This window comes from Ixodes scapularis, unplaced genomic scaffold (assembly GCF_016920785.2).
Source record: "Ixodes scapularis isolate PalLabHiFi unplaced genomic scaffold, ASM1692078v2 PGA_scaffold4__175_contigs__length_147842914, whole genome shotgun sequence".
NCBI lineage: Eukaryota > Metazoa > Arthropoda > Arachnida > Ixodida > Ixodidae > Ixodes > Ixodes scapularis.
This window is the reverse complement of record NW_024609879.1, coordinates 133,290,222-133,362,310: the sequence shown is the minus strand read 5'-3', so window position 1 is coordinate 133,362,310 and position 72,089 is coordinate 133,290,222. Positions and strand designations below refer to the sequence as shown.

Here is a 72,089-nt window from a genome sequence, read left to right as displayed (position 1 = left end):
GGCGCGTAATCGTGCTTGTGTCGTTTGGTGCCTGGCTAATTTAACAAGTGGTCTACTCATCTCGTCGAATTCACCGCTGCCCTCTTGAGAGAGTTACGTCATACTTGTTGTTGATTTTGGAGTCCGAAATTACTGGAGATTCGAGAAGGCATTGCAGGAGGCTTTGCTTTGATGTGTTCACTTCAGGACTTAAATACCAGATGCTTGAAAAGTTTACTACACAGGGTTTAAATATGTGCCACAGTTCCTTTACCAGCTTGTGGCACAGGTTGGTGCAAGACATTACCTCTGTGCAGATGTGATGTGCGCTATAGTCGGTGACTCGCTCGCTGCCCTCTGCTAGGTTTTGACTGCACGTGTTAATGCGGAAAGCTGTGGAGTGTCTACTGAATTCTTAAACCTTTCACTGACGTTAAGTATTTGCCCATGAGTGCTGCAGCGAAGGAGTGAGAGAGCATGTGTCTAGATCAGGCCATCTTCAAACGATGCAGATTTCAAACGGCTGCGGTTCAAAATCGTTTGTCAGCCATGCACCTTTCTTGTAGCTATTTGTTATGCAAGTGGCTCTTGCGTCTGATTAGCAAATCAAGTACCACATTTTCCGGTCTATATGTCGTGCCGATCGCACCAATCTGTATTTCGCGCTTAGTATACACCATAGGATACGGTAGTCTGTCCTCAAGTGAAAGCAGCGGCACAGTGCAGGGGGATTGTTTTTGGTGTTGGAACTTTGGGATGTAATGCCCCACAAACCCGTTTTGTGTTTCAGAGCGCTGTTTTCTGAAACAGGTTCTCTATGACCACGGAGAGCAAGTTACACAAAAGTGTGTGCAGTGCAACTGCAGCGTAAGTAAACTCTTCTTTCTTTTCTTTTTTTTTTCTTCGCAGTTTGACGGGGAAAAGATGGCATTCATACTACCAGACTCGTTTGAAAGATTTCTACTATGCTGCCGCATTTGAATCTTTAGGTGTTGTTCCTACACATAAGCACGCTGGCAAGCTGTTTTATTTTTTTATATACTTTTGCATTCTTTATGCCAGGGGTTTCTAAACTTCTTGGCTAAAGGGACGGACTAGCGATCTGTCGTAGTCTCCAGGGCCAGAAAAATAGAGTAACTATAAAAGAGAAAGACTAAGCAAAAAACTGAAAGGAATATTAAAGTATTAAAAGAAAAAAAAACCTGAGGTGGATAACTACATATACTTCATATTAAAATTTAATATTCAATTAATATGACATTACACAGCACTTGCGACCAATAAAACTCGCCAGGCATAAATCAAAGCGCGAAACTGGCACGTTCGCGCAGTGCTGAAGACTGAGTGATAAAACTAATGCTGACAGCATGCAATAGTCGTGACAGAAAACACAGATGTATTGTACTTCAGAACGCAATGGAATTTTACCATAGTTGCATAGACGCGAAGCAGGGGACTAAGAATGGTAATGCTAGTGACGGCAATGTTCAACTGATAATACGACAAGAGGGACCTGCATTACGATGCAGTTTCGCTCATTCCGTCTGGTATCTTAGTTTGCGTAGCCGGCCCGCAGACCAGGGTTTCGAGTCCCCTGCTTTGTGCAAACAACCTTTGAGATCAATGTGCAGGTCACTCAGTATTTTATATATACTGGCTCCGGCTTTTGCTTTCTTTGTTCTTTGGGAGTGCAGTATGGATAGGAATGCCTAAATGGGATAAAGGCAGGTTTTTGGGAGGTTTTTTGTACGGTTTGTAGGATGGATTTGATAGCTAAGTTGATCTTGCTGAAGAATTTTGTCAGGTGGCTTTGAGGGGAAGTGAACTGCAGTAAATGGTGTGCTTGTTCACGAATGAACCAAAAAATGCTACAATACAATCGGAGGTTAGAGGAATTGTCTGGTAAAATTTTGTCTTTCAGAAAACGACCAAATTACATAACCATTGCTTTTAGGACTAGCAGCCTCACAATTTCAGAATATTTAATCTTCCGCCGCACAAGTCATTCAATTTTAAACAGCTGCAATACATGCGGCGTTTTCGTTGGCAACGGCTGAGGCTTCGACGTAACATTGTGCAAAGAGGGCCACGACAGATCTTGACTACTGTCTCAGTAAAATAATTTCGTTCTAAGAAAGACAAGATTTACGGTATTGAGGGGAGCTCAATTCTTCGACGATTATTTTTGTATGCACCACCAACCATGTTGATCAAAACCGGAAACAAGTCTACGCCCGCAACTCGGACGTTACCACGCCCAATGTGACGTCACGACAGGACCAGCCCTGCGTACTTGCGAAATTCGGCGTCAAGTTTCGTGTTGATGTTCGTAATTGATTTAACGAATAGTATTGGGGTGCCCTTTAATGAAATAAATATCACACCTGACTGTATTTAGACCCGCCCTACGTGACCAGCGCAAATACTTCGTGACTTCCGGATATCACCGGTTTCTCGATTGAGTCATAGTACAGATACTTTTTTTGAACTGAAACCAGATTGTGTTTGGATGTTTTTCGGCTTCACGTATCTGCTCTTGCATAACTATGGCTGGCTGAATGCTGGATAGTCTACATGTTTTCTGCCATTCTTACTGGCTTCTAATTTTTGAACTTTTCAAACTTTAGTGTAAAGTTCACATGATTCTCCAAATCTTGCAGGACGGACAAATGACATGCCGTAGGATTGACCAGAAGACATGCCCAGCTTTGACATGCCCCGAATCTCAAAGGTTCAGCGTGCCAGGGGAATGCTGCATGTTTTGTCCAGGTGTGTCTGTCTATACGTCCTTCTCTACGCGTCGTCATCAACATTCTTTGTTTTTGGTTGCCGTAAACCATCGGCTGTCTATAATCTAACAATCTATAGCCGTACTCGTAAGTATATATGCCTCCCAACAAAATGGCCTTGTTAGAAAGTCTAAAATTTGTCTAGATTATTCTCTTTCAACCTTGCAGTTCTGAAATTTACTCAATGATCTCTTTGTATAAAAAGCCATGCTTTTTTATTTTGAAGTCAGCCAAGTAAATCTGAGAACTTCTCTCATTAAGAGTTTCCCTAATCTCACTTTTGTACACACAATACATCATTTTGTATTCCAGAGTTTGTACAAATGGTCACTTCTCCTCTCCCATTGACTAAATATGAGGATGTAAGGGGAAATATTTTTAACCCTACTAAAATATTAAACTGCAGGTCTAAAAAGAAAGAAAGAAAAGCGATTGTCAATGCTTTTTTTAGTTTGAAAGACATTCACGTCTGTTGCGTGTTGGTCCCTTGTCTGAACATTGCGTCTTCCAAACACTTAATATCTTCTCTGGGTTTGATTTTAAATCGTGGGTGTTGTCGTTGTCCCGTGCAGGCGTTGACTACTGTGGTCGGGGCCACGATTGTGACGTGAATGCAACCTGCATCAACCTCCAGACCAAGTATGCCTGCCAGTGCAACACTGGCTACAAGGGGAATGGCAGGTCCTGTGAGGGTACGTCAACTGGCCTACGCACCCCCTAACAGTGGAAAAGATCAAGTTTGGAGATTGAGTTCTCTCGTAAATTAGAGGTTAGACAGTGCAAGGTCGGTCTGCCATAGTATGGGGACATTGGTTCATGGTGTAGATCAAAAATTGAATCTGCGTAGTGCTACTACTTTCCCGGAGTCTTCAGCCTGGATCACACTGGGGTGATACTAGTGTTCACTCCGTGTGCTCCGAGCTGAGGTTCTCTTTGTCCTACAACTAGCTTTTTCTATATTGCTGGATAATGCCCTAGCTCACTTGACTGTGGCATGTCAAAGTATGACTCTTTTTAAGGAGACCTAAACTGAGGCATTGGGAGTAGTAGCCATGATGGTTTGGAATGTAGGGGCTTGATTATTTTGCTAACAGTAATCCGTTTCTCCACATTACATCGTAGCGCTCTTCCAAGTGTGCACATATGCTTGGAAAAAATTTTTTTTCAGGTAGACTTTATCTTTTTTTGTTGTTTCGAGCTTTGTTTATTTGTCTCTTGCCTCTGGACGCTTCCACATTCTGTTTTGTTATATCAACATTATTTTGGTCGCTATGCACAAGTCCTTACACCCAGGGACCTGGGGTTCCCTAAACCCTCACATTTTCTTGACCGTACCCAGCCTTAAGTAAAGTATTCTTTTGGTCAAGCACTATTTTACAGAGCCTAAGTCATAGATTGAAGCGTAACGCTGTGCCAAACACTCTCTAGTATCTGCGTCATTGTTTACAAAGTCTGTGTGCTCCTGCACTGCTTTGCAAGCCAACACCGATACCAGGGAGCGTTCCTCGACTAGTGAGAGGTCTTGTTCCATTTCCCGTGGGAGTGCGTTTACGCTTACACTTCCGCGGTTCCTCGCAGACGTGGACGAATGCCTGAAAGAGGGAGGATTTGACGGCCACCACTGCCAAGAGAGTACTCGCTGCGTGAATACGCCTGGTGCCTACACCTGCGAATGCCTGCCAGGATTTCGCAGGGTCGATGCCTACAACTGCGAAGGTATGTGCCGCGGGTCTCCCGCCGACCGCGGAAACCCGGGAGTTTCTTAGAGAGGCTTAAATAGGCTGGGGGAAGCGTCTGGAAATCGAGACCGGAGGGGTATGCACTACCGGGATACTCAACAGGAATTTGCGCTCGCACAACAATTTTCTACCAGCTATATAAATATCTGTAGCGTTTGGAGGGCTAGCTCTTGGCACTTTTGCGTTTCTGCCCGGGTTCACAGTGTTTACGACATTTGGTTTCCAAAGCCCGCGCTGGGACGGTGACGAGTCCTAAAGGTTAGTTTTGACGTTACACTTGGGAGTCCCACGATACCATCGCGTGGTAGAGGAGCTATGAATGCTATGCATCTAGAGTGCCTTTCGGATATATAGAAGACACTGGCAGTCTGTTGTTTTATGAATGTGGGCAGAATTGGAAGACGCATTGCATAGTTTTTAATGTTCCAGCGCAGCTGCCAGTCAGTTAAGAGAGTATACCAATACGCAGGTCGCCCCTCAGCCCCAGAGCTTCAAAACAACATTTTTCATTTTGAGATGAACCCAGATGAGGGGTCACTTGAATATGCTGTACTGCAAGCTACGAAGCACGGAAAGATTCGAATATAGAATTGCAATTGTCGACGGTGCACTCGACGAGTTTTCGCAGCTGGCTGCTTGTGTTGTGGAGTTCTTTTTGCCTGAATTGTGCGATGCAAGAGAGCGAGGCATATTTGTTTTGTTGGAGATTCATAAGGAGCATGCAAAATGGTGATCAATGGTGCTCAGACAATATGATCAGAGGGTGTGAGCAAAGGTCACAAGGACTTGTGATATGTCAGAATTCGCTTAATTACCTAAGCATAGGCATGCATTTTTTTCATCACATCACCTTGATCCAAAAGTAAGCTTGTGGCTAGATATAAAAGAAAATACCTTTCTTTTGATAGGTGACGCATAAAAGTTTCGAACCCAATTGTGAACAGGAGCAGGGTTGTGATACTTCTATACCAAAGTTCACACTAGTTTGTGAAAGTATTGATTTGGAAACTATAGTCTGCTGCAAGTTTAGGCTAGCAGGACAAGTCCCTCGTACAAAGCTTTTTGCTTGCCATGATTGGTGGTGTCCTCTCCACTCGCCACCTCTCGAGCATTTGCTCTGCTAAACTGGAAGATGGGAGGGCTTTGTGGAAAGAGCTTGACCCTAGCTGCAACAGACTATAGTAGCGATAGATAATTCATTTGGCTAGCTTCACACCATCGTAACTTAATATTGCTACATGCTGTAGAAGAAACAAGAGGAATATGTTGTGCATACCTAACCTTAATATTGTCAGAGGCTGTAGAAAATACAATTGGATGTTATGCAATTATGATGCAGGGATCCAAAAACAAGAGTAGTACCACCACAAGGATTGGCAGTCATATCGTCCCTCTATTTTCTGCAGCCTTTCTAAGATAACATAGTAGGAGGCACTATACTTAAATCTGCGTCCCCTGTCCGCTGACCCTGTGAATGACGCATCACTCTGCCACGCCTTCGCAGAACATGACGAGTGCGCTAGCAATGAACACAACTGCCATAAGGATGCAAGGTGCATCAACACAATGGGAAGCTACAAGTGTGAATGTCTCCCAGGCTACCGTGGCGACGGTATTACCTGTGAACGTGAGTATCAACGACTTTCGCAATAAAAAGCGTCTTTGTGGTCGGCTTTTCACAGTTAGCGATGTGCTCACTAAGACGTCTTTAGTGGAATAAATTCTGCTTGCATTGACGGAAATAACAGCAATGTCAGACTCCCATCTTTGACGGCGTTGGTTTAAGAATGCGACAACTCCAAACTTTCCCCAAACTTTTTACACCCGTTATCAATCCTGCCGTTCACAACCGATGACACGTAGCCAGGATCACAACTCATGATGCCGTGATGAGACAATTTCTGGTTGCAACGTCACGGATAGGAACTATAGAAGGCTCCACCAAAACGTTTTAGCACCAATACTAACATGGATGTCCTGGATATAATTCTAGCATGAATGAAAGGAGTTGATTTTGAGTGTTGTTGTGAAAGTAAATGCAAGATCTTGGGGATGGTGTGTTAAAACAACTACAGGCATCTGGCATGTCCTAATGAAAAGCTGAGGATTAGTTCGGACTGCCTGGGGGTCTTTGGCGTGCCGCCGAAATTTCTGACATGCTCTCAGTCATATTATAAGCTTGGGGATTGGTAGCCTAAACTTGAATCCACTGACGTAGCCTACTGCCTGAGGTCCTTTTATAAATTTTGTCAATTACTGGTCGTGGCGCTGCTGTGAATTTCAACAGTTGAGTTGTGTAGGAACCAATTGCATTGGGCAATTTGGGCTGTTTTTTTTTAAAACTTGCAGAGTTTGGCAACTACAACTGGGAGTTTGGCAACAGTGCCATTGAACAGCTACTGTACAACTGGGAGAGAACATAACAACTACAACTGGGAGGCTGGCAACAGTGCCAGGTTGAATTATTCATGTGCTAGAAAGCGTAGGGCATCTCTCTACGAAATGGTACCCAACTTGAATTTTGTGCCGTTATCAAGCTGGCTAGACTTGTTAATGCTTTCCCATCCGCCAAAGCTCTGGCTCCGCATCCTCTTATGTCACCGTGTTGAGTGCTTTCTTCTACTCTCCTTCTTGCACTGAGGAGAAGCAGTACATAGAGGAGGAAGCATTCAGCTGTTTGCAAAAATTGTCAACATTTTTCGGTCTCTTTAGTTTTGGTGCTCACAAAGTGTCTACCCAATTCTACTGTTTGTATTTAAATTTTAGGCCAAGATTACGCTGTTATTTTGTAACCATAACCTGACCCTTCGACATCTTCCAATGTCCCTTATGTCTTTTCAGCCATTCGCCCCGTGCTCTAGCTGCAGTCCCTGTACGCTTCATGTCCTAGCTAGTCATTCTAATGATCAGCTGGAGTGACTAGAAAAGTTGACAGTTGTGCAGGTGTGAAGAGACATTTGTACAGCCTTTGTTTTATTGTTAGTTCCTTGCCTTGCAGCCATATGCAATCAGACCTGCCTAAATGGTGGAAAATGCGCTGCCCCCAACGTTTGCAATTGCCGTCGCGGTTACAAGGGAAGCAGCTGTGAAATTGGTGAGTTGTTGAGGGCTCCGACTTCCACGTTTTGTTTCCCTGAAATGGTAATAGCTTGAGCTTGTTCAAGACGTGCACTGCTAGTGCCTCTCATGGTGTGACTAGACATGCAATAGTGAGTGCATGTGGTTTGTGCTTGGAATAGGGGCTAACGTTGTGCTTTCTAATTTTGAAGAGATAAATTTGTTACTAAAGTTTTCGTGATGAGCTGGCATCTGGGTGCTATGACATCTCCCATATGGATTCCTAATCTGTGTAATGAGGTAAAATATGCAAGCTTTTTGCAAAATGAAAATAGGCTTCATATGGTTCCCTGATAAATTACGCAGTGAATATGTAAATAATAAGTTGACTAGTGGTCGTGGAAGGGACTTGAGACATATTTCAGCGAGCATTAAGTTGGTGTCGGTTCGATAATCAACCAAAGGCAGCATATCCCACATCGTTGTTTTTTTGTTGCTGTTTTTTGTTCTGATAGTATTTATAGTTTGTTATACTCTTGATAGGGTGACCAGACGTCCCGTTTTGGCCGGGACAGTCCCGTTTCTGAGGTCCGCTTCTGCCGTCCCGTCTTTTTGTCCCAATAAGGAATCGTTTCCCGTTTTCGCAGGAGTGCATAGTTTCGAAATTGGCACCAAACCGAAACTATGCCTACTCGTTACAAGTATATCTCACAATGGCTATACGCGCGACGCTAAACTTGGTGGGTCTGGTATAAAACGAATGGTTACCAAAAGCTTCAATTTGCAATAAAAAACAGGGAAAAGGTAGCGTAGATTAGTGGTAAGGTGCCTGCTTCATTCGCAGCGGACACAGGTTCAATCCAGAGACCGTGCTAACTTTATATTTTTTTCGAACATTTTTGTTGTGCATTTGGCAATATTTACATTTATTTTTTACAATGAACACTGAAGAAGAAAAAAAACTACTAATCTTGTCGACGAAACATTGCTGAACTAAATAGAATGCGACTCCCTTTCCGGCGGCTTGGGTTAGCTTGGCTTGCTGGTTGTACGGTGGGGCCAAGTGGGTTGATAGTTTTTTAATGTGCAGCCGCATACTATCGTCGAGAAGCGGCGTAGACGCAGGCGGGATATATTTACCCAGAGAGTAAAGTTTAGTGCGGTATGATGACGTTTTGAAATAAAGACAGTTATTTCATTAAATTGTTTCTTCTAATCTCAATCTCTAAGACAATGAAACCCCCCCCCCCCCCCCCCCCCGTTTTCTACCTTGAGGAATATGGTCACCCTAACTCTTGACTAACTATGCAATGAGTTATGCATGAACCAATTTTTTATGCTCAGGTGATCGCTATCACCAAACATTATAGAAACGCAGTAATCCCTCGTTATGAAGAAATCACCGAAATGCATGCATTTTTAACTGCATTATTCCAAGCGTGTCGGCAGCCGACCACGCTCATTACGAAAGCCGCTGTGCCGAAAGCATGCAAGCCTACGTGGAGGTGCACAAAGACCCTTGCGTTCCCTCCCCCTTCTCCGCCAAGGCAAAAGCATACTGGGAAAATAGTGTGAACGGGTGACAGAGGGCAGAGCGCAGAGCTGGCAAGGCACAGCTGCCGAAAAGTGGACGCGGGCGGGGAGCGACGTCAACGTTCCGACGCTACTCTCGGCGGCTGACGCTGCACGACTATTGTCTGAATCTTGTAAAGGGAGCGATGGAGCCCAGAGGGGATCATCCCTTTGGGAGCCCCCGACGCTTGCACCTATGCATGTGCGCCTGCGGCGTAATACGCGCACATCTGCATCGTATGGGAGATTGGGAGTGTTTGCCTAAAACCGCTTAGATCTGCATGGTTGAGTAAAGGGCCGGCCCAAGTCCATAATCGCCAAAAAATTAGACATTCCGGTATCGGCTGTTTGACACTGTCCACCATTTTGCAGAACAAGCAAAGCATATTGGAGGGGTTCGAGAGGTTTCTCATGTAGGAGAAAGCGCGCCTGCAACCCGAAGATGAGATTACCAACTGCTTTGTGCACATCGAATTATCTATTGTGAGCTTGCTTGCCGAGCCAGCACACGGTTTCCATAGCTGCTACAATCTCTGCAGGAGTTTGTGAAAACGTGTTGGCAAAGCCACGAGGATAACTTTGATTCGTGTGCGCTTGTCAATGTGGACATTCTTGTTGTTGCCCCTGCCACGGATGCTGCGAACGTAGACCTTGCTTGCAACCAGGGTAAACGCGAAGTGACGTCGGAGAGGCACCTCGGGAAACGTTGACGACTGCAGAGACGCGAAACATCCTATGGCTGCTTTGAAACAAAGTGGAGTGCAGCGGCAGTGAAAGCGTTCTTGTGATGCCTGGAGCAGTTCGAGGAGAACTGATGCCTGAATAAAATCATCGGCAAACTCCATTTAATTATATTTTTACTCGTTAAAGCTGCCTTGAGAAGTTCATAACCAAGGTTTGTTTGATTAAATATACGGTCAGAGTTGCGCAGTGTTCCCAACCATCTTCAGAGCTGCTGGCAGTGTTTTCTTTTTAGCTCTATCGCTTTTATCAAATTATTGCTTATATCATATTTTTTTGCCGTCCCGTTGACTACCTTGTAATGAGGGATTACTGTATATCGGTAGGGCTGCCAAAGGCAAAACACTGCTTCGTATCGCATGTTTATTAAACTGCATCCTTGACTTTTTGTGCAGACGTAAATGAATGCTCGGAGAACGTTCACCAGTGTCACAAAAACTCCAACTGCATCAACATGCCCGGCTGGTATTACTGCGAGTGCCACAGGGGCTTCCAGAGCAATAAAGACGACGACTTTGGTGCTTCGTGCGAAGGTATGTTAAGCTTGAAAACGTTGTGTGTGGATGGATGGAATTGGCAGTACCTTCTGTACCGGGCAGTAGCTTGTGCCACCTTGCCTCGCAGCTCCTGCAGTAGAAACATGCGAGATGCGAACGGGATAAGAGAAGCTGGTCTCACAAGGAAACCTTGATGTCTATTGAAAACTGCACTAAGCCTTCGACGGTTGGTTGTCTGTAGACAGGAGCCCATTTTATTTGTTTGGTTCTTTTTTTATTGGCAACTTGTACAGTCTAAGCTCGTTATAACAGACCTGGTTACAACAGACATTTGGGTTTAACATACCGATCTGTGAAGTTCGGTTGGTCTTCCTCTATGCACCTTTGACTCAACTTCATAGCTGCATTCAAAATACTCCTTTTAAAACAGACCAAAATCTTGGTCAAAATCAAGGTCTGTTATAACGAGCTTAGACTGTATGACCAAAAGCATTGTTTTGATCAGTCTTCCATGATTAGCCAAACACTCATTATGACGTCTTGAACAGGATTAATTCTGTTTTCATTGATGAAGATAGGCGTAATGTCAGACTATCAACTCTAATGGTATTGGTATAAGAAATGATGACTCCAAGGTTTCACTGTGTTAATTTCTAGACATATCATCGAAACTTGTTCTTTGTAACTGATAATCCTGGTCATCACGAGGTAGGAACCATAAGAAGGTATCGCCAAAACATTTTGTTGCCTATAGTTCGTGGTTAGATGGCATATATTAATAATCAAGTGACAATTGAATGAGGATATTGAAGTCCAAACAAATCACGATGGGAGTTCAAGAGGGTACGAATAAAAAAACTAATTTGAGGAAAAAAGAACATTTTGGAGGGAGGTATATTTTTCCGTGCTTACAACAAATGGTACCCTATGCCAAAAATCAAAATTGTTAATCGCACTATACTTTTTGTTGAGTTGTTAGGAGTGACACAATGGCAAGTTTCAGCTGTGCTCACTTTTTGGTTGCAGACATTGACGAATGCAGTCTGGGAACTCATACCTGCCACAGCACTGCGACCTGCATCAACCTGGAAGGCAGCTTTCAGTGCATCTGTGCAGACAACGCTACCTGTTCATTCAGTAAGTTTGACTAACCTACCTTTGTACACTGTGACATAGCACAAGCGCACGTTAGTGCTTTTTCCCTCATTTTCTTAGCTAGGCTATGGGCAAACACCAAATTCTATGACCTATGGTAGTGGCTAAGATTGGGAACATTCCACCATATAGCTGATTTTTCTAGTGACGTTTCACTTGCAACGGAACTAAACGCAGATAGCCTGTAAACTGTGTTGCAATCTAGCTTTCTGGAAGTACCCAGATCAATAGGAAAGCTTAGTCACCCCACACACAGTGCCTTGTTTGAAAGTTTAAGAAGCAAGGTGTCAACAGAAAGGCTGTTGCCCTGATCTAACAGTGGTGCATGAGGCGTCGGTTGTTTTAACCACTGCCCCTCAAAACTAGACCCAACAGAACTGAATGCTCAAAACTGTGTTCCTACTACAAATAGGGAAAAAAAAAATGACCGCATCTCCCTGTGGTGAATGATGTTGATTGGGGCGAAGCTCTGGTGGTGCTTGTCTGCATAGACGCTGAGCCGCAGCGTGCCGAGCCTTTCGTTCGTTTTCATCCATGTCAAAAAGAGAATGCGTGGTATGGAGCGGGGTTATATATGCATTTGAGCATTTGACCGCAGCGCCCTCTCCTGTATAGACATTGAGTGGCTACATGCAACGTTTCATCCATGACATCTCCAGCTCTTGAGTTACTACCACATCTCAGAGCCCCCTACTTGTCCCGCAGTCGTGGCCAAGTGCTTAAAGGGGCGGTGCAACGATTTTCGGACTTTGGTCAAAGATTTCTGGAAGTTGCCCCCTGACACTTCTGAAGTAGAGAACAGAAAACTGATTTCGCCTGCGTGTCCTAGTTTTTGCGTAAAAAAAAGATAAAGATTGGTATTTCGGGCACCCCTCAACTCACTCCCAGTCTTCAGGGTCACACCTGGTCGCACTCCCAGTGACGTCATTCGGAGTGCCGTGTAGCTTCCCGTGTGCTATCTCGGAGGACGCTTCCCCTCCCTCTCTCTGCGTACATTAGCGGGCGCTATGCTGCAGCTTAGAGCCGAGCGAGGTCACGTAATCTTTCCGTGGTAGTTCCTTCGGCTGCCACTTGGGGCTGCAGGTGGGGGAAAAAGCTCGACTTTTGCTTGGCGATTATGCAGCGGAATCGCGACATTTTTAATGAAAGAAGTGTTTTCTCTATCCTCTGGGACACGATAAACAACGTAAAAATGACGAGATGCAAATTCTTTTAATCATAAAATCGTTGCACCGCCCCTTTAAGGCGATGGACTAGAAATCCATTAGGGTCTCCCCGCACAGGTTCGAAAACTGTCGACTGCGCAAACATTTCTTTTTTTATCACGTGAGCTCACGAGCACGATCATGAGCACGAGCACTAGCAAGATCGATGTGAGCACTGACGCCGGACGGACAAGGCTAGACCCTGAGGAGCTTCGCCCCTAAAAAATTTGAAAGCTTGTTGCTTGTGGCAGTAACTGTTTCTGCCATCACACCTCTTTTAATGTTTACAGAACCATAAATACCCTATCTATTTGATTTTAAATACACGCTTCATCATCTTTTCTAGCAAGGTTTAAAGGGTGAGGTTGTCTCATCTGAAGGTACTCTCTGGATGTCGGCACAGAGGCAGTGGTTCGGTCTCCTGAATCAAACTTGCATGTGCGTTATAGTTTAGGAGGTCTGTAGGATCTCTCACTGCTTTATTGCACATTTTCAAGACTGGGAATTGATTCTTTGTTATACAGCAATCAGAGGGGATAACCTCATAATTAAGAAGTTTGAGAACATCCTCCTTAAGGGAGCACAATTTTCTAGTCTTCTCAGGCTCCGAAACATTATTGTGGTATGTCAGTTTCGACATAAAAGTATGGTATATGATGTTGATGTCCGTTGTAAACGTTGTTCGGTTAAACTCTCAGACTTGTGCCATATAGATTTCAATAAGCGTTGCGTATTAGATTGCATCGGGGTGTTCATTATAAATGTCATTTGAACTACCAAGTCCCGCAGACTTATTGGGGCACTTGGGTTTCAATGAGAGTTAGGTATATTACATCAGGGTCTTTGTCGTAAATGTTAATTGAATTGACTTTTACAGACTCGTTGTGGCATATAGATTTCAACAAACAAGAGGACAGCTAAGAACTTCTTACGAGTTGTAAATGCGAAAGCATTCTAGGCGTCGAAAGGAGCAAAAGCGGCCGCAGCGCCAGCAGGGAGTGCGGTGGTGCACCGTGCAGACAGCCCTGGCTCGCTGGTAAATGCTGCGCTGCTGGGTGAAGCGGCAGCGGGAGTGCGAAGCTTGGTGCGGCACCGGGAGTGCGTGACGACGCATCTGCGTTACTATGCTTTTCTTTGCGTTTTATTTCTGAGCATTCGTGCTTGATTTGATGACTCGCATTTAGGTGCCATTTCGCTCAGCCAGTGGGAATTTATGTGCCGTTACACTCAACCGAGGGAGCTAGGTGCTGTCTTCCGTGGTTACAGACAATGCCGGCTGCATTCCATGGGACAGTTAATGCTTTCGCATTAAACAGTTGCGTGCGTTCCGTCGGGGTCTTCGTTGCAAATGCTGTTCGGATTGACTCTCGCAGACTGTGATCACCTGGGGATGGAGCGAATCAACGGCGAGGTCTGGCCCATCGGACCGGGGTCTTGCACGACGTGCGCCTGTCGAAACGGCGTCGTGGACTGCCGCAAGGCGCGCTGCGACTGCTCCGACCCACGGACGGACCTGGAGTGCTGTCCGCAGTGCGACCGGTCCAGCTTCTGCGAGCATCAGGAGGCGCCCATCAAGTTCGCCAATGGAGAGCGCTGGATCTACCAGTGCCAGATTTGCGAGTGTCTGGTGAGATTGCTGATGGCGGCGTTTGCCACGATGCTGCAGCTTGCGCCCCTAGTCCAGGCGACGCGGGCAATCCGGCAGTCGTTCCTAGTTGGGGGACCATGCAAGCCGTCGGGGCTACTTGCGCCAGCGAATTGAGCCACCTGTGGGCCAATGGGACATTTTGTGGTACCATATTTAGGGGTGGGAGGGGGGTACTTTCGTAGGTTTTACTGACAAATGCACAAAAAGCCTGCATTAGGGTCGGGAACACTTTGGTGTCTAATACGTCACACTGACCGTTTTTGCGACCAGTGATGAAGCGAAGCGAATGAGGTGAGACGAGAGAACAGTGCACAAAGCTAAGCTTCACCGCTTTGCACCGGCGTCTTTTAGAAGTAGCCAACACGGAGGAGCACTTCAGTTAGCTCAGAAGTTTGCTGGGGTAGGCACTTGATACATCCTTCGCATTTAAAACATATAAAAAATAGCGAGGGGTCACTTATTGCAGCATGGGTGTACGCTCAACATTTTACGGTAGGAGTGTCGAATAGGAGCGTTCGCCTTGGTGATGCTATAGTAAATATCCAAAACAAGAAGCACGAAAGCATTGTGTGTCAATAAAATCTACTCTTTTAAGAGAGAAAAAAGGGCTGACACAGTGTGCTATGACTTCCTTTTTCGTTGAACGTGCCTTTAGGTATTCCCTCACCATTTTAACCTGGCCCCCCCAGTGATTCGTAGGTCTTTAAAGTTAAAGGCAGACATACACTTCGCGCTTTCCACTTCTGCGTGCCTCCTCCTTTCCTATATTCTCTCCACTTTGTACCTTGCCCCAACTTGGCTCCCCTCGCAGCTTAGGAGAGGGGAGCGCTAAGAGGATTGTCTTTCTTGCAGAAAACCGAGGTTGGGTACGTCTGCCTTTAAGGCAGGCTCGCACATGAATCTCACCACTTAGATAAAGCGAAGTCAGCTCTATCTCACTGGCGTGTGAAAGATGTGCAGTGTGGCAGCGTGCTTACCCGGCGTTCTCGCGACCTTGCGCAGTTTGGCGAGGTGGACTGCTGGAGCATGGAGTGCCCCCACGTGGCGTGCAGCAACCCTGTGCAGCGAGCCGGCGACTGCTGCCCGTACTGCGAGGACGACCCCTGCGACACTGGGGCCAACGGGACGAGGTCGCCCCGGGGCTGCACCTACATGGGGCGGCTGTACCAGACCGGGGAGAGGGTCCCCCTCGCGCAGGACCCTTGCACCAGCTGCAAGTGCTCGGTAAGGGGGAGGGGGCAGCCGGGGCGGACCCATAGGCACACGTTTGGGGACAGAGGCCGAAGTAGAGCGACGCATCGAGGTGGGCCGACTGGTTGCAGCTTTGTCGCCGTCATTATCATTTATTTTACAGCAGAGCTGTTGGGACTAGTTTCCCTAGTTTTGTGTCCGTGAACAAATCTCGACGCAAAACTCAGGACAGCGACCACCATCTATGAGGCTTTGAAGTGGATATTAAGGTGTTTTTTTTTATGAAACAGGCTTAATCTTGAGGTTTGCTGCATAAATTGAGTTTGTGCCATAAGAAGACAATCTTAAAAACCACTTTAGTTCCACTTTAAGAATACATAGGAGGCTTAGGGATACGCACTGGAAAGAAGTCGCCAGACTGATCAATGCGAAATAACTTTCATTATCTAATTTGGGTTGATGTCAATAGAAATGTGTTTATGTGCAGCTTATTACTTTACCAAAGTGTTGAGCCTATGTTTGAGGAATATTTTCATTTTTGTATTTTTGTGAACCAAAGTAACTATTTGAGCCATCGGGTAATTGATATTCTATTGAATTCTGAAAGGTGTATGTGCAGATATTGAGCCAATGTATAGTTTAACACAGTTCGGTAATATAGCACAAAGAATACTTATTCACAGTTGCTTGAAAACAGTGTTGATATCCTTGTGTTCTTATTTTTGCAGGCTACCGGTGAATTTTTCCATCTCGCCGCGATTTATTACACGCTGCCTCCAAGCTAACATTTTCATACTAATTCGACTAACTAAATTAACACTTACCCTTATACCATTGCAGAGCTCCCCAGGCGAAAATCAGTCCACTTCCAGCTGGATTATGGAACTGGAAATGAGGCATTCCAGCTGGATTCCAGCTGGGTCCAGTTGGATTCCAGCCGGGTCCAGCTGGAATGCCTCATTTCCAGTTCCATAATCCAGCTGGAAGTGGACTGATTTTCGCCTGGGTCTCCAGGTTGCCAGCAGTATGTCGAAGACCATTGCATGCCTTGATAACGAACCTCGTAGTCTGCCTTTTTTAGCAGTTGCCTTCATTTGCTGGTTTGAGTTCTTGCCCCCCTGCCCCCATTCCACTAAAAGAAGCGGCGAATGCTGGTCCTCGTGTAAAGGCCGCCTCGCACGTCTGCATTCTCTTGCGGTCACTCAACACACTGCCATGCTGGCCGCCATCCACACCCTAAAACACATCCGACTTCAGTACATATATCGACAATTTTTTACGCATCGTTCTTTCACTGTGGGCGGCACAAAATTCTGGGCAAGCAAAATTCTCGCGAATACCGCAAAACCTTCGGTTTTTTTATGCACGAGTCGGAAGTCGGCTACCCAGTTGGCGGCGCCGGCTTGTCGAGCGGTTACGAGAAAACGCAAACGTGCGAACCGGCCTTACGCTGTGCCCCTAATCCTCGCCGGCGATGTGTGTGTGTGTGCTCATGACGATTCCCTTCTAACTTATCCCATTCCAGGTTCCCATCTGTGAGCACTTGGTGAGCAATACGGGTTATAGCTTCCATCGGTAAAGCAACTTCACTATCTTGGCTTCCTCTTTTCTGCACTGGCATCTTTCCCTCGCATGGCCAGCACCTTGCACAAACACGGCGTTGCACCCAGACTAGACGAGAGTAGTTTTCGGCATTACTGCAGCAACTGCGGACTAGGATGACACAAGCTTCGATGTAAACGAGCATTCTTTATACATGCATTTGTGTAATCGGTACTGTAGGATGCGCTCAAAGCGGTCTGGGCTACCAGTCCTATGCAGGTTAAGTTACGTCTCAGCAGACAAGACATTGGACGCCATTGTAATGAAAACTCGCCTGTCGTGTTGTGAGCATTCTTCATTTTTGTTTAATTTTAAACTTTTAAGCTAATGGGTAACCATCTCTTTTTCTATGGTTGTGAGCTTCTTATCTTTAGTGTAGTGTCCTCGTTGTTTACGATTAGTCTTGCCCTAGCTCATCACAATTCGATGGTTGATTTGACGTCTACTATGTGCCTTGTACGTGTGGTATATGTGCGTACGCAAGATGTCAAAGCGATCAGAATTTTATTCATCAGCACTTGTAACTTTGAAATGTAGGCGCTTTGGATAGATATTATTTTATTCCTGCTTGAGTTTAACTTCATCTTAATGAAGTTAAACTTCGTCGAACCTGCAAGCATCCTGTTACTTTAAAAGCCAAGTTTGAACGAGCGAGTAAATTTTTTTGCATCACGCTGACAGTTTTTTTTTTGTTTTGTTTTTTGTGGGGGACAGTTTTAAATGTTTGAAATTACTGACTTTACGTAGATATTTTTCGTATTTTTAACCAATTACTGGTTTGATTATCTGCCCACTAACTAACAATGCTATGGAGGTTCTTGAAGCTTCCTCAGTCAATGGTAGGAAAGAAAAAGGCCAACAAGAGACGTAATTCAATTCGAAAGTTTTTATACACCAATGAAAATTTTGTACTGCAGGAAAGAGACAAACCGCCGATCTTTCAGACCGAAGAGCAGTTAATGAAGCACCTCGAGCGATATAAATTTCCGAAAAAAACCTGAAGAACAGTCAGTCCCTTCTTAACGATGATGCTGTGATGGTTCCCCCAACCGGAAACGGCTCGGAGCCCGTGTTTGTGCAATGGGCGCTGGCACGCCTCTGCATGTTTCTGCACCCGCTGTGTAGTGATATAATGGACTAACCGCTTGACCTCATTCATTGCTCAAGTTGTTTAAATTACTCCAGAGTCAAGCCCAGTGCATATTGGAGTACAGTCGCCGACCGATTTTTCAGACTCTCATTATTCCGACGTTCTCACCGAACCGTCACTCACCCCATGGAGTTAATGTATAACATTCACCGAAATTTCGGACGCCATGATGTTTATTGCTCGATATTTTGGACATAATTTGCGTGATTCCCTCAGTTTACAGCCACCGCAATAGCGCCGCGAGCCTAGTCACTGACATTTTGGTTGTTTTGATTTTGCCCTGGAGCCTCGATACCACGTCCTCTGCAGTAAACAAGTTGGGTTGAGGCTATAGTCGGCTTTTTCGGTTCGGCTATAGCCAACACGGCCACCGTCTGCTCATTCTTATGGCTCTTCCAGTTCTTCTCGTGGTCAGTGTTTTTCGAGTGCGACCGCGAGAAGAGCGGCCGTCTGCCGTTCTTGTGGTCTTTAAGGGGGGACATTGGCTAGAGATTCTAACTTCTGAACTACTCAAGTGATAGGAAGGAAATTTGCTGGGGAGATTTAACGTCAGATGTAGGTGTACTGTGCAAACTTTCAGCTCTCTAGGACAACTTTACTTACCTGCATAAGGTGTGTCACTTTTGTTAAGAAATCTATGATATGCAAATGAAGCTATTAAGCACCATTTTGATGGCTAGAATATAAAGTGGGGGATGTGGTACCTTGGGCTACCTATTTTTCTTTTAACTCAAATGTAAATATTTCAGGAAGAGTGATTACCTCAATATATGAGATGCTTATCTGTCCTGTGTCAATTTTTGTCAACAAAGTTTCTTTTCAATGAGGACTTGAATTTTAAACAAAATGAAGTAGATAGCCCGACTCCCCAGTAAATTTCAGTTCAGAAACATCTTAATTGTGGTATCGGAATACTTTTATCTTCGAGCAAAAGATTCCTTCGTATGAAATTTCTAGCCAGAGTTGGAACTAAGGAATATTCATTCAAACATTGAACTTCTGTACTTTTTTTACTGGCTCACAATGTGTTGAAAATATTTTATTTCAACGTAACTATTTGTTGTATGGCTATCAAATTTAGTGTAAGGGTGTAAATTAGTTTCTTAAACCAAAAACCTCAAAATTGAAAAATGAATTTTTTTAAATATATTTTAAATTTAGGCCCCCATTGACGGGATGCTGAATCGAAAACCGAATTTCAGAAAACAACCCAGAATCGATAGGCAGAACGCTACGAATCCCAAAACGTCGCTCATAAAGCAGTATTTCCAATGGACTGTCGTATATTTGTAAAAGAAGAGCGCACTCGCACAAGGCCAAAAGGCGCGTGACCTCGCGATTCTCGTTTGACTCCGCGAGGGCGCGGAGAGGAAAGAAAGGGAGCAAGGCCATTTCTCCTCCTTCTCAACTTTTCTGCGATAAGCTGACGTCAACATTCTTCCTCATTCGCTCCTTTATTTTCCAGAAAATACTGTCATCCGCTCGAGATATAGCTGTACGAGTGATGTTTCTAGGTTTATGGCGCCCTTTTGAATACTACTGCAAGCTTATTTTCTGAAATTCGAATTTCGTTTCAGCATCTCTTTAAGCGCGAAAATTTTTTGCCGATAGGCTTAGCATTGAAGTGAGCTTGGTGGACTAACTGTCTACAAATAGTGCCAAATGGTGCCAACTTCAACTTCGCTGTTTGTGTTAACAAAGTCGCCGACAAAGCGCAGCATCGTGATCAAACAGATCAACAAACAAATGAAAAGTGAACAATATAAAGCAGAAGTTGCATGGGAACTTAAAAATGACATCAAGCAAGTGGAAAGTGGCCAATACGCAGCGGAATATGCACAGAAATTTGATATTTTGGCTGAAATTGACTTTTCGGACCGCTTGATTATTTTGACGATTTCGGGGTCCCCTCAGAGTCCGAAAGATCGGTAGGCGACTTTACTATAAAGTTACTGACGGGGCAAAAACGTCGGGGGTCTCGCTCTCGGATGTCTGTCCTCCTGTACAAACTCGTTGCCTTCTGTCATGCTTCGGCTGTGCGTATGAGACGCCCAAAAAGTTGTCGAAGATAGGTAGCTTTTGTTCCAGCTTCGGCCGATACACAGCAAAGCTTAAGGAATCGGCCCAATTGCTCAAGCTTTTCCAAGGCTAGCAGATGAAACAAAGCATTGCCAGTGCTAACACTCTGCTGGAGCTCAATAGCACCAAGAGAGTGGAATCTCCAAGTGCTTGCGAGTTTGCCTGGCAGCCCTTTCTTTTGGAATGTATATACATAAGATCCTCGCTTGTGTCTTTTCAATCAAGCGAGCCATCGTATGCATCTGGTTTTTTTTCGTTGCAATCTGCACAGCATTGAGGTAATTGAGCCATCGTATGCATCTGGTTTTTTCATTCTTCAGGTTGCAGGTCGTTCTTGACACTGCAACGGTAGAAACTGTCGTGGCGTACTTGGGCTTACAGTGGAAAGAAACCTGAATTTTATTACACTTTCATTATAGTAGTTCTCGTTAGTCAAGACATGGCGAGAAAGTTTCACTGCATACCTGCGTGGGAATCCAGTAGTGAGAGCACGCTCCTGCAGTGCAAAGTGCGTACCTGCCAAGTCTCCCCGATTACCCGGGAAACTCCCGAATTTCGACCAATTTGTACGGTTGAACAATAGATCATTTGCTAAATCCCCCAAGCACCCCCAGCCCGCACCCAAGGAATTATGGGAACTGTGTTCTTTCAGCTCCCTAATGATCAGTAATTGCGACCAATTTCATGGTTACACAGTTTTGAGCGTAATTCGTAGTCACCCTGAACAAACGTCGTATAGAGCCCAAGGACCTGTCGTATCATTTTTAATATTGCTCGTCAATGTAAGCGTTTCTGACACTGTGCATGCGATCCACCTTTCAACCTGGCCGAGCTGCAGAAATCTCTTACAATATTATCATTCTCGTTATTCTTGTTTTAGCAGGAATTGCTTAAAAAGCCGCGAATTCACAACAACGTAAACCAGGATTTAGCTCGGAGTCAGCGGGTCTGTTTATAGCACTTTTAGTGTTTCTAACTTAGTATCGTTATCTTTGAAGCTGTACGAGAATGATAATAATGTAAAAGATTTCTGCAGTTCAGCTGGGTTGAAGGGTGGACAGCATGCGCAGTATCGAAAACTCTGACATTGACAAGAAATTTTAAGTGACATATATGACAGGACTTTGGGCTTTATAGGACGCTTGTTCAGGGTAACTCCGAATTACACTCAAAACTGTGTAACCATGTAATTGATCAAAATTACAGATCACTAGGAAGCTGAAGAAATACCGTTCCCATGATTCCTCGAGTGTGGGCTTGGGACGCTTGGGGGGATTTAGCAAATGATCTATTGACAAAAAATCAGCCTGAACACACAAATAACCCCTCCCCCGCCCCCTCTTCCCTCCTTTAAATAGCTTTTGCCGTCACAACAATTTGCAGCAATGATAGCGAGGCCCAGCCGTTTCTTGCTAGCCTAAGCAGTGTTGTCTTCATGTACATTCATTGTCAATATTTCTTTTTCAAAATCACACCTACCCCCCCCCCCCCCCCCTTTCCGCTTACAAATTCTCCCGGGTTTAGTTTCTCCGAACTTGGCAGGTATGACAGTGCTATTATCTGTCCTCGTTGGCTGTTGTCCCCGATTTTCATGTTTGCATTTCCTGTTATGAATAAGTGGGTCATCTTAAAACACTACCTAATGGACATAGTTCCTTCGGAACTATATGGAGAGTTGCAAGAGGTGGTGTCTGATTTCTGCTTTCTGTGGTAGAGAGTTTCTAAGTTAACTGAAGTGTCATTGGCAGTCAGGTTACGTAGCAAAAGCAAAAATAAACACCGCATGGAACCACGGACAACTTTTTCAAACAGATCCTTGTGTCGTCCCTTGCCTTGTTTGCTTATCCTTTTTATGTTTCTTGAGGTGGCCTATTACCTTTGACCCTCTGTTACAGTTCATCGAAGAATAACTAATTTATAATTTCAAACAAAGCAGTCATATATTATTGCACTCAGCTTTCTATATTGGACTATGAGAAGCATGCATGTGATATGGTAGAGAAATGCACATAATAAATTCCTGGATTGGAAGCAAATTTCTTTTATTGTAAGCCCATAATATTGCCATGTAACCCAACTTAGCTGTGCTGGCACGGGTTATGTGCCAACACGTTTCTGTTGTCTTATCATTGTCTCAAAGATAAGATCTGGACCATTTTATGCAGCTAGTGTACAAAAATCAAGTGTCTGTAATTATCCCCTCAAAAAACACATGCTTTTGTACTTTGTTTCAAATTTTATGTTTGATAGTCGCAGAGCTATGTAAAATACCGGGCAAGTGCCTGCCCAAAAGCTTTAGATAATCTTGAAAAAGGACACTCGTTAAGTTCTGTAGAAGTGCAGAAGGGGCACAAAGTAGTGTGGGCTTCACCACTTAGCACCGGCACACGTACGTAAAGCTTCATTACTTCGTATGGGCGTGCTCGGAGAAGCAGCAGACAGGAGGACCTTCTGGGTTAGCTACACTCCGTGTACTTTTAAGCATATGCTTCAAAGTCAATGAGCCCGTGCCCTGTAAGCCTGAGGGTGGAGCTCCTCAATTCAGAAACCTGGGGTGGGAACCTCATGTGTTCTTTGCTCGTTTTTCAAGCATTATAAAAGTGGTTACACATGCTCTGTATTTTATGGTGTGCATTCCCTGGGGATAGTCTGGTACAGAAGATTACAAAGGCATGCCTGCACTGTCTTGTCCTTGCCACGACACACGAAGTTACCCCGTTGCAGTCTTGCTAAATGCTCATCCTCTTCTCATTTCTCTCTTCTCGCCCCATTCAGGACGGGCAGCTCTGCTGCATGTACTCTACAAATTGCCTTGGCAATGCTAGCCTTGTGGCAGCACAAGGCACTCTTCACAACCGGGAGTCCATCTCCGAACAGGGCACGCGAAAACGTGCCGCAGGGGATGCATCCTGGAAGTCGCTCGGACACATCTCCGAATCGGAGATCGCTCGAAGAACGACAGCAACCACAGCAGCGGCGACAACGACGACGGCATCCCGCATAGCGCGACGCCATCGCCTTCTTTATGGACACAAGGCTCCATCTACAACTGCAAGGGTCTACAGGAGGACGCGTGTCTTGCAGAGGATGTCCAGGACTGGTCCTGGTGGACACTGAGGTTTAGGTCACTGGGGGACATGGGGGAATTAGGGACTTTGATTGTCCTCCTTCTGCACTGCCCTACAGCTTCTTTCCTGTGCATGACAGCTTCGGCCTGGCTGAGTTATCCTTAGCTCCAAATGCCATCTCCTGCCTTCTGTGTGAGTGAACAGTTCTCGAGCCCGGTCGTCGTCGCTTGTGTGCACCGAAGATACGCTCAAGAGATGAAGCCAGGATGATGATGACAGCGGCAACGACGGGCGACGTCTGCAGCCCGGTTATCCCCACCAAGAGGAAGCTTAGTGACGTGACAGTGCACCGCACATGGGTCGACTCACTTTAAGGATGTACATAGTCTCGTTTGTTGTTTTTCTGCGAACTGTGTGGGCGGAGTGTCTCTGAAAAGGTGTGCAGACATGTTACATGCGTGACCTGCGGTTGCCGAGGCGGCCTTCAGCCAGTCTCGATGCCCGTTCTGTAGATCCACCTTCTTTCCTTACTGACAGCCACTGCCATGTGCTTCTTACTACCTTGGCAAGATGTGGAGACGACTATCGGTTTGCGAGCGCATCTGCGTGCGTATTGGACGTCGCAGTTCATCTCCCTTTGCCTGCGATGACAGCGACAGTGCACGGTCCCGCTTGTTTTTACGCCAGGAGTTTTTTTTTTGTAAATAGTATGCGAGGCCCCCTGTCCCCTTGTTCCTCCTCAGTTTGCCACCAGCCCAACTTGTACTTAACTTATTTAACTTAGTAACTTATGAAAGTTGTTGCTTGTTCCCGTGTTGTTTTTTTCTTTTAAGTGTTTTGTGTGTTGCGAGTTTTTCTATCACACTTTATCCCATGCTCTCCTTGCCCTTTGGCCTCCCCTTTCGTAAGTTTTTTTGTTTTTTTCCCCCTAGATTCTCGTAGAACACGCCCAAAATCAAAAGTGAAGTAAGCGCATGCTGCAAGGTGCGGCCTCACAGCCTGTTCTTGTCGTTGCATAGTTTTCCCCAGATACCCGTGCAAAAGGCATTTTGAAGACGGTTGTTCCTATAGGCCCACAACAAAGAAAAATACAATATAGGTTCCCTAATACTCGCAGTTTGGAAAGAGAGAGAGAGGACGGTTTTCCTTAGTCACTTTTAGCGTGAAGTGTACATACTTGTGCGTGTTAGACATACTCCTAGGTATAACAGGCATGCAAAGGTCCAGTCTCACTGCCTTTTGGAAACATAGTAGCCGCGACGACTCATTGTGGCAGTCATGCTTGTCAACAGCTTTATGCAGAACCCAAACAGGCTTTCCGGAGTCGGCACATCCTTCTACTGCTGTCCTCCTTTTTGAATGTTATACAGCACGTTTTCTTCTGGCAGGCCGCTAGTCAAGTCAATTAGTCACACGAACGAAAAAAAATGAATCGGTCACGACAACTTCTACTAACGGGACGTGGAAGTGTATAAAAACCCGGTTAGTTTGTTGGGGAGCGGGAGTCTTGGCGTAGACATTCCAATGCCGATCCAAATGCAAGTGAACTCAGCGTTTTTTGGTGGCACAAAAGCTTTCGTCGTTCTGTATGTTCTCGGTGCGTGTGTGTGTGTCGTCGGGTGGTGCGTGCTACCACCTGCGGCGAGGCAACTGCAAATTTTCTCTCTGCGAGCTTGATCTCAAGTTGTGTGGTCGTGCGAATTTTGCTGACATTCCATGCTTGCTGGAAAAGAAATGTTCAAAACAAAAGCCTGTAAAGAGTAAAACAAACAAGAGTTTAGGGTAATTGTCACGCTTTGAACCTGAAAACACTTCTACCTGTATGCATGAGCATGTGCGATCTGCCGCAAAGCAAAAGTGGACCGCACCATGCGTGGAAGCCAAAGAATTGTTAGGGGTAATTTAAGAAAAAAAAAACATGCAAGATTACAATTATGAATATATATATAATGTATATTTACTTGTCTAGATGTATCTATAAACAAAGCGAATTCTTTATAGAAAAGAGGCCTTAGGATTCTGCTAATCACTGTTCTTTTCGAGGACTGGAAGGTAAAAAAAGTGTTGGAAAAAAAAAAAAAAACTTGTAAATAGATGTTTTCTAGTCTAATATCAACAGCGTTTCTGTGGATTTAGTGTTGCGGTAATTGATGCTTCGGTGATGATTCGCAGCGATACCTCATGTAACATCACTAGTATTGGGAGTAAAATTTTAGGCAGTTTTCTACTTGCCTTGTTTTTATAGTTGCTGTGTTCTTTCCTTTGTTCGATTGTTTTCGTTGGTTTTTGATTTTTTCCTCCGTTTTAGTCGGCCATTAGGTATCTCGATTCCTCGAAACATTCAAATTGGGAAAAATCTTGACTATTTGGAATGTCTTTAATATCTGTCCAGATCACTTGGGTACAAAATATTATGAACACTTTATATCTTGCACACATCTTTGTGTGCACAGAATAACGAAGCTCGCTCGAGGCTTTCAAACGTTTGGTCATCCACATGTCGCCTCAGATGAGACCCGCTGACTCTCTAATGTATTTGACATCCTCTTAATGTCAAGAAATTTGCTTCGAGTTCAGCTGCAGTCGTTTTAATTTTTGTTGGTCTCAACTTTGTTGACAAATTATTTCAATAGAACAGGTATGCATAAAATGTCTCCAAATCCATCTGCACTGGTTTGAAGGTATTGGCTAATGTAAAATAAATGAAGCTAGTCGTTTTTTTTTCTTGTATTTAAATAAAGGCATAATTTAAATAATTGTCTCATTATGAATCAATTCATCTCTAAAACGAAAAAGCTCAACCACTGCTGTGTTTTTCGTGCCGCGTGGATACTGCAGCGTTGAGAGCTCGATTGCTTCAACCAAAAGATTGCATTGAGATGAGCCTAGATGGCCCTGAGACACGTGAACACTTCCATCACTTTCATTCTGAGATATACCGCAGTGGATGCTGCAACCAGAGCTCTGGCTGCAACCAGGGACGGATCCAGAACTCTGTTTTGGGGGGAAGGAAGAGGGAGGGAGGGGCGGAAAATTTGTAAGGATACTATTCTCCCATTCTTTCTTGTGCACCGGGGGGATCCACCCATGTCAAATTGTTCTCCGAGGAGGGAGGGGGGTCGGCTTTGTTTGGGGGTGGGCGCCCCCCCCCCCCCCCTCTTGGATCCGCCCCTGGCTGCAACCGGTGTCTCCTGGAGTCTGTTACAACCGGGGGACTGATCCCTATGACAATAGACCTTATGCGAAATTGCACTGTGGTCTGACAACACTGAGAGCGTCGCCATTTTAATGTTGGCAAGTGTTGTCGGTACCGAAGCTCGGTGGAGGCATCGGAGACAGCCGTACGGGCAATGTGCAATGGCGCAGCAATTGTTTTCCAACTTGTGACCATATTATGTGGACGAACAGTTTAAACAACCTACTGCAACTGTCTGACAAAACACTCTGAGGCCTGTGCACGCTGGCGACAACCTCGTCGAAGCAGCGGACCTAGGGTGACCACCTGTCCCGCAACTCGCGGGACTGTCCCGCATTGAGGGCTCGTGTCCCGCGTCCCACAAGAAATTTCCAAATCTTCAAAATGTCCCACATTTGATACTGTCATAAGTTCACTCTGCAACTCATGGTGCTGCTGAACAACAGGGCACGTGGAAGCACGGAAGTTGTGGGTAATCGTGTGAATCACATGGGTGCGCCATTTTCTATCCGAGCATTGCGGGAAGCGACCGTCGGTTTTACAGTAGAATTGACGCGCATGCTCTGTTGTGCCTCTCCCCTTGCTGGCAAAATATTGTAAAAAAAAATTGCTCACCAAAATTTTAAATATAAGATAATGTAATTATTTTCATATCGCTGTGTCAATGCAAAAAAGTTGCCGTAGGTCGAAAAAGAACACAATGTTAAAAATTTGTGTCACTAAAAAAAAAAAACAATGTGCATCTACTTTCACGCATAACACTCGGAGGGCCAATCACCGCAACTTACGGAGGCAGCTCAGCGAATGATGGTGCCGAACGATATGTTTAGACCAGAAAACGCAGTCGGAGCGTCTCTCTTTTTTGGGGTTTCCACGTCTCTTGGGGTTCGGGCAAGCCAGCGGGCACGGAGAGAGTAACTAAATATCAGTGCGTCATATTTGAACCGGACGGCGCGGAAACCTCCTCCACCGACGAGGGCGACCCGCAATGCCGAAAGCGCGCAATACGTGACGACTTTAGTTCTGGGCTTACTACTGGTCGGAGTCGCTAAAAGCTTTTTTTAGTTGAAATACAAAATATAAGTGTCGCAAATCGTTTCAATTATGTATAAAAGTAGTTTTTGTTCGGTAACTTAGATCAGAAAAGAAACAAATGCAGTTTATAAAGTACGAAAACAAGAAAAGACTCGTCGACAAACCCGCCACCAAGCGGCGGAAAAAACGGCGCATACTAGAAAAGTCTAGTGGGATGCGGCTTTGACGAACAGCGAGCGTAGAAAGGTCCCGGATGTACGCGGCAGCGCTGCGGTCGTATACCGGCTTGGGGATCCGACCGGTTCCGAGCGTTCCGAAGGCTTTCAGCGCGGGCTTGGCTGGCGATTTGGCCATTTGGCGGTATGGCAGCGCGAAGTGGCTACCGTTCTGAACTGATCTTTACATGGTGTTTGCTGTCATTTGTGGCCAATGAAGTGTTATGCCAAATTAGTCTTTAATCGCGCAGCAAATGCAATGCGAGCTGCCCTGGCCGCCTACTTCATACAGCCTATCCAACACGTGCTTTAGTGGCGCCCTCTCGAGCCGTCGACACGGAGTGCGGCAGCCGTGAGCGCTCGATGAGCTCACTACTCCTTTAGTTCACGGCCACTCAAGCCAGGACCTGTGACGTCATGAAGGAGGTTATGTTTTGCTTGTTTTTGTAATTCTAATTTGTCTAACTTTTAAAATAAAGCGAAATTTGAGAAAAGAAAAGTTTGTTTAAGTTACTACGTTCAGTGCGCTCAGGTTCGGTGCAAATTAAAAACCAGTCAAATAGTTGTTGCAGGGCCCCCTTAAAGGGGTACGGAAACAAGAGTTGAAATATTTAAATTTCGTACGGAAATGAGTTAAGCATGACGGATAATAACCGTAAATCATAATCGCACGTTTGTATTTTGAACGGTGCACTCGAGCAAGTGCTAGAAGAGAAGCGAACGGAGAGCGCAATCTGTCGTGGGATAGCCGGCGCAAACAAAAACTATGGTGCCTGGAACGCGTCTCCGACTGGTGTGTTTAGCGTCCTATGCTGCCCATACATCAAAAGTGGTCCCCAAGTGGCAACAAATGACGTCACAGAAGCCGGAGTGTCATGCTAAAGAGGCTGTAGTGAGGGTGGGCGCAACTCAAAACCTGGAGAGCGTTTGCAATTTAATGGAGGCGCCTGAGGGAGAGGATTCGAGAAAGGATATGCGCCAGTGTTGCCTGCACGAGAGCAGGCGCCCGCTCTGTTGCAACTCTGTTGCTCCATGCGCCTTTCCTCCTCTCGCCTCCCATTGCAAGCAACGAGCGCCTTGGCGCAGCCTCTCTCGCTTCCTTCTCGCTCCGAGAATTGCAAACGTCGAGCGGAGAAAGCAAAGTTGCCAGACAAGCAGCAACGTCCAAGATGGCGGAATTTACCATTTTTCGCGTTAAAAAAATACTTAACCTATCGCAACAAAACTGGTGGCTAAGGAAAAGTAATCATTTATACCTTGTGTAAATTATTCAAGCACCTTAATGGGCTTTTATGACCCGAGTTAGGAAACAAAACGACCCTTTGCCCCATAGACTCCCAGCAAAATTTAGCAATTAAATGGCGTCCATGTCCCGTGATCGCCGATCTAGCAGTTGCACCCACCCTCACTTGAGCCTCCCTATGTCATGCTGTTCCACGTCGCGATCCTGACGGTTGGCCGTAGAAATGCTGGTGAAAAGCGCCAGCGAACGGGAGTGTCGCTGTCGTCACGACGTCCCAGGCGTCCCAACTTTCGACTGCTGTAGCTTCCGTGGACTGTCACAGTGGGGAGCGACCTGCAGCAGAACAGGCGTCTGCCACATCCACCACAGCTGCTGAGACACCACCAGGGTCGCGACCGGCGACAGCATGACACTTCTATGACGTCATCAGGCGGAAACTAAAGGGACCACTTTTTTGGGCGCCGTAAACACACCAGTCGGAGACGCGTTCCAGGCACCATACAAAAACAGAAAGAAAAGATTTCCCGCGTTCGTGGAGTAGCAAGGCAGGCGTGGTTATGAGCTTTGCCCTAGGTGGCGTTGTCAGCGTTGTGGTGGTGTAAATAGCGTCAGCGCGTTACGACCGAGCCGTTCAAAGTACCCGTTGGGTGACGAGCATGTGGCTGGCCCAGGGAGCACGAGCACGTAGCTTCCACAACACTGTCGCACATTTCAATATTTGTATTATTTTCAAGTTTATTTTCCGTTTGTTTTACTTTGGATATTATTTGCATAAACATTTCGCAGACTGACCTCGCACCTGTGAATATTGGTGCCAATGATTCGGGAGTCCCGATTCGGTTCTTATATATTTCTGAGCCATAGTAATTTCAACTCAATGTAATAAATTTACAATACAATGACGTTTGTATGGGAATGCGGTCGTATTAGCGCGTGCGAATTTGAATTTTATATTAACACTTGCCAAAATATTCCTATATCAATAATAATAAATTAGTTCAAATGCTGGAAGACGCCAGATCGCTAAACAAAAAATTGTGTTGACAGACTTTTGTTAGCCAGGCAAATAAAAATGCGACAATTGGTCATATAGGCTATATGACTAATTGTCGCATTTTTATTTGCCTGGCTAAAAAAAGTCTGTCAACACAATTTTTTCTTTAGCGATCTGGCGTCTTCCAGCATTTGAACTAATTTATTATTATTTATTAAAAATATAAAAACGTAGTACTTCATTGCCCCAAACTGTCAAGTTCCATCATGAACTTAACGAAATTCATAAAAGTATACAATACGTGGCATTTATGCAGCGATGCTTAAACCTCCTCAAACATTGGGGCAAGGAATGAACAAACACGTTGCATTCTATACAACTCGTTTAAAGTTATATGGCCCAAGTCGGGTCGCTCTCAGAAATAAATAATTGTAAAGTAAATTCATTACTTTTAAAAAGTAATTTGTAATTGTAATTAATTACTTTTCACGTAGTAGTAATTTGTAATTGTAATTAATTACTTTTCACGTTGTTGTAATTGTAATTGTAGTTAAACTACCTTTGAAGCAAAGTGATTGTGATTCTAATTCAATTACATTTTGACAGTAATTTACACATATATGACCGAAACGCCCTGCACCGAAGCGTCTTACACCGAAACGTCCGGATCCCTGCCTAAAGAGTATCTTACACCGTGGGCGAGGGTAAGACGGGCCGGGGAGGAGGAAGCAGACGGAACGCTACAGAGAGAAGGAGGGAGGTTTTCCCGATCTCCTCCAACGTTCCGTCTGCTACCTCCTCCCCAGCCCGTCTACCCTACCTTCTTAAAGGGATACTTCAACGAAATTTGAAATAATCCCGTCTTGTTCAAAAATAGGTTGAGTACGATCCACAATATCCGTAAAAGACAATCGCACGTTTGTATTTTGAGCCTGGGGGTGGCTGTATTATTCGTTATAAACGGCCCACTCTGGCAAGCGCTCAGACAAGGCCCAGCGGAGACCACGTGACATCCAACGCAATGGTGACGTAGTTCGTCTCGGGACGAGCAAAGCTACGGCGAGGCTGACGTCGAGAGGATGGCCTAGTCGTTCCAACCACCGAAGCGGCTGCTTTTGTACGAATTTCGAGTGACGGGTTAATATTCTATAATCTTGTAGGGGGACAATAGCTACTTCTGCGACACACAAAAGGCATTCTCGGGAAGAGGGGAGTTCCTCCTTTTCCTCTTCCCTCGTCGTGACCTGAGGCGTGACAGATACCGTCACTACCTCTCAACGTTCCTAGACGGGTATTACAAACGAGACGTTAGCGACATCCACCAGGTGCTCTTTGATAATCGTTTAATTCGTTTTAAAATTCCTTTTCGTGACTTTTTTAACAAGATATTGGTATGTTCGATATGATGCTGCTCCTTTGAACACATAACGACCAAAAAATAAGCGCCAAAATTTTGTTGTAGTATCTCTTGCAACCGAAAACGACCGAGAGAGACCAGACCGGTTTTTAAGCCTCTTGCGATCTCTTAGGACTAGTTCCGCTGCACCGCATCCGGTCCTAAGAAGTCGCAAGATGCTTAAAAACTTGTTTGGTCTCTCTCAGTTGTACTCGGTTGCAAGAGTGTGAACGGACCTTTACGAATACAAGGCCCCAGTGCTCTCTCCGTGACGTTGCACAAGAATGCCTTTGGGGGCGCGCGTTGAAGCGCCGAAGCGAAGGCAACGCACGTAGATCGACCGTCGCAGCTACGCAATTTTAGTCGCACAAGCGTGTTTCATTAGCTAAATTGTTACTGCGCTCATTATGTAAGCTTGGAAGCTGATTTTATTTCTCGGGAAAGGTATTTGTCACGTTCATTTGTCAAGTTCATTTGTAAGCAGGAATATTCTGAGCGATGTAATTATTCCTTGACGATAAATGATTTTATGAAAAGTAATTATCATGAAATGACGAGATCCAGTGATTGCGAATTAACCACATATGTCCTTGCGTGAAATTAAAACGTCAGAATGACTGAAGACGAGTGATCTAATTCCTTAAAGCTCAAAATGTTCTTTTTCTTTTCCTTTTTTTTTTCTTTTTTGCATGTGTAAATGCAAAACGTACAGCACCAAATGCTTTCTAATACAATGTTTACAAAAGCAGTGAACATTTTCTAAAAAAGACTGCACGATACTTGTCAGCTAGAAATTAGAATGCAACTAAAATCGTATCATTCATATTCCAGTAAGTTATTAGGTAAATGGTTACCTTGCACTGCAACAAAAGCTATAAAAGGACAAAACTTGTGTGCTTCATCACATGACCGCGACAAATTGTGAAGATTTCTAACAAGCCAGTAATGTTGTCATAAGAACTGAGTTGTATCTAGTTTGGTGCAGCATGTTTATCGCTTCTGCCTGCCTCAGTATATTTGTCGCATTATATCAAGATGTTCCTTTTACCGGCGCGTAGAGTTTCGGAAGCCAGAGTTGCGCGTTCAGCCATCTTGAAATCCATTGTTATGCGGGAAAGTCACTCTTGACGCGTGCAGGAGAAATACCACCGGTAGGCCGAGTGGATAGTGTAGGAAATAGCGCAGAAGTAAACTCGCTCACAGTGAAAATACACGCACACCAGAAAAAAGATGACTCACGTCGCGCTAACTTACAACTCACTTTGTATTTTCGTCTACTTCCTTTTTTTTCTTTTACGCGTATAAAAATCGTTATATCTTACTTCGGTTGTCTTCTGTACAAAATAAGGCAATGCCTATCACATATTACCTTCAAGTGTCAAGATATAACTACTCTTTTTCAGTAAGCGTAATGGACGGACTATTAACACAATTACCACTCATTTTCATAATGTTAGCTGCCTCAATGACGTGTTAATTGGCGATAGTTCTTTCCAGTTACGGTGCTATTTTCGAAGTCCGCGCAGTGTACCCACAAAACTTTTGGGCAGTGAATGCCCAAAAATTTTGAGTTCGCTGTTCGGGTGTTGTTGTTGTGTTCTCCTAATCTGTCATTTACACGTTTTCCAGTTTGTCCTTTGTACTGTTTGCCGCATGAAAGGGGAAAGGAATAACTGACTCCATCTGAGCAAAGAATGAATGGGGTTTTATGCTTTTTAGTGCAGCCTGTAAAAGTTTTAGGTAAGGCGTAAACTTTTTTACATAAGCCTGAAAGTTTGTCGGGGGCGGAAAAGACTACATCGATATTTGCGCGATTTCCCATCTTTTTAAGACTATTAGAAATATTATGAATGAAGGGGATAACTACCAGTCTTTGTTTAACGTATCTGTCGCGCGACTTGCGGGAAGTGGTTTCACCTTTTTTATTCTGTTTAAGGCGACTGAAGTCAATGGATGTAAAGGATACCGCGTACTTGGTATCCTATAGATCAGTGGTTCTCAAATAGGAGTCCGCGAAGGCATTCTAGGGGTGCGCATACCCCTGCCTCATCAGTCAAGCCCTGCAATAAAATTGTCTTTTTTCAGGTCGAGAAGGAATGTTTCAGTTTTCGGGCAAGTTTTCTCGTGTGTGTGTAAATATGAGTGGTCTACTGCACACTAGCCGTTAGTTATATTCATTTATTAAATCATTATTATATGTACCATCCCCTCACCGCCAACGGGGTCCTCCATCATCTCCGCCGATTCACAAGGGGTCCGGGAGACATCGATGGTTGAGAACCACTGTCCTAGATACTTGTCCTGCGAAGCTTGTTAGGCCTGAATGCGGGCCGGACTTGAAAATAGAGTTTTTGAAGCTTTTTTAAGCACTGATTGACTATGCCTCTTTTTACCAATTTAGAATGCGCCTAATTATAATTGAGGAGTGTTTTTTTTTTTTCAATCTCGGCTCATACGACCGACAGGCATGATGGGACTGAAGAGACAATCTTAGGTCCAGAAATCTTAACGATCCTAGCTCCGGAACCCCATGTGTGATCTCTAAAGGGTCCAAACATGTTTTAAACCTGACGAGCACATTGGGCACATGAATCGGGAAACCTTTTTCGTGGGTGTTCAGGTGTACCAAATAGTCACCACTGTAGCGAAGCACCTTCACCACAGTCGAGGAATTTAAGCTCTTTTGAAGCAGTCTGTCGTGGTATGCTAGGAATAAATCAGTGAGAATTGGCGCAATGCAGGATCTGATGCAGACTCCCTTTTCCTTTTTTTGAAGGTAGTACTGTTACTGTTTTCAGGAGCGAAGGTAGAGCTGAGGTAAAACCTGAGCAAATCAAGAAAGTTGCTTTGGGAAAGTTCTGAAGTGTTCTGGAAGGCTATGGCACCATACTAGTCAATGCTGTCTTCAATGCACTCTAAGAGGCGTATTTGAGGTAAAGCATACATAGAGTTATTATAATGTACGCTAGAGGTTCAACTGGCGCTACTGTGCTGCTGCAAATTGAAGCAGACAGCAACCAGTCCGAAATTGACTTTCGGTAATGCATTTCTATGCGAAAAAGCGACTGCATTTTTTCTCTGCGCTCGATTATAAGAGCAAATATCACGAATAATTCGTACGTACTAGGCACATTGAAACATTTCTCAGTCGCGCAGACGAAATAATTGGTCAGTTACGGCGTTTTTATTTAAAATTCGTGGCATGAAGAACGGTGCTAAAACTGCTTCGTACATGTATTTATGTGCACTGTCGGACACTGTTAACGCGAACACGGCGCCGGCGCTTTCTAGCTTGTAGGATATACGTGCCAAACGAACTAAGAACATCTGGAACACCAAGAGAGACGGCAAGAGCTACGCAGTAACACGGGATAAGTAACTCATTGTGCATGCAGACGATCAAAATAAATTAAAAGCCACGTAATATAGTCCGATTTCCAATAATTAAGTACTGATTTATTCTTTCTGCTCATGAATATGCGCGATTTGAGATGATTGTTCTGGGTTCAAATATCACCCGCAGGCTCCAAATCTTTGCAAATAGGGAGAAGCCAGAAAACAGGTGCCCGATAAAAACTGCCAGACATAGGAAATAATAAAAATACAACCTTTTGTAGCCCACATACATTATTTTTTTTACGTTCGAATGTTTTCTTTTTTTTAACCGATATCGTAAAGATGCGCACGAAGGAGTCATTTTCATATAATGACAGGACGGGCATATCAGCAATATATAAGCGCCACCGGAATGCTAGCTAACCTTGAACACACAATACATCCTTTCGATTGTTAGTTTGCTTAGAATCGCCGCTCGTTTTTACATACCTGCCATGGTACAAAAGTTTGGGCCTGAAATACAGCGAAGCTTAACATCGTTCAGGGGTAAAGAAAAATGCTGTAATTAAAGAAATTACACTTTTACAATATTAATAAATGTACATACTATCCGGTACAACCGAAATAATAGAAGTTATTCATCTTATTTTCCGGCGAAGAGACAAATTTCACGCGCTTTTTCCCATTGGAATGCACAGGAGCACCAAAAAAAAGTAGACTGGTTGCTGTCTACTTCAATTTGCCTCCCGGAAGTCGCATAGACACTAGCGCCAGTTAAACCTCTAGTGTACATTATAATAACTCTATGAAAGCATAGTCTAGGTCTTTCATGTCGATTGAGAAAGAGTGGTATTGGTTGGCACTGTGTCTTGTAGGAGCTGTTAATAAATTAAGTCTTCTTTGTAAAAATATAGCCAGTGTCTCTTTCTGAAACAATAACTATCACCATTTAACACGTGCAGTCATTGAGGCACCTAACGTTATGAAAATGAGTGATACCTGTGTTAGTAGTCTGTCCATTATGCTTACTGAAAAGGAGTTGTTATATCTTGACACTCGAAGGTAATGTGTGATAGACATTGTCATTTGTTTTGTGCAGAAGACAACGAAATAAGATATAACGATTTTAATATGGGTAACAGAAAAGGTAAAACGACGAAAATACAAACTGAGTTCTAAGTTAGCGCGACGTGAGTGATCTTTTTTCTGGTGTGCGTGTATTTTCAGTGAGTGAGTTTACTTTTGCGCTATTTCCTACATTATGAATACCCAACTCGCCCACGCATTAATTCTAACGAGTAGATAGGCCTATAGACGCTTTACACACGCGCCAGAATACAGCCGCCATTGCTGACCTTCTCTTGTTTTACTGAGATACCGAGCCACTGAAATTGGTGTGGACGAGCCTCCACAAAGGCCAATGCTGGGGAGAAAGACAGAATAAAATCTAGGATGGCAATGACCTAGCCTGCTATGGTATTAATGAAGTGAAGTAAACGTAATAAGGGGAAACAAAAATTGAAGGACTTGCCCGCGTCCAATAAAAAAAAGAAAAAAAAAAAAAGACACCTGCCCGCGTCGCGTGTCCTGTTTCTCGCTCCCTCCCGAACGTCACAAGACCACGTGGTTCGACGTGACGTGGCAATGACTCTGACGACCCAAGACGAATGTTGCCTGACGCAACCGAAGTTTCGGTTTCGGTATCTGCTGATGTTTAAATTAGGATTACACAAATAATATACCACGTTTCGTGAATCCGAAGACGTAGAATTGTTTAGTAGTGCTTTGTGAATGTGAATCACATGGAAGCCTAAATTTTTCGGAATTGAGCGGAGTTGCCCTTTAAACGCAGTCGGTGGTCCATCGGTTGAATGTGTCTCTCTCGTTCTCCTCTTTTGTATGGTTGATTTGTTCAGATAGTTTCTCCTAAATGTGTTTTACCAACGTGCTCAAGTCTTTCGCGTGGTTCACGACAGCCAAACCACGACAGCCTAAACGAAAGACAAATAGTAGCACGTTTAAAACTCTTTCAGCCTTTCCACTCTGGTGAAGAAGGAAGACTAGCGAAGTTGTACTATGGTGGGAATGAAGTAATGGCCGGCCGCAAGTCGGCAAGCCAGAGTGAAAAGGTGGCCGCCATCAATGAGCGATGGCGGCAACCAGACAACCGGCAAGCCGGTTGTTTTTTTGCCGCCGTCGCTCAAAGATGGCGGCAGCTGTCCGGAGTGTTGTGTCGAGATTTATTTGCTGGCGGACACGATCCTGGGGAAACTAGCTCTTAACAGCTCCGCTATAAAAAAAAGCAAAAAACTTTCAGCTTTTCCACTTTGGTGAAGAAGGAAGACCAGCGAAGCTGTACTATGGTGGGAATGAAGTAATGGCCGGCCGCAAGTCGGCAAGCCAGATTGAAATGGCTCGAAAGGTTGCCGCCATGTTTGAGCGACGGCGGCAACCAGACAACCGACAGGTCGGTTGTCTAGTTGCCGACGTCGCTCACAGATGGCGGTAGCTGTCCAGAGTTCTGTGTCATCAGGTCATTTGAGGACGGACACGATCCTGGCGAAACTAACCCTTAACAGCTCCGCTGTAAAAATTTATTTTGTTAGTTTGGTTTTCTTACCGCAAAAATTAACTGCGCATTGCCAAATGTTCAGTCTTCGCCCAGATGTAGCGACGGTCCGGACCAGTTGCCCAAGTTTCAGAATTCGCAATAAGACAATGGCGACCCACAGTAATATCCACTATGGCCGCCATGCAGAAAAGTGGGATGAGAACCTAAACAATACCGATATAAAATACTGATAACATTTCGTCAATGTGCGAGAACCTGCAGGCGGTGAAGGTAAATCAACCGATATTGGCGGGGGAAAAAGAAGTCCTTTAAGCAAAAACTTGAAGCAGCGTCTGAACTGCAGCATCCAACTTTTATAGCACATCGAATAAATGGGAGAAAGAGAATCGAAGGGGTCACTCGGTGGCGTCTCCGAGGGCGCCAAACTCGACGTCGTGCATCGTCTTGAGCATCCTCATCTTGGCCAGATTTCTCTGGCCGGGTGCTAGCCCTCTGAGTTGGGCAGCGAGACTCAGGCAGAAGAGGTCCTCGGGGTCGGACCTCTGCGACTCCTCGAGGCGCTCCACAATGGCGTAGTCCACGATCGCTGTGGGATGAGAGGACGAGGCATTGTAAGCATGTTTATACAGGCCTCACGTTGACCGAGAGCTGTTGTATGCACTCGCTCCATTTCTGGAGTATACTGTGCGCCTTTGATCCCCTAAGCAATCTACCCTCTTTTCATCTTATGACGGACAGACTTAAACAGAGATGGTTTCTGCAATAGTCCCCCTGGCAGGACAAGAAGCGCATGGTGTCCCTTTCGTATAACCTCTAGCACGCAATCTTTGCCTTCTGTCGTGCTGCGATGGCGATAGTACCTTTGAAGCCCACGAGACGACGACGTATTGTCGGAGGTATAGAAGCTCACGCTGAAGCAGCACCGCCTATATAAGGAAGCCTTAGTGCTAAAGGTTCTTGCGTCACTAAAGGCATCTGTAGAACACCGCTTCGACAAGATTGCTGCGTCAGTGGTGGGGGGTTCAGCTAGTGAGGCGCACCAATTGAGCAAGAGTCCCGGCTGAGCGCTGACTCAGTACTCGCATCGTATATGTGCCCTACGATAGTTTTCGTGATAGACGCTGGAAAATTTAGCACCGGTGCGCTCCTCTAGGAGACACTGGTAGGTGACGGGACGGCTGGAACATGTCCTGCCCTTCTCACCCCGTCGGTGACAAAATGGCTCTTGAACTATTGAAAGGCAAGAGGGCGGGCGAGCTAATCACCCTTTCCCGTGTTTTTCTATATTTCCCCTATCAGTCCCCCTTCGCAACCACCACCTAGCGATTTGACCATCAGTGAAAGTCCACTGACCTTCTTCTCAGAATATACGCGCTTCCAGTTTCCCCATTCGGTTCTCTCCTGCCGCTACAGATTCAGTGTTGCCACGCTTAAAAGAAAATCCGACCGTTTTTTTTTGTTTTGTTTTTTCATTTACATTAGTCTGGAAACAGTGTCCTTCCCTTCCCCTACTTCGCTGTGGAGGGGCAAGAGGAGGTGTGGTACGATAGCGTGGGCGAGAGCGGTGTGGTGATTCAGCCTACAGACTGGAGCATATATGAGGCAGGAGCGCCATATGCCCACGAGGGGATTTTTACCGTTCAATTAATCTGCACTCGCAGATTAATTGAGTAATTTGGAAAATACTCTTTGATTAATCTGCAAGTGCAGATTAATCAAAGAGTACGTTCCAGACTATCATTGTGCGAAGTCGTGCACTTGTAGGGCTGCCGAACCGTGCACGATCATGTGGGCCCGTCCGTCGCGGCTCGATAGCCAAATTTTGTGAGAAAGCCTGAGTCGGTGTGTAGTCATCACGCCACGTGACACTGCGCCGTGACGTTCTGTGACACTGCGACCTCATGTAACGTCACATGACACCAAATTCACATATCTGCCGTGACGTCAGTGACGTCAGCAGACGGTGCGTCCACAGAGCATATGGGGAATGACGGACTGCGGCCGGTTACGTGTAAATTTTTCCGCTACATTTAGTGAGGAAACTGAATTTGAGTATAGGTTACGTGACATGACGTCATGTGACCTCGTTTCCCGAGCTAAATTTAAGCGGGAAAACGGAATTGGCGTTGAGGTCACATGACGTCAATTTTTCTGCTAAATCGAGAGGGGAAACTGAATCCGTGAGCAATCACGTGACACGAAGTCACATGGCGTCATTTTTCCCGCCAAATTTAGAGAGGAAACTGAATCGGTGTTGAGGTCACGTGAGGTCAATTTTCCCGCCAAGTCTAGCGGGGACACTGAAGTCACGTGGCGTTACAGGCCGCGGCTTCTCTAAATCCAGAGCAACTAGCCAAGGAACGTTTCACGTTAAAAAAAAGTGAAAGCCGTTTACAACTTCCTGTAACGCCGAATTGGAGCGCAGCTCTTGAGGAGGAGTGGAGGGTATATTCCTCCTCCTCCCTCGTGATCATGCCTGCTAGTCCTCCTCCCCCCCTGCTCCCCCTCCCTCTCCTTTACGACCTCCTCGTCCTTCAAGCTCCTCCCCTCCCCTCGCCTCCGCCTCCTCGTCTCTCCTCCCCCCTCCTCCACCTTCGTACTGCTTTCCTCCTTGCCGCTCAAGCCGGAAAGGGTCGCGTAAGAGCTGTGCTCTTACTCGACCCTTTCCCCCCGAACCATACTAGACAATGAGGGGAGGAGGAGGAGGGGGAGGAGGAGGAGGGCAGAGGCCCGGGGGGTCACGTGACCTCGAGGGGATGGGATCACATGACCTTGGGCGGGGCGTCACGTGACCGGCGGGGGGAGGGGAGTCACCCCCCGGGGTAACGTGACCTTGGCGGGGGAGGAGGGGGAGGAGGAGGAGCGGAGGGGGAGGAGGAAGAGGGGGAGGGGCGACGCCGACGCCGCACAGGCTGGAAACGGGTCATGTGACCCCCTCCTCCCGAGGTCACGTGACCCGCCCGGACCATACTACACAATGAGGGGAGGAGGAGAAGGAGGGGAAGGAAGAGGAGGAGGAGGGGAGGAGGAGGGGGAGGAGGAGGAGAGGGAGGGGCGCGGTTACGCCGACGCCGACGCCGACGGCGACGCCGACGCCGACGGCGACGCCAACGGCGACGCCGACCAGGCTGGAAACGGGCCCCTAAGAGCTGCGCTCTAAAACAACTCGCAGCTTCGCGGTAACTTTCACATGGATCGGGGCTCGCGCTCTAGACCTACCGTTGTCGGGAACGATGCAGTTTCTGCTGCGCGACCGGTCTTCGACGGGACCCCTGCTCGGAGCCGGCAGTGCAAGCGGCGTTGCGCTGTGCGACGAGTCGTCCGTGGCCTCCTCCGCCGGCTCCTCGATCTCCATCTTCACCAGGCTCGTCCGCGCTCTCAGGGACGTACGCGCAGCTCGCCTTTGGGGATGCGAGAGGAGCCCCGGGAAAACGTTACAGCTCTCTTCAATAAGACAACATCAAAGGGGTAATTCAACATCTCCGTAACGATTAGAAAACAGTCTACAGTAAAGCCGTCCTGTTTTCGTTTCTGTTTAATTTCTGTTTTCCTTAAGGCGCTGGTTCACATCTTTGCGTTCGACCGCATGTTACCGCTTACAACAACAGGGCACACTGGCGCCGCCTCTCGAGTTACCCTGGAACACCTCCGATCTGCGTAAATTTGCTAAATTTTTTTATGCATGATCCTTTTACCGTGGGCTTAAAATAAGGTTGACTATGTTATAAAGCGATAATTTCTTGTGGATCGGCTTAATCTCGCAAATATTGTCCAACCAAAACAATGGCATAGGGACAGGAGAAACCAGGGGGCGAAAGTGGGGGGGGGGGGGGGGGGGGGGGGGGGGCAGGAGGGCAGTCGCCTTTGCAGACATTTAAAAATATTAAAAAGAAAATCAAGTATAAGCAATACGAGGGTGCGGAACAAAAGTCTGCCCCCTCCTTAATCTCCCGAATATTTGTGACGTCTTTGTGGTGAACCGGAGTACGGAGCGACTTCCGAAGACTCCCCACTTCCCGCGATAGCTGCGAGTGCAGTTTCCCCTTGATCGTGGACCAAACGCCTGTTCGGAGCGCTCACGTTCTGGGTCTGAGGAAGTCGTCCAGGAAGAAGAGTTCCTTGTCGAGGACATGCCACTGTCCTCTTGTCACCACGCTGCCCTGGCGCTTCTTCCGCTTCAGGTACGTGTCTCGTATGGTCCTCCACCGGGTCTGGCATTCCTCGACTGGTGCAGAAACGCGAATAAACGCACACGTTTACAAAAAGAAAGATCGAGGTACACCTAAGCACTTGTTATGAGTTGTGAATGCGAAAGCATGTACATCATTCTTGCTGTACGCGTGTTGGCGCGCTGACTGCGCTGACCGGACACGCAGCGCCATGAGGTAGCTGGTTGTTGAAGCTGACGCTGCGCGTCAGTTTCAACGACCGGCCTTTTCATGGCACTGCGTGTCCGGCGAATGGGAGCCTAATCGACGCGCGCTAGCCAATGGGATCGAAGCGGTGTGAAAGGTGCCGTTGCTAACCGGCGAATGGGAGATGGCTTGACTTGGAGAAGGATATAAGAGCCGTTGGGTGTGGTTTCAAAGCTGATGACGTCTGCTCGCTCCATGGGACAGTTAAGGCTTTCGCATTAAAATATGCTATTGTGGGTCATACTTACGAGAACCTGGTGTCATTTTTCTAAGGTATTCAGGGGACGCCATGTTGTTAAGTCGTTACCCTTATCCAGCTCGAAGGGACACTGACCGGTATTTATGCTAGCCGAGGTTTTTACTTGAGCATCACCTATCACAGCTCAGCTGCCCACACAATTTGCTGCTCGAAATTCGTTTTCTCTCCACCCGAAAACAGCCGGTCGAGAAGTGGCCGGTTGCAGACGCGCTCAATCTCTCTTCCATGGTCCCATGGCGTTCAAACTATGTGTACCAAATATATTCAGAGTCGTGGGAAATCTGAAGCACACATTGAATATGGGAAATAAAAAAGAATATAAACTCCGTTTATCTGGCCTCCAAGAAAGTGCTATTTCTTGCAGATAAGCATTTTTTTTTTTTTTTGCTGTGTGTGAAATAGATGTTACATGTTTCCAAAGTGTCATTATTTTGTTTTAATGATATTAGATTTAGGTGGACCTCAGGTCATAGAGAAATTTAGTTCTGCTCAATTATCTTTTGATGAAGGTGTCGTCATGTTCTCAACCTTTCGCGTTCCATCCCAACCGCCACCGTCTTACTCTTACATAGTTTGAGCTCTCTGCGATGCATAGTTTATTTACCCGTGCCGAAAAACACTCTTCTCGCTTCTAGGAAACTCCCTGTACTTGGGCGCGTCGTTCCCAATATAGCAGCGTATCGCGGGCCGGACGACGCGATGGCGGTGCACGACGAACCAACGTTGCGACGGACATGGGGCGCCTACTTCGGAACTGTCGTTCGTGGTACCGGCCAATCGATTTTCAAGCACAGATCACGGAGCGGAAGGGATATAAGTGTGGAACAATCGCACTACAGACAGTACTACATACAACTTCGTCGTTGTCGTCGTCTGCTTCACATGCCAGAGATGTGGAGAAAAAAAAAAAAAAAAAAAGCGCGGTCTTGTGGTGTGTGGTTGCGTATTTTCGGCACCGATTGGGGGTCCAGGGGCCGTGGCCAATGACGTCACGGACGTCAAAATAATGGCTTTATTTTGACATCTACTTTATTTCGACGTCAACACCACATTTTCTTTGGATGCCGCTGACTGCATTTTGAAATGTCGGTCGCTCGGCATGTGTGTGTGTGGTGCCGGGTGCTCGGCGGCTCGGTGGTGTCTGCGCTGATGCGTGTTGTCAACGTTGCCGCCTGTACTCGTTGCGTTCTCAGGAAGATCAAAATAAGCGTTCTCCATTTTCAAACTTCGCCCGGTGCGTCCGTCACTCCTGTTGCAAATGAAGATTACGCGAACCGGAGGCGACCGCAGTAATTTTGTACGGCCCCACCCCTGCCCGTTTCCATCTGGATGAGCATTGTACCGGCGTGCGGTCGTGTATCGCTACTGCGTGGTGCACGTTAAAGACACCAGGTTAGCGGTTGTGCCGCACTGGCTAAATTGCTCATCTACAGCAAGGAGACTCGTCGCCCGTTGAGGCAGACCGAGTTTTAGGCTGTATAAACATACACACAACCCAATTATTATTAATTTTGCACGCATTTTTCTGTAGCTGTACTTGTGTGCACTACGACGGATTATCACCCTTGCATAGAATAGCTGCGAAGGCCGTGCAAGCGGCGAGCGAGTAGCCTTGACTGGCATGACTGCACCCGCTGCAGGAGCGCTCGTGCCGCGCGATCAAAAGCAACTAGCTCGCGCTTTTAGCACTGTCGTCGACAATATTTTTTTTTTTTTTTATTTTTCTGTGTTATTCGTAAAAAGGAAATGTCGTAAATATCGCCAAATGCCCCAAAAAACAAAATGTTCGAAAAAAAAAAGTAAGCCTCTATTGCGGATCGACCGTGCACGACCGCTTGTGTACGAGGCACACATTTTAACCGCTAAGCCACAATACTTTTTTTTTGTAAAATGTGTTTATTTATATATTAAAAGCATTACAGAGGGCCACCTTGGCCAAAGAGCACTCACACAAAATTAGACCTTTTTACATACGCATAACCCGGTACATTCACATAGAGGTTTGAGCATGTTCCTCTTTTTACCATATAGTTTCTTAAAGCGACTTCCATCGCTGGGAGAAGAAGAAGCGTTGATCAGACCGCACGGCGGAACAGCGAGCTCCAATAATTTTACGCAAACTCTATATATATTCGCCGAGAGCAAAGGCCATACGAAAAGAAATTAGCACAAGGACACCAGGCACGACAAGTGAGTAAAGGCACCACCAAGCCCGGTGTCAAAGGACATCGGACCTTTACTCATATCCCATGGCCGAACGGAGACAAGCCTAACGCCCGGCATAAGAACAAGGAATCGACTACCGCCCTGCGGCATGTTGGCTACTCCCGCCCCGACACCTCCAACAAGCATGGACACAGAAGAAATCGCCACAGGACAAGACTGGAAAGTCGTAGGTGCTCCAAACCAACGACTCGAAGAACATATAACTGTGATAATCAAACTCACAGACGGCACAGACCTCAGTAAATTACCACCTGATGCTATAGGACGAAGCCTTGTACAAGCGGCGGCACTCACCACGGCCGAAAAAAAGGACACCTACGTAAAAGTGAGAGTCATTCCGAACCTCATTGCGATAGACACGTACCGCACGACCGTAGCAGAGAAATTCCTCCATCTACGCCAAATACTAGTCCTCAACAAACAACACCCCATTCTCGCCTATAAAACCAGTGGAAATAACACAGTCAAAGGTGTTATACACGGCATCCAAATGTCCGTCCCAGATGAAGAAATTCAACATGAACTTGAGATCCAAGGAACCAAGGTCCTAGAAGCTCGGAGAATAGGCTCATCCCACTCCGTACTTGTCGTCATCGAGGGAACCCGCCTTCCTAGATTCGCTCTCTACAGCAGAGTAGTCATGAGGCTCCATCCCTACACCCCAAGGAGCCTCCTCTGCAGCAACTGCGCCACTATAGGTCACCGAGCAGATGTCTGCCCAAACAAACTACACTACCAGAGATGCTTACAATGCGGAACTAAACTTCCACCTGACCCCAACGGGATATCAGAGCACAACTGTGAAATCCAATGCCAAAACTGCAGCGGAGAACACCCGGCAGACTACCCACAATGTCCAGTACGCCAAGAGGCAGACAGAAACCGCAGAGAAGGAATGCGCATCCGAAGCTGGCGCCAAGCAAATATAGCTCCACGAGTAGACGTAACAAACCCAAGAAGTAGACAGTACACTCGGAGCAAACCGCAGCACAGCCACGACAGGAGCACCTCAAGCACCCAATGGCCCAGGCTTCCGACTCGCAACAGCTTCGCAATGCTCGGAGACACCGAAAGATCAAGAAGCAGGAGCAAAAACCCACGAGAACAAAACTACGACCACCGAGACAAACAAGCGAAAGACCAGAACGAAAGGCCACGGCAGCCCCTCAGGGAAACCCCACCGGCACTACAGAAGACGACGGCATCACCCCCCTTAAACAGAGGGAGCTGGAGGGTGAGTGAATCATCTCCTTCCCCAGCAGCAAACGAATCCAACATCCAGCTTTCGCCAACCCCCGCAGAGGACCCGAAGAAACAATATGCGGTCGTGCTATCCGCAGCTAAAGAAACGCCGTCACAAATCAACATCGTTAGAGCAATGAAGGCAGGTATCAACCTGGACAAACCCGTGATTGAAACAAACACAACACAAAATGAAACCACAATGGAAATACTTAAAAAACTAGACTCCCTTCAAAGGGAACTAGAACAGAGAAACGAACTCTTTCAAAGGGAATTCCAAAAAAGGGACGCAATCATACAGAATATGCAACAAGAGCTCCAGAAAAGAGATACCCTTTTTGCTGAACAATTCGTCAACCTCGAAATCGGACAAAGGCAGCTTGAAAGCTCGCTCATTAAGTTAGAATCCGTACTTAATTCTTTGAGAAAAAGACCCCAAACACCGAGCCTTGACGTCGAAAGTAGCCCATACAAAGTGGTTATCACAGAGGATACTAACCAGGGCACTGAGACAACTAAGAACAATGAATAAGATAAAACAACCGAACCAAAACTCCCCAAATGGCGAAATATTAATTTGGCAATGGAATAGCCGCGGTTTGCGTAAAAAGGTCAATTTATTAAAACAATACATACAGCAATCAAAAGAACAGCCAGACATTATACTGATACAAGAAAGTAACGGAGTCTTCAACATACCGGGCTACGACCTTCACTCCCAACCAAGCATCACAAGGAACCTCCCAAAAAAGAACCGCGATAACCCCGCTCCCCCCCAAGGAACGACAATAACGTACACTCATAAATCCATTACGGCTATACAAATAGACACTAAACACCTCAATTCTGAAGAACAAGAGCACGTAGCAATTAAAATTCAAACCATAGAAACAGATATAATCATCCTAAACGCATATTGGACACCGAAAAAAGAGTTCAAACATTCTAAAGAACTAGATCGATTTATACAAGAAAACAATAAATATCCAATACTAATTGCAGGTGACTTCAACAGCGCACATCTAGGATGGAATTACAGCTATTCTTCACCTAACGGTAGAAAACTGGAAAATATCATGACTAACAGACAATTAACTCTCATGAATGACACCACGATACCCACCAGAACAGGCAATAGCGTGCAAAGGGACACCAACCCGGACCTAACCTGGTACAAAGGCAAGCCAACGTGCCATTGGGAAAACCAGCTAGAAAACTTAGGCAGTGATCACTATATTATCAACATTACAATAAAAACACGCAGGAAAAGTAAGAAAACACCAACGGGAACAAAAAGCAAAATCACCAAGTGGGACGAAATGAGAAAAGAACTTAAAGAAACCGTAGAAAATAATCCTGACCTTACGTGGGCGCAGGGGCTAGATAAAATACAGAGCAGCTACAAAAATAACACCAAATGGATAGCAAACAGTGAACAAGCGCCGTACGTAGACTCACATCTTCTTAGCTTATGGGACAAGCGCAACAGGATTGTTAGAATTTGGAAAAAGAAGAAATCAAGGAAAGGTCTCAAGAAAGCCATCCAAAGAATCACAGAGGAAGCATACAATTACGCAAATGAGTTAGCACAAGAAAATTGGCTCCAAACTTGCGATCAACTAAATGGCCTCCTACACACCCGGAGAGTATGGCAAATCCTTCGAACTTTATTAGGGCAACCTAAAACAAAACACACTACAAATAAACTATGCCTCCATTACCAAACAGGACCTAAAGAAATAGCTGAAAAATTACTGTGCAAATTCTACCATAACAAAAACGGAATAACTTTCGCTGGCACAGAAACAGAATATAATATTGAGGACGCGGAAGGAATCAACAGCCCCTTCTGTGAAGGGGAGTTAAGAAGCGCACTCAGTGAATTCAAACGAAATACTGCCCCGGGAGAGGACGGCATAACATACGGAATGCTTCGAAATCTCCCAGACGAATATATAACGCTTCTACTTAAAGAAATTAACAGAGTATGGGACGAAGGTAACTTACCAACCCAATGGAAGGAGGCAATCATTATACCAATCCCCAAACCAGGGAAACAACCAAACTCCATCGACAACTATCGACCGATTTCCTTAACGTCCTGTGTGGGAAAGGTAATGGAAAAAATGGTTTTAACGAGGCTAGAATGGCTTATGGAAAATCAAGAATCACTACCGGAGACAATGATAGGATTTAGAAAACACGTAAGCACACAAGACATGATAATCAGGATCAAACAACAAATACTCGATCACCCAAGTACGGTAAAACTTAGAATAGTCGCGGGAATCGACATGAGCAAGGCGTTCGACCATATATCACACGCGGCTATATTGAAGAACCTAAAAGAAATAAACCCCGGACACAAGATGTACAACTACGTGAAAAATTTTCTCTCTGACCGAACAGTTAAAATAAGACTGGACGACTACACCTCAGACAGTCACCCAATAGACAGAGGGACACCCCAGGGATCCATTCTATCACCATCCCTCTTCAACATAGCAATGAAAAACCTACCGAAACAGCTTAACGTCATAGATGACCTCGAACATAGCATATACGCAGACGACATTACCCTCTGGACGACTAAAGGATCTGCAGGAGAACAAGAAGAAGCGATGCAAAGGGGTATAGACACAGTGCAAAGGTACGCGGCCTCCATCGGACTTACATGCTCTGCAGAGAAATCTGAATATGTAGTAATAATTCGATCCCCCGCAACTAGAACCTCAGAATATAGAGAAATGATAAGCTTAACAATAAAAAACGAACCATTGCCAAGAAAAAAACACATAAAAGTGCTAGGATACTATCTACAAGAAGACGGTAAACATAACATCACCTTAAATAAACTCATAGCACAAATAGAACAAATTCTTGGCATGATTCGCAGGATCACAAGACAGAAGCGAGGTATGAAAGAGCATGAACTAAGGAAAGTCATAGAGGCACTAATATACTCTAGAGTCATGTACCACTTACCATATATCAGCCTCACCAAAACACAACAGAAAAAACTCGAAACAACTCTGCGCAAAGCCTCTAAGCTAGCATTGGGCGTCCCCCGCTTTACAGCCACCTACAAAATAAAAGATGCGGGGCTCTTCAATTCATTAGACGACAGAGTTGATATGCACACACTAGGACAAAAACAAAGACTAGAAACATCGCTTCAAGGCAGAAGAATACTTACAAAACTAAACTATGAAACAACAAACCTTCCTCCTATCCCACTGGAAACTCCCCCATGGGAACAAATACCTAGGATCCATGTAGACCCAATCCCCAAGAATATGCATACAAAACGCAATGCAGACAGAAGAAACGACAGAGTCCAGCGCCTAGAGAAGAAGGACGAAGAAGATACTAGCACCAAGACATACTATACAGATGCAAGCTACAACGCAGGACATGGCCTTATAGCTGTATGGAACATCGAGGAAACCTTAACGCGAAGATATCAAGACATCCCATCCCCAAGGCTCGCCGAACTACTAGCCATATCTACTGCCATCACCGAATTCACCAAAAACAACGATAAAATTATCATAAGAACAGACAGCCAGGACGCATGCAGGGCTTTTCTAAATAATAGACTCCCCACGTCAATACAGAACCGGCTGCAACATCACATGCACAAGTACCCACTACTCCAAATTAGAATTCAATGGGTCCCAGGACACCAGGCATCAAGAGGAAACATGCAAGCACATCAGCTTACCCGCGCACCAAATCCGGATAGCCCTCTTGCCTGGCCCTGTGATCAGGAATACGACCCCAAACAAGAAAGAAAAATACTTCACAAAGCCAGGCAACAAATTCTAAAGGAAAGACGCAAGGCCTCCACTCTCCTCCCATCACCCTCACGAACTCACACAAGAGAAGAAGCAACCCTTATTCGTAGAGCACAGACAAATTCCATCCTCACCCAAAACTATATCCACTACATACACAAAATGCCAGGCTACCCCTCCTGCCCTCACTGCGGAGGATACCCATCCAACCAGCATACACTCTGGGAATGCATTGGATCCCACCAAAGCCGACAGCAATTTCTCTCTCACCTACCCCCTGAACGTACGCCAAGCAGCTGGGAGGAATGGACTTCTCCCCCTTCAGAACTTCAGAGGCTGTGGTGGCCCCCCCTTGTCCACCATATTCGCAATGTGCTGGATGGGACGGAGACTGCCCCGACCGCATAGGCCCGGACTAGGGCTGGGATATGGAAAGCTCCATTCCCACAATAAAGTTTACTCTCTCTCTCTCCATCGCTGGCCATGACTCAAAACCCGGTATTTCAGTGTGCTCCAGGAGGCTACTGGTCTATGCAAAGTCATCAACAAAGTGGTGCCAAGCAGGTTCGCCCTTTTCTAACACCAGCGTGTGGTCCATTCGAGATCTCCAAATGCGCTAAGCCACAATACTACTTCGGAAATCATGCGTTGAAAATTCGTTTTATACGAGGCTTTCGGACGGCACTTAACGCGAGTACCGTCGGTGGACTACCGTCGGACGGCGCTTGAGCGCTCTGCAAAAGTGCCGTCGGACGGTACTGTACCGGGTGATTCAAGGAGACGGCAAGCTCTTTAAATCGACCGGAAAATTTGGTTTCCTAACCAATCGCGTTACGACTTTGTGCAGCGTCGCCCACAGATGGTGCATTTTTTTTTTTTTTTTTTTGCAAAATTTGCAAAGAGCGAATTTACCTGAGGAAAAAGTAAAGAAAGAAAAAGGCTTAGCTCCTATGGACACGCAGCGACGCCACCGGTCTTCGAACAACACGGCGTCGTTTCTCACGCGACATAAGAGATGGCGCAACGAACGCCGCCAACGAACGAGCATGCGGCGCCGAGAGCCAGCGTCTTTAGCAGACAATCTTTTCGACTCAAAAGCGGAGCGCGTTCCGCGGGCGGCGACAGTCACAGCAACAAAAAAGACAGGCGCGGTAACAGCAAGGAACTGCAGTTCCTTCTCTGCTAAATACGCCGGCTTTCGGCGTCGTCTGCTCGTTCGTTGGCGGCAGTTGGCGTCGCGACCGCTTGCGCCATCTCTCGTCTCCCGTGCGAAACGGCGCCGTCTTGTTGTGAAGACCGGTGGCGTCGCTGCGTTTCCATAGGAACTAAGCCTTTTTCTTTCTTTACCTTTTCCTCAGGTAAGTTCGCTTTTCGCAAATTTTACAAAAAAGAAAAAAAAAAAAAAAAGCACCATCTGTGGGCGACGCTGCACAAAGTCGTAGCGCGATAGGTTAAGAAACCGAATTTTCCGGTCGATTTAAAGAGCCTGCCGTCTCCTTAAATCACCCGGTAGTCGCTACGAGTCTTCTTTGACAACAGGACGGCACCGACAGGACGGCAGGACAACAGGACAACAGGCGACGGCACCGGGCGAACCAAATTGGAAACACTGTTTCTGGATACGCGACGAGCACAGGCGGCACGTCGACACACTCGCCGACCGACCGACGTTTCAAAATGCAGTCGGCGGCCTCTAAAATAAAACGTGTTTACATCAAAGAACATCAAATTGAATCTGGACGTGAGTGACGTCACTGGCCGCGCCCCCTGGACTTCAAATCGGTGCCGAAAATACGCACCCGTGTTGTGTAGTCACGGCAGTTCAGGTTATCAGCTTCCGTGCCCCTGTTTCAGTTCCGGTATTGAGCCGTTGAGTCTCTTAGCTTTATTAAAAATATACGTGACTTTGTCGCAAAATATTCATTGGGTAGTCTTTTGACACCAAATCAAATCGCCTAACAAAAAAAAAAAAAAAAAAAAAATTGGGCTGGGATAAATGATTTGAGATAGAGACCTTACTTACCCCGTTTCACGACAACTTGGCGAACTAAGGAGGCTGAGGCCCCCGCGACCCAATAGGAGCGTCGAAGCAAGGCGCGTAACAACATTCCATGGTCGAGGCGCCACCGAGGCCTCGTTACCGCCATGGCAACAGCGCTGTCAGCTACAGAAAGTACTTCTAGGCCTTTTTTTTTTTTAGTAGTGTTGCTGTAAAACTCTTCTGACCGCCACACTACACGGCACGGAAGAAAGGTGAAGACATGTTACTTTCCTACTATACTTAATAGGGATCAACCCTTTTCCGAGTGCAACGTGGCTTTTGAACGATGTTTGAACGACCGCCGCCCAAGTAATCCACACTCTAAAAAAAAAGCGTGCCAACTAGCACCTTTTAGGGTTTTTTCGCTTGTCCAATGGGCGGCACCCTTAAAGGTGCAGAAAAGAACCCACAAAAAGGGTTCTTTCTAATGAACCCTATTTCGGGGTTCTTTTCGGATCGTTTATTGGTTCTTCTTAATGAACCCTATTTTTGATTATTTTCAGAACGCTTCTGGGTTCTATTTAACGAACCCTATTTAGGGGTTCTTGTAGGATCCTTTTTTGGTTCTTCCTAATCAACCCTAATTCGGGTTCTTTCCCGAACCCTTTTTGGTGCTCTTGATGAACCCCATTTCGGGTTCTTTCCAGAACCCTTTCTGGTGCTCTTAATGAACCCTATTTCGGGTTCTTTCCAGAACCCTTCTTCGTGCTCTTAATGAACCTTATTTCGAGGTTCTTTACAGATCCATCTGTGGTTTTTCTTTATGAACCCTATTTCATGTTTTATTCGGAGCCCTCCTTGGTTCTTTCAATAAATCCCGAGTTCTTTAGATTATGTTAGCGTTATTTTAGTAAACCATATTTTGTACTTCTAACCCTCTTTTATGACAAATGAGTTTTTTTTTACATTCCTAGTTAGTTTTTAGTAAATCGTATTTTGTATTTCTTGCTCCACAAGGTGCATTTTTTTCTACCAACCAAAGTGTCTTTAGATTGTTCATTAATCGCTAGCACTGGGCCTTTTCGACAGGTTGACAAACATCAGTCTGGCCAGAGTCAACACACTTCATTCCTGTACGTAATTAACTAGGTGACAGGCAGAACAGTAAACATCATGTCCAATCATATACTTTATTGGAGTAGCAAAAATTGATTCTTCTGTTCGCAGTAAAAAACCTAACAAAATTCGAAACAGTTTCAAGACGAGACGGGTATCACTGCCAGCAATGTGCACACAGCTTCTACTGTCGTTCTGATGTCGCTCACTGTCAGGACACCGTCCAAAAAGATGTCAAATTAATTTTCCTGGAGATGGATGAGTGGCATCAGTGTCCGGACTTCCTACAACAAGAAAGCAGGAATATGAACACATGTATTTTCCTCTGTATTATTATGCTGCGAGTTGCTCATTCGCCGCGCTTTCAGATCAATTGTAATTATATAGGTTTCACTAAACATTTTATTTTTCTTACGCTCTAAAACATACCCGCAGATGTGATTTCCTTCAAAACATTTAGTGGGTCAATCAGTGCGACCTAGAGAGCGCGACCAGCGGATGACGAAGCGTCCCCTTCGAAGCCCCCTTCGCTACAACAATGTGTAAAAGCGAAAAATGGTACGCAGCATCAAGCGTTCCCTTTCCATCCAAGAAGTAGTAAAGGAAAAAAATCGGAAGTCAATGAATTACAATATATGTGCAGTACACACGTAAAACAATGCCCAACGTGCCACCGCATTTTCTCTGCTTTTAAAAGTGCCCGTGCGTCCACTTCCCTTGAGAATACTCGAGGGGCCGATCAATGCAATCTACGAAGAAAACTCTGCCAATGGAGAAGCTGAAAATATGTTTGACCTAAAAATGAAGTCTGTAACGTGACACTGAGCATGAAGTCAGTACGTGAACCGTCATGCTCAGTGACATCTCTCGCTTCATTCATATGTCTAAACATGCTTTGGCCTTTTTATTCGCCGAGCTCTCTTCGTGGATTGGTGTGATTGGCTTCTCGAGTGTTCTGCGGGAAGTAGATGCACAGGAATTTTAAGCATGTTTCAAGAAACGTTGGTTCTACCCATATTTAATCCTTCTTGCCCTACAGTCAGTAACAGGTTAAGAAAAAATCTACGAGCTGGAGAGGAGGAAGCGGACAGAAGCTTGTAGGGGAGAGGAGAAACCTTCCCTCCATTTCAAGCGTCCATCGGCTTTCTTCTTTTAGATTTTTCTTAACCTGTCATTGACTTTAGTCGCCTATATTTCCTCTATATTATTTTTAGAAAATAAAGCAAGGATTTGTTTTATATTACTAGCTCGTATATTGAAAATATAACCCTGACGAGCTTGCATTGCCATCTGTGACAATGCACTATACTCGGGGGTGACTAGGGCAACTTTTTTGGCAATGTAGTCCAAGTTAAAAACGCCCGCGCATCTTAAAATCAAGGCTATGCACACGCACTCTCCACTTCAGAAACGCCACAGAAGGTTGTTTCTGAGGATAAGTTAACCCTGTCCTAAACGAATGGCCCCGATAAGCGGTCATCAGTTCGTAATGAGGTAGTAAGTTAACCCAGCATATTTATGGTGGACGAAGGTAAACCTCTGCGTCGTCGCAGTCTGAAACTTGTGATAGATTACAAAACACCAGCTAAAGTATACCTTCAAGCAGCTCTTCGAGGTTCAGAGTGACGTTCTTTTCCTTTGAGGAACACCTGTGTAGAAGCTGTAAATGCCTCCATGTTGGCTCCCATGTCCTCCGGATGTCTTTGCCGAACGGCAGTTTAACGTCTTGTAGTAACTGAAAAATAAACAACGAATGGGCAGTGTTGCTGGTTTACAAAAGTACATTTATGCGCTATGAATTTGTACACACGGATTGTTTACACACATATATATATATACATATATACATATATTAACTAAATGACCACTTACTGTCACTACAGTGGAGTAAGGCTTGGCGTCAATTAAAATAATTTCGATTTACGTTTTCTTTTATATTGACTAGTTAATCAATTTATATGTCGCACTGATCTCGAGGCAAGATATTGTGTCCAGAAAAGGCCTAGAACAACCGATTGTTTCCTTGACAAGTTTTTACTACGTCTTATAAGGCTTAGTACATAACAACTTGTCATTGTGCCTCATACAGAAGTAAGGACTGGCTAACATTTAAAATAAAATATATGTACATATTTGTACAATAACAAGTTCAAATATCAACTTCCCGTTGTGCTCATACACAAGAAAAGCATGGAAAACATTTAAAATAAAATATTTGTACGTTATTATTTAAACTTCAAAACCACTCTAGATAATAATCATATAAAACACTTAAGTAGCCATGAGAGACAATTGTGTTATAATCACACAAAAAGAATTAAATGAATATTCTTTTTACTTTTTTGTTTATAAGACTTTTCGTAACTCTATATCCAACCAATATGCCAGTTAAACTCACTTGATTCAGAGTAAAATAATAGTTAATTAATCGGAATGTTAACTAATTGATTGCCTAGCCTTATTACGAGGTAAAATTATTTAATTTAGCACGTATCAAAAGCCCCTATCTCATTCACAGGCTATAAAACGGGTAGTAAGAAACTTTTGAAGTCCTGATGACGTGTAAAAATTTCGAAACTGACTAAATATAAAGAAGATAATATTGAGTTACCATTCCGGGAATCGTCATTGCCGGAAATTCCTCAAGGACTGTGAGGGCTCCAGCATCGCTGAGGATCCATTCTTGGCAAGACTGAAACGTCCACATCATGCGGTCTTGTATCAAGTCGACGTTCAGGGGCGCTTTAGTTATCTCTTCGTTCATGAGCAAAACATGACGGCGAGCACTCACGGCGTCTTCACATTTGTGAGTGTCAACGAATCCCTAAAACAAAAACAATTTGTTACGTTTATGCGCCGTCTACGCATGTAAGCTATTTACATAATAGTTGCAGCACTGAATATAGGACCAAGTAAAACAGTTATTTTTATCAAACATAAATCCACATTTGTGCAAACACAAAATGCACAAAAAGTTCGCGCCTGTCGATTTCCGCACAAAACTCCGAGAGCCAATCGTTGCAACCTGCGAAGTCCGCTCAGCGAATGACGACGCGGAACATACGTTTAGACCAAGAAATGCAATCTGCGCTGTTACATTAAGCAAAGCAAGCGGGACGTTTTGCATTCCCTGATGTCGCAGACAGCATCTTTGGGTCTAACCAAATGTTCGGCATCCTCATTAGTTGAGCGGTGCCGTAAACTGCAGTGATTGGCTCTCAGAGTGCCATATCCCTGGCCAGTCAAAAAACAAAAACGTTTACAGCACCTATTCGCTCACGTTTATTGGGGCCATAAATACGGATACATTAGCTAATTAAAGCCCGGTAACATAAGTTTTTACATTTACGAAGAGATATCATTGCTCATTTCATTCGCGCTGTAAATTCGAAGTTCTGTTCTTGAGATCTTTCTGGCAGAAAGCTTGAACTCAGTATTTTGTCATATTATATAAAGTCAGTATTGTAGTAATGAAATCAGTGTTCGCTTCTAAACCGCTTTTTCTTGTGTAGTTCAACATACAAGACTGTCAAAATAATGTTTTTTTTTTTTTTTGCAACGTACTTGTTTGGACAACTCCAAGTTAAAATAGCATAAAAACAAATTTCAAAGCCGCCCCCTGTCCTACTTATTCTGCCTATGCATCAAACAATTTCCGGCCATATTGAGCACTACTGTACTTATAGCAATTTTCAAGATAAATTATAAATATTGCCTGATTAGAAGAAGTTTTACCTTGAAATGATGAACAGGCCGATTGCAGTTCGTTTTCAAAAAGCCACCAGCAGACGTCTCCAATCGTCCATGTGCTCACGTCCGCTGACATGTTGCAAGTGATAGCTAAGAGGAAAGGGAGGAAGGTACTTCCTTCTAGAGCTTCAAACCCAAAGGGAGAGGAGGTCAAACATTGTTCCGATCCGCCACTCGTACGAGCGAGTGTGGCACTCCCTCGAGCAACGAAACTAGATCATGTTGGCTCTAGTGACCTTCAGCGACCCATTCCTGTTCACCGCTAAGCTGACAGCGCGGTGGAAGCTACGTGCTTGCCGGACCAATTAGTCGCCTGGTTTTTATCACCTGACACCTTTCTCTGCGGTTGTGATCCCATGGTGCAAGGCAGAAGGTTCACTGGTCAAACGAGCATGACGTTCCCAACGAACTCTCAGCCTATAGTGGTGAGCAGATTAGCCCCGGAAACGTCGCTTTTGAACACATTACGGCTTATCCTCTGGGGTGCCGTTGAGCTGCCTGAACCATGGTTCGCTAGCGAAGATAATATGCAGATGTCATCGCTTTTCCGTCCTTGTCTGCCAGGAAACACGGCGATCACGTCACCAAGCATGTCCGTCAGCCGCCGGTAAAATTGTTGGCAGTTCACTCTCTTGCCAAAAATAAACACAAAATAAACAAGAGCGAAATTCTCGATTCGGCGTGACACCTTCCGGCAACGGAAACAATCAACACACTGTGTTGAGCAAAGCGTGTTGGCCTATTTGGTGGCTGAGCGACTTTTGTGCCGGCAGTACGACAACGCACCTAGATCCGATGATTCAGTGTCCGGTCAGTGACGTGTTTTTTATAGGAATTTATCAAAAGAGAGGGCCTGGAAACAAGATTCAATGATAATCGAGCCTATTTTGGAACTCGAAGGAGAAGTGATAATAAATCAATCAGAGAGAGCGAATTGATGTCGCTGACAAAGAATTTTTCTTCCAATCGGAGCCACCTCCGAACCGTCGATTGCCATTTCTGAACAAATATTAGCTCAGTTAAGCGCCACGTCACGCAAATGCTGGGCGTGTAGGCGGCGCTTATCCCTTTTACACTAGAAATGGGAATTGAAAACATAGAACCAGCCCAAAACCCGGAAAAATGGCCCCGGAGAAAATTGTTCGAATAGTAAACTCGGACAAAATGGTTCAAATAAATTTTTTCGTATTTTTTCTTGCTCCTTTTTTTATTAGCTTTAATTGGTACAATCCCAACATATAAAAAAATAAATATTCGTATAATGCAATAAATATTTTTTTAAAATAAACATTTCATTACACAAAGAAACTAGTTGTAAATGTGTGCTACGTTTGGCTTCACTCAAAACGTCTTCTTGTAGCTCTGTGTTCAACAGAGCTACAAGAGGGAACTCCTTTAAAGTAAAACATTATAAGTTCACAAAATGTAACTGTACCGCATCAATTTAAAGCTTCGAGCGGGAGATCGGAAAGAGTTGTATCAAGCAGTAAAATAGATTGTTGGTCTAGTTGGTTGATCGGCATAATGAAAAAGAGTGCAAAATAAACGGTACAAAGTCGAAGAAAAACACACACGAGACAGGTGCCTGCCCTGTGTGTGTGTTTCTCCAACATTGTCGCGTCTATATTGAGCTCCTTTTTTTTATAGTCTCTACAAAAGTTGCATTATAAGAGCATTGAATGTACTTAACAGAACTTCAGAGTAGCACATTATTAAAAGATGAGAGTCTAAAAATCACTTGGGGCCATTCTCTCCGGGATTGCACTTGGGACCATTTTGTCCGGGGCCGTTTCGTCCAGGGCCATTTCGTCCGAGGCCATTTTGTTCTGCATCCTACCATGCCATATTGCTCGCGAAAACTACGAGAACAGCAACGACCACGTTTCTGTGTTGTTTTTTTTTTTTCCTCATGCCATCCCATTCTCCTAACTCTTGGTGGGTGACCTCAAAGTAGCGATCGGTGTTCAACGGCGGACGGAGCACTCATTTTTTACACTGCGTTATTACACATAAATTTGAACGCACAACATATCGAAGTTTAGTTTTGCTTCACTCAAAACGCACTTATAGAATATGCCTATGGGAGTATTTCGGGGTATCCTTCTAGACATAACTGCTCCTTGAAACCGGAAAACTACCATTTACAGGCTGATTTATTTTTGAAGATAAAGATGACTGCAACACATCACTTGAACCTTCCGCGCAGCAGGATTTTTGATGCCCCTCGCGGATGGGTCCCAACTCTATTTTTGCGGCTTGACGCGTGCCGCGAAACAATCAGAGGCGCCGTATTGGGAGACGGGTGGTGTCATGACTCATGACCACAAGCTAGGACATCTGCATTCTATACTAAAACAAAAAAACGTTCCTCTGTTCTATTTTTTTTTTCATTCATACGCGCAGTTATACGTATATTGTTTAAACACGAAAGCAAGTTAAAAAATAGCTTTTGTTACTAAAAAAACACGACGCCGCTTAATCACCGTATCACTCATTCATCGCAACATGCACTTTTTTGTGTGTGTTGCTCATTCATCGAAGTTTTGCACCTTTGAAAATTTCTATGCATTTTTTGGGGGTTGGGGGGAAATAAACTACACAATCGATTTCCGGAGGTACAGATTTCTTCAAATAAACTTTAATTCAATGACCCGTTTGGTTTATAAAAATGAGTACCAAAGAGTAGCTTTATACTAACATTTCTTACTAAATAAAACACGGCGAGCAGTTACGCTTGCAAACGAACGCCAGTGTTCAAACCGCTGAAGCAGGTGGCCCGGGAGTCAAAGGCATCGAAGCCTGTTTCATCTGTGGTCCGAGGCGAAGATTATCTCTGACATGTTTCTGAAAATAATTGTACATCGAAAGCTAGCTCGATTCAAACATTCTCGGTTTGGTAAATAACACAACGCGACTTGGTAAATAACTACGACATTCCACCTCTCTAAGCTTTCAAGGACTTGACAGCTCGCACGGGCAGCTTTGTTTCCACAGAATGGCGCACCCAATTTCTCGCGTGCAAAGCCTTTCGAGCCTGGTCATTGTGTCCCTCTATCCGGTAGAAGACTTAAGTGACCTCCTTTTTCCAAAGATCGCTTTAGCTCCTTCCTGGCTGCAACAAGAACCCTTTTCGCTCTTTCCAGGCCGGAAACTAGCTCTGCATTTCTTTTTTTACTTTGCGAGGGGTGCTTTTGGTTGAGAAAGCACGCTTCTAAAGGATCTTCCCCAAAATCGGTTCTTTTTTAGCGAAAAGAACCCTTTTTTGCTCATTTGGCTCCTTTTTTTCTGAGAGTGCACCGCTTCCGCTCAAAACATCGCACTGGGCTCTGGCTTTAGCACCCACCACGGACCGGCGGGAAATCGGGCGTATGGTTGTCTCACGAACTGTTCCCGAAGAACTAGTTACTCCAGCGGACGGCCATGTTGCATCGGTGATTGTTCATCCGAAGTCGGTTGGTTTCGCAGCAGACGATTCTTGGCCAGCAGACGACAGTCGGTTTCTCCGGGCCTCGCATTTGGCGCAGGGACACGAACGCTCTCGTGACCTGGGGTCACGTGTTTCACTCCGACGCTCTTATTGGGTCGCGGGAGCCGTAGCCTCCGCAGTTCGTCAAGTTATCATGAAACGGGCGTTTTCACATGACGTTAATCCGCCATTTTGTTTTGTTGTTTCTTTGAAACGAATTTACTAATTTGAAGGATTACATCTCAACCTGCATCTTGATGAGATGTCAGCGTGGTAAGGCTTGTAAGCTTCTATGCTCTGGGTCATGTAAACCCTTAGAATGCTCGCCTTCGGCACGCGCCGGACAGCTCCCCACAACAAAATGGTGGACGAAATTACGTCAGGGAAAACTCCCTACTATCGCGTATCGTTTACTAGTTCACGAGGGGAGAAAGTCAAAAGCCTGCTTTTCGGTACGAAATTTCGAAAATATATGCGGACCATATTTTACCTCCTTTCCTTCAAAAGCTTTTCGCCTTTTACTGTGATACATCTGCGGTACACAAAGCATGTCAGCCTACCCTAGCTCACGAGCATTCGACACGAGCACTGCGTCACTTGGACATATGCACTCGTCAACAATCAATCCGTCGAATAATATCTGACTTCGCGTTTGTGGCCATAGTATTTCCCCAGATAAGTGATTATAAGTGCCGCGGACATCACTTATAGTCACTTATCCGGTCAAATACCAAAGGTCACGACCACGTGATTTTGCATCTCGCCTTTAAGTTGAAGAGCAAAGCTAAGGCGGAAGAGCTTGAAAAATTATTTGTTCCGACCATGTGATAAATAATCCGTGCACAGCCAATGAAATTGCGGCATTAGCCAACTACCGCCGAGAAAACTAATCAAGAAGCAAGAAGCGAGTTGATAAAAAAGTCTTCTGCCCAAAACAAAGATCTTGATCGGTAGTAGTGCCAAGGCCTATCCATGTTCAACGCGCATCTGCATGCAATCAGAATCGTTAATTTTGGCAACCGATAAGTGAGACTTATAGTTCTGAGCATGCGCGGTGAACAACCGCCAGCAATATGGCGGTTCGTGAATAGCCTCTATAAGAAAGGTGATATAAAGTTCTCCCAAGTTCCACAGCTTGGGAACATAACTATCCCAGTGCATTCGTAAAACTATAATAACGAGCGAGAGTTCTTTATTATTCGTTCTAAGTCAAGTTTGGTGATGTGATATATGAACGTGGTGTACGTTCGGTTTCAACACGTGCGATCGAAGGTAAAAGCGCACAGTAATGGCGGCGGTCAGTGAATGTTGCATCCTGTGGTGCTTTTAAACAATCGTTTAAGACAATCGCCGGAACGCCGAGTTTTGATTGGAATGATTAGTGGGTAGGCCTAAAGCTGGGCAGCTGCTTCTGTCTCGACTGCACTCGTCAGACGCATTCAAAGGCGAAAGTCAAACACCAGACGCCGGCGTTCCGCGTTCTAACGCGTTTGTCGAGTGCAGTGAATCCAAAGGCAGCTCTAGGTCTAGCCACCAATCATTCCAATCAGAACTCGGTGTTCTGCCGTCCCCGCACGCTCCCGTCTCGTCCTCTCCCCGAGTTTGTTGGCACGCAGCTTTGCGTCTACCCTCTAATCAAACCAACCAGAGCTCGTTGTTCTGGCCTCCTCCCGCGCTCTCATCTCATGCGGCCTTCGAGGTGCGTCACGCAGTAGTCAGAGCGGTTCATACTGGCAGTAATAGGTGACCGCACGCGTGGTATGGGTGGTTATCATTTGAGCCCGTTCTCGTTTCGACCTTCTCCACTTGGCCCTTCTCAAAACAACCGTTTTCAAAAAGATCTTCTCTCTTGAACCTGTCGCATTTGGTCCTTTCCCGTTTCGTCTTTCGCAATCCGACTCTCCTCATTTGGGCCTGTTCTCGTTTCGCCCTTTTCACCTGGCCCTTTTCAAAACAGCGATTTTTAAAAATATCTCGCTTTGACCCGTCGCACTTGACTCTTTCTATGCCAAAATCGTTTTTTTAGGGTAATATTAATACATTGATAAAATGTGTGTGTGTGTGTGTGCCACACACACTACAGGCATACACTCTCTGCTAAGGATCTTAGCAGTACGTCGAGGTCGTCGTGAAAAGCTACTAGCTGACAATAAAACAGACCAACTATTTATCGCAGCCAGATCATATCCCGAAATGTCACGTTGTTTGAGGTCTCTCGACTTGGGACAATGCCACCACTTCTATAATGCAGTGGTTCTCAAAAGGGGTTCTGCGAAGATATCCTAGGGGTCCGCGAAGCCCTGTCTCGTCAGTCAGGCACGGCAATATTAGTTGTCTTTCTTCACGTTGAGAAGAAACGTTCCAATTTTCGGGAGAGTACTCTCGTATGTATATGAATGAGATAAGTCTACTTTACACTAGCGATTAGTTATATCCATTCATTAAATCATTATTATAATAACCTATACATTTCTATTCCCCTCACCCCAAACGGAGTCCTCCATCATCTCCGCCTTTCTACGAGGCGTCCGCGAAACATCAGTGGTTGAAAACCGCTGCTATTATGTTTGCTATTTCTGCTCAAACAAAGTTTCCAAATTAAATGTTCACCGCTTTTTTTGTTTGTTTGTTTGCTTAGAGGAAGGGAAGCAGGCGTCAATGTACGATTCTCAGTGCGTACCTACACATAACATATATCTGACGGAATGTTGGGGGTCCAAGCAAGGTAAGGCTCATCAATAAAGCCGCGAAGGCATAACGACGTTAGAAGCATGCCGAGCTAGTGCCATTCGGTCGTAGCGCGAACGGGCGAAATGAGAATGGGTTCAGTTGCGAAAAACACGATTTGGATCTGATGAAACGGTTCAAACGAGAAGGACCAAATGAGAATGGATCGAAATGTGCGAGGTTCAAATGCGAATGGGACGCTTTGCGATACACCCGCAGTGGTATACGCTACGCGGAGCACAAGTCCGTCTGCTTCCTGCACAGGGGTTGCGATGATGTCAGAATGCCGAGCTCTTATTGGCTGATCGACAAAAAAGAAATAGTGGCCTACCCACTGTCCTTTCAGTCAAAGCTAATTAGAGCTCGGCGTTGTTATGACGTCACCGCCACTCCTGCGCAAGAAGCAGACGAACTTGTGCTCCGCTATGCTCTTTCAGATTGAAACGGGCAGATCTCTTTGGGTTCTAGTATAGGGTACCTCGAACGCGTCTTCGATTGGTGCGTTTAGCGTCTATTCGGCCCATACATCAAAAGTGGTCCCGAAGTGACAACAAATGACGTCACAGAAACCGGAGTGTCACGCTGTCGGATGTCGCAATCCTGGCGGTTGGTCGTAGAAATGCTGGCGAAAAGCACGAGTGTCGCTGTCCTCGATGCGTCCCAACTTCCGGCTGCCGAAGCTTCCGTGGACTGCCACACTGGAGAGCGACCTACGACAGAACAGGCGTCCGGCTACATCCACCACAGCTGTTGGGACGCCGCCAGGATCGCGACCGGCGACAGCGTGACCCTTGTATGACGTCACGAGACGAAAATCGAGTGATTTACCACTTTTTTTGGGGACGCGGTCCATGCACCAGTCGGAGACGAGTTTCTGGAACCATAGCTCTGCAGCGCGAGCTTTCACTTCACTCGCTCCGAGCTGCGCTGCGCTGACAACCTCAGCCACCGATCCCTTTTGTTGCAACTTGCAAGCGAAGCATCTATGGCCGCTGTGGCGTCTCTGCTCGTGTGAACGAGCACGTACAATGGCAAGCTTGCCGAAGTTAGCTTCACGCGCCCTCTGCACGGTTGAATACACGGGGTACACCGGCAGATGCGCGTGCATGTTGATGCTGAGCCCTCGCTGAAATTGCTTTCACAAAGTTCGTTTCACACCGTCGATGGGGTTGTTCTTCACAAGGGATAAGACTGTCCGTCACGTAAAACGCGCTAATATTCCGTACGGACCAGTTTCTGTAGTCTGACACGACTTTTTATGCAATAAGCTGTTATGCCTTCTGCGTAAAAAAAAAAAGAAAAAAAAAGAAACAGGAAAAAGGAAAACTTAAAGATGGCGTGCAAGGGCCAAAGCGATATGCAGCAGGCCAGAACTTCTTCATATGGGTACTGTGAATGCGCTCGCGCTTGTTCTTACATCTACATCAATTGCACAAAAAGCAAAAAAAAAAAAAAAAAGCGTTTTATTTAAACCAGCGACATCACTATAGAAATTATGATCAAAAGTGTACCAGACTTTCCCTTTTTTTTTTTTTTTTTGCACAAGTATGTCGCAAGTGCATTGTGTCGGTACCATTAATTAATCGACAGAAAATCCAGGGCTCGATTTACACAGCAAAAGACGCTGAGACGAAACCGCAGCATACAGCGTCAACGACGTTTTGCCTGGCGAAGAATATAAAAAAACAAAAACAGTTACAAAAAAAAAAACGATTAAAGAAAGCTTGGTGAGGAATAACTTAATCTCCAAACTATTTCCCTAAATTTCTGATCCGACAGGATCACGTGCAACGCCATATTTGCTTCAAGCGAAATCCCTCACTTTAGACCAAGTAACTCAATTCGACGAGGGCACGTTGACTGAATCGAACCACATTGATCGAACTCTCCCTCCATTTACTCATCAGGTCCACGGAACGACGTCTACGATGCACGCAGTACAAATCGCATGAGGCCATCGGCGAAGGCCAACAGCGGCGTCCGCGATGAGCGGCGGGATTCTCTACGCTGAAGTCGTCCGCACGGACTCAGAAGACCCGACTCACCGGACACGTTCAGCTCCCGAGATATCTCCAGCCAGGCTGCTTCCCGCATGTTCGCCTCCTTGTGCAGCTTCGAGTGCTGGTCCCAGAGCTCCTGGTGCTTCCTGACCTCGAGGACGAGCTGCTTGTTGAAGAACGTCATGGCGGCGGTGTGGGCTTTTCTAGCTTCCTCTGCCAGCGCAGCAAAGATTCCGCGTGCTGCTTCGTAGACAGAGGCTGTATGCAACCGTCGCGTGATCACCTGGCCGATAAATTGCATGCGACGCAGTGAGTGGCTGAGCCCCTCTGTGGCGCGTGCACTGCAGGAGACGCACCGCCGTCGACTTCTTTTTCACAGCAGAGACGCTTGTTGATGTTTGTGCGTCGCAAGCGTCTGTCATTTTCCATGGTACGTCCGGCGTCTCTTGCTGCGTTCCTTCCAGCCTGTGCACGCGATCCGTATGGCGTTCGTCGCGGAGGCTGACACTTGAATTAGTCCTTGCCTCGTTTCATTAGTAAAGCAAGGACTCTGGTAAAGCAATGCATGCTCAACGTTAGACTGGGTATTTCTTTTATTTTAACTCGTAGAAGTAGAAACCGAGTCCTCGTGTTTGCTGTTTTTTGTTGCAGTAGTTTTTTGTTCTTTTTTTTTTTTTTTTTTTTTTGTGGTGGGCGACGTTGCATTTTTATTAAGCTTTTTGTTCGAATACAACTCTTCATTTCGTGGCGTGAATTACGTTTATGTTTCTATGAATGTAAAGGAAAAGAAAGCCGGCTGGACAATCCGTAGTCGGGTGTGTTAGCGCGCCCTAGCTCGGAGCACGTGAGCGAGAGCTCGCGCTGCCGTACTCGTGGGACCCTGGGCTCCCCCTCACCTACTCTGCCCGTTTCGTTCAAAACGAACGTCGCCGCGGAGCGTGTTCGTGGAATCACTATTGCATAATGCACGTTAGAGACCTTAGGTTAGCAGTTGTACTACAGCAGATACATCGGGCACCCCTTGAGAAAGACATTAACCTCTCACTTCTACCTTGACTTGAAAAAAAAAAGAGTAAAGAGTCTTAGAGATGTGTGTTTCTAACTGTCAATATTTGTAATATTGTTCAGTTGAAAATAAATGTAAGGGAATAAAAAAAAAATTCGAAATGTACACAGGGCACTGAGGCCCTAATGGGGTCGTTTAGACGTCCATTTTCACATTCTATGTTGCACTCAAAGGCCCTTACAGTATCGTGGAGTTAGACTAAAGAGGCCTAGTTTAGTTGCACACTCCGTTCTGATGGTATGCGTATACAGTTGATGATGTACTCCCTAGACATGCATTCCAGAAACGGGAGTTTGGCCGGCGCCATTTTCAGGGTGCGTGCGTGCGGCGCGTGCTTTACGCGCGTGCTGGGCTACGAAGATCGCACGCTGGCTCGTGAACTTGTAAACGCTGGAACTGTATGTATGCATGTGTGACGCGAAGGGGGATCGGTGGCGGAGTGGTTTAGCGCACACCCGCTCGGAGCACGTGGAGCGAAAGCCCGCGCTGCAGAACACAGGGACCCTGGGTTCGATCCCCACCCCTGCCCGTTTCGATCTGGATGAGCATCGTACCGGCGTGCGGTCGTGTATCACTACTGCGTGGTGCACGTTAAAGACCCCAGGCTAGCGGCTGTACCGCACTGGCTAAATTTCTCATCTACAGCTGGGAGACTCGTCGCCCCTGCGAGGCAGACCAAGTTCTAGGCTGTATAAACACACACACAACCCAATTATTATTTTGTGTGACGCGTTGACTCGTCAGTATGTGTGTCACCTTCGATCAACCAAATCCGCAGTTATTTCCGACGTGGCTTTAGCGCAGCTTGTCTGTGTGTACTGCCTGCCAGCGCGTGAAGAAACACCCGGAGTACACCGGCGGGCATTGCGCCTGCGAAAAAGCACGCTTTCTTTTTTTTTTGAAAAGGAAGTGTTTTCGTGTGCCCTGTTTCACATACACCACATTGGTGTGTCGTCAGGAGCATGATATGACGTATAAGAGCATAATTTCTCGAGGATGTGATTTATTATGTTTATGCTTCGTGACTTGTGACTTCATTTTACTAGAGCGAATGCTTGGCGGTATTCGCGAGCTCAAACGTTCGTACTACCTATGAAAAATGGTCGTTTATGACGATGACAAAAGTGTTTCGATCCAAGGAAGAAAGAATGATGCGCGAAAGAAATACAAAATATACGGCACCGTCAAGTGTTCCACTGCTACCCGATAGGGTTTCGAGGAACTCGGCACAAGCCGAAAGTGTGTGAACGGGTCTTTGATTATAAAGCAATTAATGCAAACGTGTAGGCGAGCTGTACAGGAATAACAATCATATATCATGGAGAAGCGGAACAAAGGATTCATGTCCGATCGACTTGTACAGCTTGGCCGCCAGTTGTATTAACGTGATAGCGTATCGGCGCTTTAAACACGGGCCAGATGGAGCCGCCATAGCCGACCTTCGCTTTTGTCTTACCGAGCCACTGGAGAACACCTAGAATGGCAATAACCTGTCCTGCTGTGGTGATGGTGAAGTGAAGCGAGCGGAATAAGAGGGAACTAAAACAGAAGGTCGGTTCCGGCTGCGCCTGAAAGCGTCTATAGCCGGAGTCTCACTAGAGCGACAAACAGAAACAAAGGACAGCGACAAGCCTCAAGACGAGAGTCTTTTGCTATTTGACAGACTTTGTAGAATAGAGGACGCTAAGCTCAAGCAGGAGCATCATGCACGCGAGGGTATCTTTCGCAGGCTTGCAATCACTCTTGCCTACGTCACGAGCACCGAATGACTAAACGCCTGCCAAAGGTGTTATCGCGAGCATACTGCGTGTCTTTCAGGCTTGGCGCTGTTGTTTGTTTCTGTTTGTCGCTCCAGTGGGGAAAAAAGAGAGATCTGTGCTACCAGATCCTCGTGCTCCGAATCTGCGACCGGGCGCTCCATGGCTCCACGCCTTGGTGAGTGAGGATGTGAGTGAAACGGAGTACTGGCGATTTTGATCCCGTGCTTTCGAATTTATACAACGTGTCCTCCCAGACCAATTATTCGCAAGTTATATAACTCGATTTTCTGATACTTTTAGTGGGAATAAAGCCCATTCTCGATAGTTTTTGCCCTTCAGCCCTTTTTTTCTCCGGGCTTCGACGGCCACCAGTTTACCACTGAAAATTTTCTAAAATCGCTTGTAACTTTTGGGTGAGATTACGGTGCCTTCTGAAATTTTGGCATGTGGTACAGCGCTACGCTTGGACAGAAACTGAGCGTTCGATGATGCCTAGCTTGCTTAAAACAAGAGAGAGAGAGAGAGAGAGAGTTGTCGAGCAAACCCGTGCCAGAAGGCTCTGACCTGCCGCGACAGCTTTGTTTTCTAGCCACTAGGTGCCGTCATTTCGCTGAAGTTGCCACTAACGCTATCCTTTCGTGTTTTTTTTTTTTTTTTTTCGCGTTGATGGCTATTTTTATTTTCGATTCTCTGGAAACGCTTCCTACTTAACGCATTGCTGGAAGGACAAAGTTTGCGTGTTTGAGGCGACTAAAATAATTGCAATAAGACCAAAATGACGAATATGTCGGGAGATTTATTCTCGCACCAGCACGCCCATCCGCTCGAGTGAAGATACGAATGCAAACATATATATAGTTTCCGACTCATAGAAGACTGAGGGCGCCGGTGAGCCGATGAATGATTAGGCAACAAAATAAGCCGGTGTTGTGTGTAGTGTACGTCCTTTTTGTTTCCGTGTTTCCGCGGTTTATTATGTTCTCATACAGTTTCTGGGAACACAACACGGGCGAGTTGGAAACAATGAGGCAGTGCCTTAGAATAGAGTCATCTTTAAAGCCGCGGTCACAGCCCTAATGCATCATTGTTAGGGGCGGAAGCTAGCGCCACCTGGGGGAAGAAAAGAACATTCCGACGGGAGGATGACAGTGTAAGAACTCTTGCTCGACGAGGGGCTTTTTCCGTAATGGCGGCGTCGCATAATGTCCGCATATTGGTAACCATTTTGTAATCCCAATGACATCTGTCGCATTAAACGTTTGTTTTGTGCAATCCACCAACTAACAGTGATACCAAAAGGCAGCCTGCAGACACTGTCTGAGGCTTGTCCGCGGATAAATCTATGGCATAAATGACCGCGGAGAAGAACTCCGCGTGTCTCTTGTATGATGCATAAACAAAACCACCGCGGAAAAAAAAAAAAATCTAAGGCGCTTTTTTTTTTTTTTTTGCAATGCATTTGGGAGAGTTATTTGCTACAATCTACGAAGAGAGCTCAGCGTATGACGAAACAAAAAAATATGTATAGACATAAAAAAAAAAAGATCAGACCGCGCGCTGTTACACTGCGCATGCGTATCGTTATGCGCGCTTACGCCATTTTCGGTCTCACAGCCCGAATTGTTTTTCTTCTTTTTTGTTTGAACACATTTTTTTTTTTTTTTTAGTTTGGCGATATTCGCCGAGATCTCGCTCCGTAAATTGCAGCGAGTGGCTCAACCAACTGCTTTGCTGGAAAGTAGGCGCTCTATACTCGCTTTCACCTAAAAAAAACTATGGTGAAAAAAAAAGTTCGGCTTTTTGTTAAGCGTTACTCATTCCCACCTTTACGTGGAGTATTCAGAAACGTGTAGGGGGCGCATTTTAGATTAGATATGTGTTATCTTATCAAGACGCACACGCTTCAAAGGCCAAAAGCGTCGCTTCCCCTTCCGATAACGAAATTTCGTAAGAACTATTTCGCGTGGCGTATGAACAATCCGCAAGACTTGATTTTTTTTTTTTTTTTTTTTTTTTTTTCAGGAAAGAGGGGGGGGGGGGGGGGGGGGGGGGCGGCGGAAGGCAGAAGACAACAATTTTTTTTTTTCTTTTAGAGTGTTATACGAAGTTGTTATTATAGTCACCAGTCTCGAGCATCTAATTGTTGTCACTCCGCAGCCAATGGCGTTGCGTCATTAGCCGGTAAGACCGTGGAAGAACCAATCGCGGAGCAAGAAGCGTGAATTAGCATAATAAGCCACGCCCTTGGCTTCTTACGCTGTCAGTGAGTGCATAGACGTCGTTACAAAACCCCACCTCGTTGTTGTTGTTGTTGTTGTTTGCCTTGGGGCGACAAGAACAGGTGACGTCGGATTTCTTTCTTTGGAGGTATCTCACAAATGGAGGCGCTGGTTTCACAGAAGGTTATTTTGGCGGACAGTACTTGAGAAACCCGGGTTCAATGACAACTTTGTGGTAACTTAGTAGACAGACAGTGATTGAATTTTTTTTTTTTTTTTCATTAAAGTTAGTTTAAAAATTCTGCTTAGGCTATGCTGCTCAAATGTGCCGATCTCAAGAAATCCCTCACCTGTGAATTAAGCGATCATAGTATCCCAAAGGTCGACTGATACCAGTTGCGGTACGATCAGGGGCGGATTTATGGGTCAAGTTGGGGGGGGGGGGGGGGGAAGTCGAAGTCTGCTGATATATGACGATACGACCGAGACGTTGAGACGTTGCCCTGGTCTATTTTGTTGGCCCCAATATTTGCAATATCACCAAAAACTAAACTTCAGGCTAATGTATACCAATATTCCTTTTTTTTCATTTAAAAAAATAAAGTTTATCTTGAGGGGGGGGGGGGGGCGCCTCTGGGTACGATACGACGAGCATTTCGTAAAGTGTCGTTCGATGACAAGGATTTCGATGAAGTATAAAGAAATCTTCGGCATCAGTTTCCAACTTCTACACGAGCGTAGTTTCTATACCATTTGTTTTATTTCCATTGTCAGAGTACCAAAGTGCCGACCTAGGATAAAAAATGTAAAAGAAAAATCACAAATACTTCTTGTGATTTTTTTCTCTCTGGCTGTCAACAACGAAGATGGAACGAAAGAGTAAACGCGGTAACTTTCGCGAACCACGGGTTAATTTTTGATGATACCCAATAACACATGTTATTACACGAGAGTGTTATTCATCAAAAGTGTACAGCGAAATACGTTGGACTGAAAATTAGGCACCAGCTGCAGTTTCATCGCTGCGATCTTCCATCACCGATACGACCTAACCTTAAAAAAAAAAAACAGGGCAGTTCCACACTGCCCCCATAGATGGCGCCACAAGCGCGTGTACTCAGTCAGCCGAGCCTCCCGCTACTTGCATCCGCGTTCTATTATTTCAGCGCAAACTTCATCCAAAAGAAAAAAAAAAAGAAAAAAAGCGCCAACTTTATTTATTATTACGCTGGAAATAGAAAAGAAAAAAGAAAAGGGGGGGGGGGGGGGGGCAAGAAATAAGAGAAGACAGAGTAGAGAAGATGGCATCCATCGTTCACCGAACGATACCATCTGCGGTGGAAGACATTTGAGTCTCTAATTGCTGACCTTAAGTGCAGTGGGGTTGGTCTTGATTATGTCACGCGCAGCATTAGAGATCTCTCTAGTGCCTTTTATGCAATTTCGTGCCGAGTGATTTTTTTTTTCGTTTAATCTATCGATTATTGTATCCTCCTTGTTCTAGAACATTATTAATAGCTAGGGATCTCGCGAACGTTGGCCGAACCTGAGATTCGACGTGGAGGTTCGACTGGCTCGGTGAACTTCGGAATTTTTTGGAAAAATTAGGCTAAGTTCGACTTATGAACACTAATGCCCGACTACTACGCAAATGCTATTACCCGCCGAGCCCCTGACGTGGCCGAGTTTAACGGCTTGGTGCGGAACCTGGACCTAAATGTGTAAATTGTATAACTCAATTCATTCTCTATATCCACCAGTACATGCTCATCATCATTATCATCCTCACATCGTTATTTTAGATTTTCTATTTTATTGTCAACATACAGTCGAGGAGGTAACCAGCACACTGCTGTACGGGCTTCTGCCTTTCGGTTACCTCAGGCTCTCGGCTATATGATCAATGTTTAGCCAATGAACACCTTGAACCTTGAACTTCTATGAATTTATGGGGAAAATATAAGTTGTACGGTAGTTTGTGTTAAATTTTATAAATTGATTACCAATGTTTACCCAACAAAACACAAAATTACATATACTTTTAATCATTTCGTTATTTTTTAATGCGAAACAGCGATACAATATAAATAAATATTGCACCCACTCACGCGCCAAACAATCGAAATTCTGTCGAACATCTGTCGAAATTTGAGCTAGAAGTTCGTAAAAGTCGAACCTAGTCGGGTTCGCGACGTGCATACTCGAGACCTTCTAGACTTGCCATCCCCAGCCACTTACGCGGTTACTACTACGAATTGCCGATTACAACGAGAATAAAAGGAACGACGGCAATGCTTAGATCAGCGATTGTACTCTAATGGCGACCAACTTACCGCAAATTGTTCGTTGTCCCTATGCGTGATCACATTATTTGTGATCACGACCGTACGAAAGGAGGGCCGGGCCCACTGTCCGGGAGGTCCGCGTTCCGATAAAACACAAGGAGTGTGTGTGTGTCTGTGTGTGTGTGTGTGGGGGGGGGGGGGGGTCATCAGTAGAGCCCTTTTCCATGTGGGTTTAATAAATCATCATTGGGCGTGGCTCTGTTCGACGACCTATAATTGGATTATTGCTTTATAGGACTGCTTCTCCGGGTTGATTGAAAA

The 72,089-nt window shown here is 45.4% G+C and overlaps 2 protein-coding genes across 2 annotated transcripts in view; one reads left to right on the top strand and one right to left on the bottom strand.

Moving 5' to 3' along the window:
* LOC8028364 (protein kinase C-binding protein NELL2) overlaps positions 1-25,716 on the top strand; it is a gene marked incomplete in the record, with an annotated part of 58,704 nt that extends 32,988 nt beyond the window's left edge. Inside the window, 11 exon segments of the mRNA XM_042293448.1 lie at positions 770-846; positions 2,640-2,748; positions 3,341-3,460; positions 4,347-4,484; positions 6,012-6,134; positions 7,506-7,601; positions 10,273-10,410; positions 11,401-11,511; positions 14,108-14,361; positions 15,385-15,606; positions 23,180-25,716. Of these exon segments, the coding sequence (XP_042149382.1) occupies positions 770-846; positions 2,640-2,748; positions 3,341-3,460; positions 4,347-4,484; positions 6,012-6,134; positions 7,506-7,601; positions 10,273-10,410; positions 11,401-11,511; positions 14,108-14,361; positions 15,385-15,606; positions 23,180-23,521 (1,730 nt within the window).
* A 12,129-nt stretch (positions 25,717-37,845) lies between these two features.
* Positions 37,846-64,622, bottom strand: LOC115321262. Its single transcript, XM_029981484.2, has 4 exons — positions 64,484-64,622; positions 41,540-41,684; positions 40,679-40,860; positions 37,846-38,045 (listed from the first exon to the last, which is right to left on the bottom strand). Exons 1-4 carry the CDS (start codon positions 64,620-64,622, stop codon positions 37,855-37,857), a joined length of 657 nt encoding a protein of 218 aa, XP_029837344.1. The 3' UTR covers positions 37,846-37,854.
* Between the last annotated feature and the right edge of the window lie 7,467 nt (positions 64,623-72,089).

Coding starts and splice junctions, on each gene's coding strand:
- LOC115321262 (XM_029981484.2), bottom strand. CDS start 64,622: ATGACGTTCTTCAACAAGCAGCTCGTCCTCGAGGTCAGGAAGCACCAG. Junction 41,685..64,483: donor TCGGGAGCTGAACGTGTCCG/GTGAGTCGGGTC, acceptor TTTCTGCACCAG/TCGAGGAATGCCAGACCCGG. Junction 38,046..40,678: donor CTGCATCGTTCCCGACAACG/GTAGGTCTAGAG, acceptor CTCATCCCACAG/CGATCGTGGACTACGCCATT.